We start from the raw sequence: 72,089 nt of genomic DNA, 5'->3' as shown, positions 1-72,089 counted from the left end.
TGATGTTTCGCCGTTAACAAAATGACTAAAAAAAAAAATTGTTTAAATGTCAATAATCTGTGTATTGGAGTCATGGTTTTAAAACTCAGTTCGACATCTCGTCTCGTACAAGAGCTGGGAAGACTCGACCCTATTTTTCTAAAATCTTGGCCGATTCCAATGGCTTTAATGTTTTTTTCCTTAATAATTTTCAATTGCTTAAAGAATAATATTTATTATCTGTGAATTGGAGTCATGTTTCAAAACTTAGTTCGACATCTCGTTTCATCTATCGAAGCGACCCAGTTGTCTCGGATAAGTCAACTCGTACAATTATTTTAAAAAAAAGATGGATCAGTAGAGATTTACACGAAAAGGAGAAGACAATAATGTGTAAAAAATCAATAGATCGAGAGGAGAAACTCGAACTTGACGAAGCAAAAAACAGATGAAGACGAAGATGGTGTCGATGAAAAAAATCTTCCTGAAGGAGAGATCGATCTACTGGACCACTAGATCTAGTTCTCTAAGACCCACCATTGTTGTTACAGAAGAGAGAGAAAGTATAGAAGATGAGAGAGAGAGAAGGGAAAGCAGCCGGGGTTACTTACGTGGGATGCTTGCGGTGATTCTTGCCGAAGATCGCTTGAAAAATTCATCGGTGCCCTCTTGTAATCTGTAAGGGGGGATAAGGAAGAAGAAGTCTTCTTCAAAATGCTTCGTTTAACGTGAGAAAGGATGAGATTTTAATAATAGGAAAATGCTAAAATGACAAAAAGAATTTATTGCGATTCTCACAAGTCTGACGTGGGATGTACACATAACCATAGATTATTTCCTCGCGATACGTGTAAAAACCATCTACGGCTATGTATACATGTCCACGTCAGAATTGTGAGAATCGCAGTAAATTCCGTGTCACCCAGCACGACTCAAAAATATCAATATCCGAATTCGAATCTGAAATTACTATCCGAATTCGAATTTGAGATCCGAAATTTTCGGGTAATATCCGATTTTTTCAAATCAAATCCGGATTCGGATTCGAATTTCGAATATCCATTGACAGCCCTAAGTCATTTAGGTCTGCCGAGTAAATCTCTCTTTAAAACAAATGCAATAGGCCCATAATCAAAGCCCAATAACTAAAAGTATGGCCCAAATGGATCAGGCGCATGAACTTTGATGCTCCATCAATCGGGTTGGAACAAATAAATGTGATTTCCAGTCATTTTCCATGAGCAATCAAACGCAGCTAAAAGGTTGAAGATCAGGGATTTGGGTCATCTTTCAGTAAACAAGAAAATACCAAGGTCAAGGGTCACCAATTCAAAATAAGAGGATATATCTCAAATATTTATCAAAATGCAGGGATGTATGACTAAATATATAACACGGTGACCTATGTCTAAATCACACTAATAATTACTATTCTCATTTACACTTATTTTTGTATTATTAGCCTTTGCCTGCTATTTTTCCTAAAATATTATTAAACTTTAATCAATAACTTGGAAATAACAAACTCAAAATAAGACAATTATCAAAATTTACTTGATAACGCAATTAATCATTTTTATAAAAATTCAGTCTTGTTGTTTTTAGTTTGTGAATTTATTAAATAAAATAAACATTAATGAGCTAATGGGACACAAATATTTAAAATAAAAAAAATTATAAGATCAAAAGAAAAAAAAAAGTAAACAAAACGATATTTGAAAATAGAAATTATATTTAAACTGAAATTTAAAATTTAAAATATAAAATTTTAAAAATAGGTATTAGTTACTTATCGGGATGGCTCAAGGGACAAACATTGTGACAATACAAAAAATCACTTCACTCCGATTATCTCTTCATCATGAAGATCATCCTAAAAAAAAAATCAATCCATTCTGAAACTTCTAACCCATGTAGAACAAAAATTGTTGTCGCAATTGTTTGTCCCTTGAATAGTCCCGCTATTTATATGAAAGAATCGTCATTTAGTGGTGACTTTTGTTTTAATATAAAAAAATTCTGGGCTTTGAGTTATTTGAAATGGGCTTTTTGAGGTCAGCATTTGGGCCAGCTCTAGAGTCTGATTGGTTTTGGGCCGAAAAACCTGGATGGGCTTTGGTCCTTTTTATATAAATTCTCTCTATCTTCATACATTCACTGATAGTGTAACTAGTCAGTGGGGGCATTGGGACTAAAATTTGACCATTAGATATTACAGGCCTCTGGGCCATATTATGATCAGGCAAGCTCAAAGAGTGGCGAGCACTTATCCTTATTTGATATTTCATTAAATACTTTGATTTTGGTGTGCCTTTAGCAAACGTTGGTGTGGCAATAGAAGCTCTCTAAAAAAACATGATAAATTATTAAATTAAGAGGGTAGAATAGTAGAATAACATGCAGACCTTGGTGATAGGTGAGGTACGTGCAACTATAAAATAAAAAATAATAATAATAAATAATTAAAAAAATGTTACGTGTCAACATAGAATTAAACCGAATCATAGAGGTCAAAGTATAATTTACTCTAAAATAAAGGGTGGAAAAGAAAAAGGTAATGTCACTCATAGAAGTTGTATATTAGAAGTTTGTTAAATAGTTTTAGATTTTAATTATAGTAGAATTGGGATTTTTAAAAGTTGCCCTATATAAATACGAGATCAAACATTTTCTTGTCAAGGAGAAATCATGTTAGGGGTTAATCTCTCTCTCTCTCTCATCGCAGGTATTCCTCCATTGACAGAAAAGAAAAGAATGACAAACTAGGGGCATTAAAAAAAAAAGAATCAAAAGAATCGACAAAAAAAAAAGAGAATATCATACTAGAGGCATTCTGGGAAGTTGAGCCTTATACCTTTTCTTTCTAAATCGTTTGATTTACTTGTAGTTCCCCTCAATGAATTCAGGATTATCATTGGGATGAATTTTTTACGACAGAATATGGTTGTACCGATGTCATTCGCCAACACATTGGGCATGTTAGGTGAATGTCCAAGTTTCATTCACGTCTCTACCAACAAGGAAGAGGGAAAGATGATTTCAGCCCTACAACTAAAAAAAGGGTTGAAGGATTTACTGTGATTCTCATAATTCTGATGTGGAGATGCATACATAACCGTAGATGGTTTTTACTCGTATTGCGAGGAAACACATCTATGGTTATGTGCACATCCCATGTTAAACTTGTGAGAATCGCAATAAATTCCGTGTCTTTCCAGCATTTTCCAAAGTTTAATTCTTTGCTCACAAAAAATGTAAATCCAGGATTTTACACAATCCTTATCCACTAATAACATGAACCCATGTTTGAGCATCCCTAATTTACAAAACTACCCTCATTACATTCCGTGCAATTGTTCTATATATATGTTCAACCATTACTTTTATTCTTTTTGTTCTTATTAAATTTTGGAAATTGAATCCTGAAAAGGTTTGAAGTTTGGACTTTGGAGAGTCCAATCTCTTGTGTAATATGCCATCAATGATCGTTGGTCCAACAAACTGCTAAGATGAAAGGAATTTCCTAGGGATCAATTTTTGTTGTAGGAAATTTCTCATTTTAGTTGTCTATTTGACGTTGGACATTAGAATTTTCGTTTTATTTTGTCAGGTACGAAAATATGTATTGATTGCTAATTTTTGAGAAAATCTAAAGAACTTTTCATAACAGATTTTTTGTTCTCTAAAAAGTCAATTCGAAATTTCACATAATGCTATGACCAATAGTACAAATTTTGATGAGGGTAATTTTGTAGATTCGTATGATTATTTTATCTGGAATTCCATGAAATCTTATATTGACTTTTAGGGAGCAAATTTTTTTATTTTTCATAATAAACTTGTTAGACAGAACCCTCAAATCTGAAGTATAAATCAATAAGAACACATGAATCTCACAAGATACAAGATATATGTGGTTCGGTCAAAGCATTGACCTACGTCCACGGATGAAAACATCGATTTCACTATGATAACCAAAGAAGACTAGGTTACAATTTCTCTCTACCTCTCGTATATCTCTTTAACCCCTTTAGGATTTCATCTTTTATTATTTATATACTGAGGGTTACAAATAGGTTAAGCAGGTTGAATCCAAATCCAAACCAAATGGGCTCAATATTTTGGTCGGGGGCTTGGCCCAATTAAATGGGTCATACTAACGGATCATCAAAAGATCCGGGTTAAATCCACAACTCTCCATATACAAGAATAGAAGACATAACTCAACAAATCTCCACATTGGCTTCAATTCCAAAAAAGAAACCGTTTTCGCCTCACCCCACTAGGGCCTCAAGAACTACAAACACCTATCAAGTCCAGGCTGCCCCTAAACTTGATACTTGGGATGACCTTAGTCATTAAATCTGCTGGATTCTTTGCTATATCAATCTTTTTCACTACAATAATACCCTGAGCAACCACATCTCGGATGAAGTGCAATCTAACATCAATATGCTTGGTCCTTTAATGATACATCTAATTTTTGATCAGATGTATGACACTCTGGCTGTCATAAAATACTGTAATAACACCTTGTTCCAAACCCAAATCAATAACCAATCCCTACAACCATATTGCCTCTTTCACTGTCTCTATAGCTACCATATACTCAGTCTCTTTGGTAAACAATACGACTATTGATTGCAAAGTTGCCTTCCAACTGATGTTACTACCTCAAAGAGTGAAAACGTAACTCGTCAAAGATCTCCTCCTATCTAGATCACCAGCATAATTAGAGTCGACATACCTAACAAAACTCTCAGAAGTGTCACTACTTTTATCATATAGCAAACCAACTCCTACAGTACCCTTTAAGTACCTCAGTATCTATTTGACTGCTTGCCAATAGATATTCTCAAATTTATCCATGTATCTGCTGACTACATTAACCGTATGTAAAATATCAGGCCTAGTACAAACTATAGCATACATAAGACTGCCAACAACACTAACATAAGGAACATGAGACATGTGCTCCACCTCCTCCTCTATCTATGGGGACATCTAAGCTGAGAGTGTAAAATGGGCTATTAGAAGGGTACTCACAGACTTAGACTCTTGCATCCCAAAACGATCCAATACCCTCTCAATGTATTTCTTTTGTGATACATACAATCTACCTGCTCCTTTATTCCTATGAATCTCCATACCCAAAATCTCATCTACGACCCCTAAGTTTTTCATCTCAAACTCACTACTGAGTTGAGCCTTCAGTTTACTAATCTCAGATGTATCTCTACATGCAATCAACTTGTCATCTACATATAACAGTAAGTATATAAACGAACCATCTGTGAGCCTCCGTTGATAAACACAACAGTCGTACTTATTTTTGATATAGTTGTTTCCTACTATAAAAGTATCAAACCTCTTATACCATTGTCTAGGAGATTGTTTCAAGCCATATAAAGATTGTTTCAGCAAACACACATGATCTTCCTTCCATTGAGTAATGAATCCTTTTAGCTGATGCATATAAATTTGTTCTTTTAACTCACCATGTAGAAAAATAATATATACATCAAGTTGATCAAGCTCTAATTGTATACGACAACCATGACAAGGAGTACCTTGATAGAAGTATATTTTACTACAGGCGAAAAAATCTCGGTGAAATCCATATATTCCCATTGTGTATACCCCTTTGCCACCAATCGTGCTTTGAACCTAGCATCTTCAAGGACACACAAAGAAATCTCTTGAAAGTAAAAAAAGTGTTATGTAAATAAAAAACTTGAAAATTGAATGAATTCAAATGAGGAAAGTAATATGAATTTATAATAATAAAAATGCCTCTCTAGACAGTCACTAAAACTGTTGACAAGAGTTGTGACTTTTCGAATAAACACACCTATTAGTAGAGTTTGGGTTTGGGTTGTACTATTTGAAAAGACACACATGTCTGTAAAGTTGAGTTATGACTGTTCGAACAGACACACAAGTCTGTAGTGTTGAGACACCAATTGTATCTCTTAGAATAATCAAGAGTTGACTCTACTTGAGTCTCTTAGAATAGTCACGAGTTGTAACTCATTGAGTTCAACTCGATCCAACAAAGTTTTAGTAAAAGTGAGTATTTACGCGCACCCACGTGAGGTTTAAATTCGAAGATCTGCAACCCCCCTGCGCGCGCAACTCATGCGCACACACGCATTAAGGTTTTTCGGACCAAGGGGTCCAAATCCCTTTTACCCATGGGCCCTCATGTGCGCGTGGGCTTGAAAAATATTTTTTTTACACTTGCTACACAATGTGAGAGCTTCTATGTAAGAGTTACACTTTTTAGTTGTTTTTATTCGATGTAAGACTAAAGTTTTATACCACAACTTTGAGACACAAACTACTTAACTCTTACTTTTTACTTTTGTTTCTCTTTTCTTCCACTTCTATTCAAACATTATGATAAATCTCACATTAATCTAACAACCCCCCACATGAATGGAGAGAGTCGAAACTAGATAAGAAATACGATAAAACATTATAAAATTCACAGAGAATATAATAGAAAAGGTACTGCATCAAGAGAAGTAGCTTGTGACTTTGAACTTTCCTTAGTGAAAGTCTATCGGATTTACTTGACTAAGTAGTGAATGTAAGTTTTGAACTATTCAGTCTTTCCTGTAAATCAAGACAATAGACTTCACACATTTTCTTTTCAATCACAGTAAGTTCTTACGATTGTGTTCATTTTGATCCTGAACAATCCCAGATTTATGAGTGCTCTAGAAAATCCAATCTTTTAAGATTCTTATAGAATTGATCTAATTCTACACTCACATAGGTGATATCATATTAAGAGTATCCTGTTATACCCCACTTGTATATACAAAATATATGCATCATTAAAAGTTTAACTTATCTTAAATATTCGTTGCAAGCAGCATTTAATGTATCATAAAAATGGGTAGAAGAAAAATCTTTTAAGTGCTATCGGTTGAGTTACTCATAAACAATTTTCCTATTGAACCTAGTCCATGCAATCTTCAATCGCTAGGTTAGGTTTCTATTGAGGTGACTCATAGATATAGGCTTTACTCCCATTTTCCTCGATTTATGATAAATCTGCTCTTAAGACAAATCTTTAGTAAGTATATCCGCAATGTTTTTTTTAGATTTTATGAAGTCAATGGAAATAACTCCATTTGAGAGCAATTGTCTAACAGTGTTGTGTCTACGATGTATATATCGTGACTTTTCGTTATAAATAAAATTATGTGCTCGGGCGATAGTTGTTTGATTATCACAATGTTTACAAATTGTAGGTACAGGTTTTTCCCATAATGGAATATCCTCTAAGAAATGACAAAGTCATTCCGCTTCTTCGCTTACTTTATCTAAAACAGTAAATTCAGATTCCATTGTAGAACGTGCTATACATGTTTGTTTCGAGGATTTCCATGAAATGACTGTTCCACTAAATGTAAATACATAACCACTGGTGGATTTTGACTTTTTAGAGTTTGATATCCAATTAGCATCACTGTATCCTTCAAGTACAGCTGGATATCTAGTATAATGCAACCCATAGTCTATAGTGTACCTCAAGTATTTCAATATCCTGATTAATGCTTCCCAATGAGTAACTCCAAGGTTACTTGTATATCTACTCAATTTTCCAACTGAATAAGTAATATTTGATCTTGTGCAGTTCATGATATACATTAGACTGCCTATTACTCAAGAATATTCTAGTTGGGATTTGCTAGGACCAATATTTTTCTTTAAGTTATTATTAGGATCAAAAAGTATTTTAGTAGGACTAATGTCAAACTTATTGAATTTCTTTAACATATTCTCAATATAGTGTGATTGAGACAAAATTAATCCATCTAAAGTTCTTGTAATTTTAATTCTAAGAATAACGTCAACAACACTCAAATCCTTCATATCAAAGTTACTGGTCAACATCCTTTTAGTGGATCTAATGATATCCTTATTAATCCCCATAATAAGCATATCATCCACATAAAAATAAAGAATTATACATGCATTATCAATGATTTTAAAATAGACACAGCTGTCACATTCATTGATTTTGAATCCATTCTTTATCATTACACTATCAAATTTTTCATACCACTGCTTTGGAGCTTATTTTAATCCATATAGCGATTTAACAAGTCGGCATACTTTCTTTTCTTGTCTTTTGACAATAAACCCTTCTGGTTGCTCCATATAATTTTTTTCATTTAATTAACCATTTAAAAATGTTATTTTCACATCCATTTGATGTATTTCAAGTTTATATAAAATAACAATTACTATTAACATTCTAATGGATGTTATTCTTATAACAGGTGAATATGTATCAAAATAATCCGAACCTTCTTTTTGTTTAAATCCTTTGGTAACAAGTCTTGCCTTATATTTATCTATGGAATCATCTGGTTTCATTTTTTCTTGAAAATCTATTTGCAACCTATTGGTTTGCTTTTTGGTGAAATATTTACTAACTCTCATGTATGATTTTGCATAATGGATTCAATTTCACTATGCACGGTCTCTTTCCCATATGGTGCTTCAGGTATGGATATGGCCTCCTTAAAGCTTTCAGGTTCATTTTATAACAAATAAGTTAGAAAATCTGGATCAAATGACGTAGAAATCCTCGCTCGCTTACTACGCCTTAGTTCATTATCATGATTTATATTATTATCATGATCATCATTTGATGTAGTATCATGTGTTCTTTTATTAGAACGTACATCATCTATAAGTTTGCATGGAAACTTATTTTCAAAAAATACTACTTTTTGTGATTTAATAATTGTATTTTGATGCGCATCAGTTATTTCTTATTTATGCACAAGAAAATGATATACACTATTATTATTGGCATAGCCAATAAATACACAGTCAATAGTTTTATGTCCTAACTTGGTTCTTTTGGGAACTGAGACCGCTACTTTCACTAGGCACCCCCACACTTTCAAGAATTTATATGAAGGCATTTTACCTTTCATAATTCATAAGTCATCTTATTAGTTTTTTTGTGGGTATTTTGTTAAGAATGTAATTTATAGAAAACAAAGCTCCCCCCACAAGTTCTATGGTAAACCAAAACTAATTAACATCGTATTCAATATTTTTTTTAATGTTCAATTTTTCCTTTCTGCAACTCTATTTTGTTGAGGCGTGTATGGTGTTGTTGTTTGATGAATAATTCCATATTGTGCACATAGCTCATCAAAAGGTAATGAATCATATTCACCACCTTGATCTGTTCTTAGGACCTTAATCTTTTTATTGAATTGGTTCTCAATCTCATTTTTATAAATAATGAACATGTCTAAAACTTCGTCCTTACTTCTAAGTAAGTATACATAATTGTATCTTGTGCAGTTATCAATAAAAGTAATGAAATACTTTTTACCTCCTCTAATTTGAACATATTTCAGATCACAAACATCACTGTGTATTAAATCTAAAGATTCAGAATTTCTTTTAAGGGATTTGAAAGATTATTTTGAAAACTTAGATTCTACACAAATTTCACATTTATGATTAGCATCAAAAACAAATTTAGACAATAATCATAAATTAATCATTCTTCTCAACGAACCATAATTAACATGCCATAATCTACTGTGCCAAACATCAGGAAATTCAAGTATGTAAGTAGAAGAATTCATTTTATTCATATTGGAAATGTTGGGTACAATAGTCATTACATTCATTTTAAATAGACTATCGGACAAATACATTTTCCTCACATACATCCCATTCTTAGTAAATATAAATTTGTTAGACTCAAAAACCAAGTTGAAACCCTTCTTACTAAGTAACGATCTAAATACAAAACTTTTTCGGATGTCGGGTACGTGCAACACATCTTTTATTTAAAAGAATCGAGTTAAATATTGCACAAATACTAGATTATAATGCATTAAAGGGAAATATCTAGTTTTCTGGCTTCTCAATGGTGCAATATCAGATGCCTCACATCGTTGTCGGACACTGACATGTTTCTGTTTCATTTGTTACATAGACATGTTATTATTTGAGGAATCCTATTTGTTCTGTTTGTTCCCATGTTGGCCTGGATGTTCTGTAGACCTCCATACTGGGTCAAACATATGTCACTGGACAATGAAACTAGGCTCAATCCTCCTAGCATAAAAGTTAAGGCTGTCTCTGGACTTGTGGTAGCTGATTATTTTTTACCTGACTATTTTGTCTGGGCAGTTCTGATTGCCAATTTGGCGCGCATTGGGCATGAGGAGAAAACCATGTATATGGCTACGCATGATTGGAGAATCTCATTTCAGAACACTAAGGTAACCTTTTAAAATCAACTGAATTTTTTTTTCTCTGATATCAACTAATACCTTTCTCCCAAAATCGACTTAATCAGGTGCGTGACCAAACCTTAAGCAAGATAAAAAGTAATATAGAACTCTTGGTTGCTACAAATGGTGGAAGAAAGGTGGTGGTTATACCACATTCAATGGAAGTTCTATACTTTTTGCATTTTATGAAGTGGGTTGAGGCACCAGCTCCAATGGACAGTGGGGGTGGGTTAGATTGGTTTGCTAAGCATATAAAGGTCGTAATGAACATTGGTGGACCATTTTTAGGGGTTCTAAACGCAGTCTCAAGACTTATCTTTGCTGAAGTCAAAGATGTTGTCGTGGCCAAGTATTTTTGCTTAACTATTAAGTAGTGATTGATAATGGGTTGTTATGTGTTTTGACTTTTGAATTTTCAGTTCTTGAAAATTTTTCAGTAACCATAAGCTTTATATGGTGTAAATTGTGATCTAATTATATGTGCTTTATAACAAGTTATGATGTTAGACAAAGGTACATGCATTGGTGGCGGCAACTTGAATCTAAATTTTCAATCAAGGCATGTATCTTCGTTACTTTTCTTACTGTCGTCATCCATGCTATCTTAGCCCCTCTTCTTACCCTTTTAGATCCCTTAACTTGCAACTAAGCACTTTTTCTCATTGATCTTAAATTTATGAATGCTAATAAATGAATATTATATATAATGTACAAGCATTAACAAAAAAATGTGTAATTTGAATGTTCTTTCTATAAGCCATTTTTGTGTGTGTGTGTGTGTTTTTTTAAGAGTCTGACTAACTTTTCTAAGTTAGTTAGGATTTCACCTTTACTAAGAGTCCTTGGGCCAACTTTAGGGTTTCAGAGGACAAAGAATTTTGAAAAACAAATTCCAAAAAAAGTTTTTTTTCCGCTGTAGAATTTTAATTTTAAATTTGGGAATTAGGTGGAATTTTGGTAGCCGTCCATTTTCAAAACCTTGGATCAAGCCTAAAATAAATTGTTTTCTGAAAAAAAAAAATTGGATTGGGGGTTTTCCATGAAATCTAGAGGGTTGTAGTGTTGGATTGCCAATGTAGTAATCCATTTGAGCAAAACGACCCATAGTAAGGCTTAAAATCTTACTAAGTAAGGAAAATGTTTCTTTTTTTAATGACTTTTATCAATATTTAAAAATAAATAAAAATTCCAAGAGGAACATTTTGGTTGAATTTTACTATTATCAAAATATTCCATCTAAATCTTGTATTTTAATAATTAAAATTGAATATTTCGGTCAAAATTCAGTCACCAGAATATTTCACGAAATAAATAGTGATTTCCACATAAGTATATTCAAAAAGAAAATTTAAGTTAAAATTTGTTTCGAGCCTTGTGAAAATGAATATATTTTTGTGTATTTCGTGGAAGTATATTGAAATTTAATGGTATTTGTCAATGAGTTAGCTTTACATAGGGAAGAATCTTATCTTCCACAGCCTACCAAATAAAAAAACCCACCTTGGAGGGCAACTTCCATGCAAATTGTTGTTTCCCAAAGACCCCGAGACATTTGTTTGAGGCTTGGGAAGCTTTGGGATGGATTTCTTGAATGCAAAAAAAGAATTCTCTGGTTGATTCTCTCTTTTTAGTGTGCTGAGCAATTTGGAAAGAGGGGAATTCCAGGATCTTTGAGGAGGAGAGTCATACTAATGTGATTATGGTGAATGTAATGGGTTATTTATGCTTTTGGTGTAAGGTGTTTAAGGAGTTTAGGAGTTTATTTTTTTGGAGGGCTTCATGGGTAGGTGGCAATGGGTTTGTAATTTAGGCCCTGCTTGGTATGCTGCAAATCATTTGCAAATGCAATTAATTTTTTGAAATCAATTTTACTGGTGCTTGGTTACATAATGCAAAATGATTTGCTTGGATCACCCAAATTCTTAAGAAATTTCAGTAAATGATTTGCAGTACAAAAAGTACCGCAAATCATTTGCAAAATCACAATGAAATTTTTTATTGCAAAGATCAACTAATAAAAAAAAAGACTCGCAAGAGATTTCTCAATGGTCACCAAGCAATAGCAAGTCATTCATCACAAACCATTTGCAGCTCAAATCATTTGCATATGCAAATGATTTGTAGTGTACCAAGCGGGTCCTTAGTCCCTATCCACTATTTTATGGGTGTTCCTTGTATCTTTTGAGAGGTCCTTGTATATTTCTTTGTTGATATGATTTCTTCTTTCTTTCCTTTTTGAACGTTGGTTGCCTGTTTCATTTTTTTCCTCATCAACATTGTTCCGGTGTCCTATTGTCCATTCAAAGCATCAGGATTTCTTTAATACTTTATTATGTTTCTGTTATTCCAAAGTTTCTGACAATCTTTAAAATGTCATCTTTATTTGTAGAGATGTCAATTATGTAGTTTCAATATATGTTATTTGTCTTACCAAGTAGGCGTTTACACCTCTAGATATTTTTTAGCAATTCCTTCACTCACTAAAACATTTCAAAATGTTTTTGTTGTTTTTGTTTTTCGAAGATGCAGACATGCTTTATTTTCCTCTCTTTTTTTTTCTTTGTGCATTTTTTTGTGTCATTAAATGAAATTGATTTCCCTTATGCAGGGCAATTGCACCAGGTGTTTTGGACATGGATTTATTTCATCTTCAAACTTTATTACGTGTAATGCAGATGAGTCGCACATGGGATTCAACCATGTCAATGATACCAAAAGGCGGGGACACTATTTGGGGTGGCCTTGACTGATCACCAGAAGAAGGCTATAACTGTAATAAATAAATAAATAATAGATAAACAATGACATGAAGGTTGCAGCCTACAATGGCACGGAGGGTATGGACTCTCAAACAAAAATTGTGAATTATAGAAGAATTATATCATTTGGAAAAGATGTATCAGAGGCAGATTCATCCACAATTGAAAGGATGAATTTCTGGGTAGTTCTTCTGGTTTTGAAATTTGGTTATCTATTTCCTTAGAAACTAATTCTCAATTTTTGTTAGAAATTATCTTACTTTTGTCAATGATTCACTATTTAGTCTTTTCCTTGTTTTATTCTAGCCGAGCAGTTAGTGGTAATCTAATTATTAAATTGAGCTATTTCATACTCTCCTCAGCTCCTTGACAATACGTATAGTGAAAAATCTCCGAGCAACCTTACAGCTATTTTGTTCGTCTCTCTTTTATGACCAAAAATAATACCACATTTCTTTTTTCCATCTTTGCAACTACATCTGTTGTGGTTTGACAAAATTTGAAATAAATGTAGTAACATTACAAATATTGCATGCTTCCTAAGAATTGATGACACAACACCCTAATTCATATCCCTCATTGTCTTTACCTACATGATCATTTAGGTCCCATTCTATAAATATCCTCTCTCCATTTGAAAAATTGCCTATAGTAAGTTATCCATCTATTCCCAAAATGATCTTTAAATACTGTCACTTAATCCTACTTGGTATACACAAACCACTATTAATGCTGACTGCACCCTCTACGAAGACTAGTTAACTTGACAAAAGTTTATCGCTTCATAATACTCAAGAATCAAAACACTACCTATTAAATCATTTTTTCCATCACTTACCCCATTTCCACCATTTGTATCTTCACTGTATAAAAGGTTTTAGTCCTCCATATCTGCCTGACCTCTTCCACCAATTGTAGATATGCTTTGTTAATTCTCATTTTCTATATATTGGTTTGAACCGTTAGCCAAAGCATATAATGACAAACCAAACCATTTTCCAGTCACTTAAATTGAATGAATCATTTAGGTTGACTGTGTTTCTGATTTCTAAAGCATAGGCATTAGTGAAATGGTGTGTTGAATGAAAGTGCCAGACATATGTTTTGAGAGTGAAAAACAAATTGCTAATACTTGAAGCCAAACTCTATTAAGTAGTGCTGATCAAACTCTATTATATGAACTCGTCATGGTCTCTAACTATCTAGAGATAAAGGGCTTGTTGAATTTTGGTGGTCCAGAGAGTGGTGGACATGATAAAAGGCAAGACTGTGGAGCAGATTCGCGAAACATTCAACATCAATAACGATTTCACTCCAGAGGAAGAGGAGAAAATTCGAAAGGAGAATCAATGGACCTTTAAGTAGAACTATATTACTTTGAGATTTACTATTTTTTAGTCTTTTAGATTATACTTTAAATTAGATTAGATTTGAGTAGTACTATATTACTTTGAGATTTACTACATTTTAGTCTTTTAAATTTTAAATTAAATCAGATTTTATATTAGATTAGTAGTTAGTAGAAGAAGATGAATTGGATTGTTATTCCAAGAAATCAATTGGAGGGTATGTGTTATTTCCTAATTATTATTCAATATATCACTTTTCTTTTCTATCTAGAAAAAAAAAGAAAAAAAACTTTGCTTTTATTTGTTTATACGTTGCTAAATTTGTGGGTTTCCTTTATTTTTTTCATTGCTAAATTTGTGAGTATTGATGGAATTTAGATTGGGCCTATAAGCTCTTATTGAACCGATGGAAATCACACTCCAAGTATCAATTGTGTGCAGAGAACTATCGAGCCTTGTATTTTTTATTTTTTTTGGAAAGATTAGTCAAAGCCTTGTATCTCGATAAAAAACATTTTGCACACTTCATCCTCTAGTACAAAATTCGTAAGAAAATTAAAAGAAATCTATTTTAAAGATAAAATAGAAAATTTTAAAAATGATTTGAATAAAAATATTAGTTTACCATTGGAGAGTTCCGTACCAAATTTACTCAAATTTGAGTCTTGTATGGAGATGCCCTTATAACTTATAACGAATTGTGTAATAAAAATGCAACATTTGGGTTTGCCGGGTAAATCTCTCCAAATATAAAGGGAATAGCTTAAGTAAAATTGAAATTAGCGTTGGGTGCAGTGGTCAAGGGATCCCTCCTAAAAGGAATAAGTCTTAAGTTAAAGCTATCTCGTTGGCTACCCATGAGGATTTATCCCTAATTACTTCGTATGTGTGATTTGTGGGGTATTGCATGGAACTAAGGGATTTGGACGAGATACAATGTTCTAAGAAGCTAGTTGTCTTATCCTTGCTAGTCGGGCCTACAGTCCGGAACCCCTATCATAAAAGAAATTAAAAATTTGTTCTAAAAAACATATGAGTTTAAATTATTATTTTTCAAAAACTAAAACCAGCTTCTTTACTAGTAATAAAGGTATTGGAATTTACTTAAATTTACCCATAATTTTTTTTATTATAGGGGAGATAGACATTTTAAATTAGACAACATTAATTTGTATGAAAACATTCAAAAAAGATTACTTAATATCAATTAACCTGTAAAGGTTCGAAAACCTTTCAATCATTTATAATATGAAGAAACAATAGTAAAACAAACTCTCCCGGTACCCATTGAGTAGAACCAATCAATTCTGGTTCCAATTTGGTTCGGTACCTTTGAAACTGAACTCTAATAGTGTATTCAAAATAAGGATCTGAAATCAAGGTTTTTAGTTTCAATTATGGTTCAGTTCCGATTAAATGGGTACCCATTGACACTCCTACAACCTATAGAAATATTTGGTAAAATGTTCATTAAAAATAATAATTGTATAATTTCGAATTATATAATTTATAATTTTAAAATCCACGCTTGATAAATATATTTTACTCTATTTTTTCAAGGACATTTAGCAAAAAAAAAGTCCACAGGTTTATGACAATGGAAAAAAGGGCTACTTTATTTTTAATATAAAAAACATTCCATTTGTTAGAGTAACTTGTATTTTTGGACACAAATGCCTTTCACTTCATTTTTTCTATTAAACTTTTTGTAAATTACAACTTCCTTTCTCTTAACTATTTTTAGATTTTACATAGGAGAGAACTCTCCATTCTCACTCAAAAACCCACCAAATTAGCTACTGAAATCATCAAAAAGGATCCGACTGTGAGGAACGACCAACTCTTGTTGATCTTGGTGAATCTCGTATTTCATCCATGATCTATTAGACATTTTCATCAAATATTATCCCTCTCTCATCTTTTTCTTTTATTTCTTTTAAAATTCTTTGTATAATCTTGTATAATTTTATCCTCATGGTTATATAAATGGAAAATAGAAAATAGAAAATGGTAGCAAAAATTTGAATGATTTCACGAATTTTTTAGGGCATAGATCATAAATTTTTTGCAATATCAAGACTCGACATTGGAATATAATAGAACTATTGTCAAACTTATACTTAATATATAATCATTGAGGTTCAACGTTACAAAAAATTTATTTACTTATAGTAACATTTTATTATAAATTGTCGAACCTCTACGGTACTATTATAGTCGAATGTCTAGTTAATATACAATCATTGAGGTTCGACGATGCAAACAACTTTTATTTACAGAAGAAACGTTTTATTAGTCATTTGTCGAGGTTCAATGATAGGTAATGTTGAATCTCGACGATAGTTCTACTATATTCCAATGTCGAGTCTCGACACTGTAAAAAATTTATGATCTATGCCCTAAAAAATTTGCAAAATCATTCAAATTTTTGTTACCATTTTCCATTTATATAATTATGAGGATAAATTATACAAGATTATACAAAAGGAATTTAAAAGAAATGAAAGAAAGAGACGAGATAGGGATAACATTTGATGAAAATGTCCAATAGATCATGGATGGAACATGAGATTCCCCAAGATATTGGTCGTTCCTCACAACCGGATCTTTTTTTTATATTCCCATAACTACTTGGTGGGTTTTGAAGTGAAAATGGAGAGTTCTCTCATTTGTACAATCTAAAAATAATTAGGAGGGAGAAAGTTATAATTTACAAAAGGTTTAGTAGAGAATATGAAATGAAAGGCATTTTTGTCCAAAAACACGTGTTATTGTGGCAACTAGAATATTTTTTAGTATTAAAAATAAAATAGCCCTTTCTTGCCATTGTCATAAACCTGTGAATTTTTTTTTTCTTTTATTTTTGGTAAAAGTCATTTTTTTCAATCTGATAACATGCCCCTTGACTCTGGTCTTATTTTATAGACTAATAAAAAGACTTAAAACCATGATTTTTCTTTTCAAACCAATCGACTTCAACCTCTTAATCTTAAATAAGTTGAAAACGATGAGATGTAGGTGTTAAGGTCATTTACATTAGTCTTTAAGAGAAGAACCAAGTCAAGAAGCATGCGATGTCAAAGTCGAGCACGTATCGTTGTGGAGCCGTGACGATAGTAGTTATGCTCTATAAACATTAAGTTGCACAAGACCAAAATACCCTCACCTCTCTCCCTTGTCCCTCTCTCTTAAAACGCAGGAAGCGCTTCTTACGAAACAGACATCCGTACAATTTTCGATTCATCGTTAAGGTTTACGTTACCTCCTTTTCTTACTATGTTATATGATTTATGGTTCGAGATGTTTGAATTAGGGTTTCTGCAGTTTTGGTTCTTCACGATAGCTATAATGTTAGAATTTAAATTAGGGTTTTTTAGCCTTCAATCCCTCTCTGATTCTCATGGTCTGTTTGGAAATTTGCGTGGCAAAGTTCTTTTTTGTGCAAAAAAAGAAGGATTAAAATCGTTTCTGGTGCAAAAATACTTCATTTTTTCCCCTTTTGGTTTTTGGATTTGCTTGCATTGTGTATTTTTAAGAAGCAAAGGTGATAATTAGGGTTTTAGTTTCTGGAGGGTCGCTTCAAACATCTTCTCTGGAGTAACTGAGGGGTTTTTGGTTGTGGCATCGATTTACGAGGCCAATTGGGACTGTCCATTTGGTAATTGAAGTCTGCCACCTGTAGAGTTCTGGATTGGCGCTAAACTCATCCCCCGTAATCTCTGTGTGTGTCTGTGATGAGTTGACTCATCCAAGTCATCTCGTCTCAAATGAGATAAACCTTTGAACTTGATTTATAATTATTAACTTCTATAATTTATATATATTTTTAATCTTAAATAATTATAATTTTTCATTAAAATAAGGTGGATTAGAAAATGCTTAATCATAAGATTATATTTTTATTTAGAAAGTAAAATTTTAAATTATCAAAAAATTAGTTGAGCGAGTTTTATTCACTCGTCCGATATGGTTACTTTTCAAAATATTGGACAAGTGCCCTTTGTAGGTCATCTCAATCTACTGCTTGTATTTATTGTTTCCTTTATCTACCTTAAAAAAAAAATCAAACTAGTCAATGTGAAGGATGATTCGCATTTTTTTTGTTGATAAGTATAAATTTTTATTAAAAGAGCGACAGAGTGGCCGAGCTGGCCACGAACAAAGGAAAAGGAAAAGAAGAATAGAAAGAAGCAAGGGAGACAAAAGCTACACCCCAGCCCAACAACCTAGTCTTTACAAAGCATCTCTCACCTGAAGACAAAATCTTACCCCCTTGAAAATCTTTACAAAGCTTGCACCAAAAGAAAAGAAACCCCTTGATCTCCAAAATAACCGCATGAGTTGTTTTTTCTTCGTCGTGGAAAACCCTTTTATTCCTCTTTCCAAAGCCCCCAACAAATGACAAAAAGAAGAATAGCCTAGAGATACCTTTTTCTATTGGAGAACGCATTACAAGTCTAACCACAAAGAGATCAAAAGTACAAAGAGGAAAAACCCATCCCATATGGAAAAAGGGATAAGAGGTGATCCCAAACCAAAAATATGATTTCTGGATCCACCATTCTTTTTACAAAGAAAGCAAAAAATTGGGGATCGAAAAACCGCACTTAATCAGATTATAGATGCTAGCCACACAAAAAAGAAACTTTAGAAGGGATGAAAGGAGACCATAAAGTAGAAGTCGGGAAAGACAAAGCAAATGGAGTCAAAAGAGAGTTATGGAAAGAGCGCAGAGAGAATAAATGGTCCTTACTCTCGGTCCATTCTCTACGGTCCTTGTTGTTACCCAACTGATAAGAAGAGATGAGTTCTAAGAGAGATGCCACATCATTGATCTACCAGTCATTGAAATTCCTTCTAAAGCCTAAATTCCAAGAAAATTTAAGCCCATTGCGAATCCGACAATCTCGAATCAAAGCATTCTTTTTCAAAGGAACAATGATTCACATTGAATATCCAACTTGTTCAATTGAGTCATCTCGGTCTTGGACGATATTTAAAACCGTTGTGTGACCATTATATAATGTTAGTGTAAGCTTAATCTTTGCGTGTTTGTATGTTATACTGTTAGTTAATCAAGATTAATCTTTGTAGGTGACTGATATAATGTTTGTTAATTAATATTTGATGCGGTTAATTTGTTACTTAACATTCCTTGGAGTGGATTCTAACTGCATCAATTTGTGGCATCCAAAACATGATCTGATGACACAGGGTTATAAAGGGCAAAATTCTTAGAACTTTGAAAACAAACATTTTTGAAAGAAAAGTCAATTGTCTCCGTTGAATTTTAGTTTTAAATTTGGGAGTTCAGTAGCCCTCCATTTTCAACACCTACGATCAAGCTTCAAAAGGACTTTTTTCTTAATTTTTTCTTTTGAATCTGAGTTTTCCCATGAAATCTTGAAGGTTGTGGTATGAATTGCTAATTTGATAATCTATGTGGGCCCAATGACTCAAATCTTACTAAGTTAGTCATGCTAGCCTGATTCATGAAGTAAGGTTTGTTCAATAACAAACTTGACAAAGGAAGGGAGTTTTTGTAATAAAATTGCAACAGATAGGTCTTGCCCCGGTAAATCTCTCTTAATATTAATCTATGTATGTGACTATGATTTAATGTTGGTTAATTCAGCTTAATCTCTGTGTGTTCTAAATTTTTTTAAGCTTAGATGTGTAAAAATTATCATTATGGTATGTGTGTGTGTGCGTGTGCACGCTTGCGCATGTATGGGTTCTAAAAATTTTATGCTTAGAAGTATGAAATGTTCATTATGTGCAGATTGAAAATTAAATTGAAGGCGTCGAGGAAGACAAAAAGGCCAACAGGAACACGGTCATCTCCATTAGGAGACATGAAACGCAAGCGGGGTCACAAGAAAGGGAAACAAAAACAACCCAAGATTGCAGCTAATGCTGTTAGTGTAAACACTGAGGACAATTCAGTTTTAGATGATTTCGATGATACCCAAATAGATTCTCCAATGGAGGTCAACGTGGCAGCTAACGTGGGTCCTAATCACATGGCCGAACTTGCTAAAACTGATGCTGATGGATTGAGCGATAAGCCTGTTGAGCAATTAAGACATGGGCGCGTTAAAGTGAAGCTCAAGACCTCAAAAATGTTAGACCATCAGAGTAATCCAAATGTGTTTGTAGAGAAGCAAAGAGAAGATCTGGAAAAGATGGAAGATAGTTCCAACTCATTGCCTGAAATCCAAACTGCTGTTTATGGGAAATTACCGAGGAAAGCGGGAAGCATAAAAATCAAATCTTCGAGGGGTTTGGGTTCTTTAAGTACAATACTAAACCAGACAAGTAGTCCTGTACATATGCAAGGTGAGCGGACGACCCAAATTACATCGGACAATGACAAGACTGTTGATTCATTGGCATGTAAGGAATCACAACAAAGGGAACCGAACTTACGGCGCCAGGATTCTCTATACAATGAGAAAGAACTGAGGGCTGCCCTTTTGGTACGTTTGAAAAATTATTATGAATCTATTCTACTTTTATTTGCTTCTTTAATTGTTCTCATTCTTTCTTCTTTTGATACCATAGATTATAAGAGCATATTTGTGTCCCCATTGTATATGTTTAGGTGATTAAGAAAGTTATGAAAATGAATGCTGCCGAGCCCTTCAATGCTCCTGTTAATCCTGTTGCCCTTGGAATACCTGTAAGTATCCTTTGTATACACAAACTGCATATATCTGTACTATTATAATGAGAGAAGGCGGAGTAGAAGTGGTTCGACACCAAAATTTGGATTCCAAAAATGTCGCCACCTTAACATTTAAACTTAATATGAACAGGTCATTTTGATAAAAAACCAAGAAAATTACGATCACACATCTCTAAAATCACGTTTGTTAGTTTTCAAAATTACAAAAATAACCTTTTTACTATGTAATCTTCAAAACCCCTTTAATTGATATTTTAAATTACAAATAAGCCCTTCAAATACATGTGCGTTTGAACATGCCACCTTCTAGTTAAAATTGATGAGCGTATGAATACAAGTTAGATTGATCATAACCATATTAGACTAAAGCTGAAGAAACTTTGTTGAGTTTTCATGCATTCAAATCGAGCTGGGAAATAGTTTTTTCCTTTGGCACCTTAACGTCTAGTTGTTTCCTGGGCGTCAGATAACTATCAGACTTTATCTTTGTTTACCAAAATTAAAGTACTAAATAAACTCAAAGTGTTATCATTGTTGTTGGGATTGATGACATGGACTCTTTCACCGTTTTACTCCATCTAGAGTTTTATCTTCTGTCAAGGGCATGAGCATTGTCGATCTTTTTGTACTATCTCAGTCCACATTATGTACAACCTACATCCCACATGGGAGACTTATGCTACCATGTTTAAAAATCCTTTCTCGAGGTTTACACCTAGACCAATTGAGGCTTGAGTCATTAGATGCTCGTGAGGATTAAGCCTAGACGTTATAACCACATATAGCTAGCCATATAAAAATAATAATCCTTTAATTGTTTTCCCATTGTTTCCCCAAAATACTTTTTCTATATTTCTCCTTGTACATTTATCCATTTTTCAATGAAAAATCTCTTTAACCTATAAAGAAAAACAACATTATTTAAGATAATTAAATTAAATCCCTCATTTAAACTAGTAAAATAAAATCGGTGCCTAACATGGTTTTAGTAGCTTTGTTTAGAAGTATTTTCAAGTGACTTCATTTTTTGATGGTGGAAAAACCCCAGGTGTTAAAGCACCGGACTTGAGCGTTATATGTGTGATAATTTTTTTTTTTTACCCAGTTTCAATAACAAATGATGTGGCTTTGGACAGAGTTGAATAAACATGATTCGTTTAGCCGATTCCAAATTTTTGGGATAGGACTTTGATGATAAAATAACCCAGTTTCAAATGTTTATCAACCTTCCATTATCATGAATGCCCATATACTTTGCTAAGATTATATCTTGTTAACTTATTCTTTTGAATCCACATTAATAATACATAATGAATCAAAGTGATGCAGAACAGTAAGGGGAGAAAAAAATATGGGGTTTTTAGGGTATTTGGTTTAGGATTTTGGATAAGGATTAAGGATTTGAGGTTGGGTTTATGATTTGGGTTAGGATAGGTAAACCCAAAATTAAAATATATTTTTTTCTCACAATTATGACAATTTTTGTAGGATTAGATGAATAGGGTTAAAAAATGGTTAAAGGTTAAGAAAAAAGATAAAGGATTATGGATTGAGGTTTGTAGGTTTCAAGAATCAAGAGAAACAAAATAATGGAAAATAAAAATAAAGATTAGAGGCAAAAAGAGAAGGGGTAAAAAGATTGAACCTTGGAATCACACAAAGAATGGTGGAGAACTCACTTCACTATATGAAAGAAACTCATTCTTTATTGATTAAAATCTTCATTGTTCATTAATAAATAAAAAAATCCTAATACAATCTATATTAAAAAAAAAAAAAAAAAAATCAAGAATCCTAGTCAAACTAAAATACCAAATAAATAAACCTAATTTTCATAACTTTCTCTCTCCTAATTTTCAAACCCTAATAAGCTTAAATAAAAGACAAACTAAAATTACTAAATTGCCCCTAAATATTATATTAAGACCATGGGCCAATAAAACATGAAAATAAATCCAAAAAACATAAAATTAAAGTCCTAAAACAAAAATCTTAATAAAAACTAAAATCTACTCTTCAAGATTTTATGCCCCCGTCAATTTTCCTCGGCTAGGAAGATTCACCACTGGCGAAATAAAATTGTAGTAATTATCATCATCGGTTGCGTTCCGCATTACAAAGTTATGAACATAAAATGATATGGGAACAAGTAATGATGATATTCAAATGACAGAAGGAGAATTTTGGTTCATGAATATAATAGTTGGCTAGTATCTTAAAAATCATGTCTCAAGATGTGTGATTTTCATAAGCAGTGTAAAAAAGAGTAGCTCGTAATTATTGTTCTTTATTTATTTATTCAAATGACACCAGAGAAATAAAGAATAGCCTATAAAAAAGAATAGCCACTGGAGAAATAAAATTGTAGTAATTATCATCATCGGTTGCGTTCTGCATTACAAAGTTATGAATATAAAATGATATGGGAATAAGTGATGAAGATATTCAAATGATAGAAGGAGAATTTTGTTCATGAATATAATAGTTGGCTAGTATCTTAAAAATCATGTCTCAAGATCTGTGATTTTCATAGGCAGCGTAAAAAAGAATAGCCTGTAATTATTGTTCTTTATTTATTTGTCTTTAATTTTATAGTTGATTCATTTATTTTATAGTCTAAAACAACATAATACATAAAAAGTGGCATGCTGTTTTCTAGTTTACAAGTTTTTGGAGTTTGGACTTTGGCCTACCATTTTCCATGAAACGAGCACACAGATGTCTTATTTATGGAAATTTCACATTCCAAAATGCAATACCAATTTCCATAACAAAATTGATTATATAACTAGAAGAAGGTGAACTTGGATATATCAAGAAATAAAACAAAATGAAAAGTGTAGATAATTTTTACTGTTTCAGTTATATCTTGTTTCATATTTGGTTGTCGCTATCTTGGTTTAAAGTTTCATATTGTTTGGGGATGTTTCGCCCGAGACTGGAATGAAACATGGACCCCGAAACATCAAATGTCTCAGTTTGTTTTGGAATGTTTCACTTGATGCAGTCTCAGATTTTATCCTAACTGAAACATTGCCTTGAGACAAGATTTGAAACCTTGGTTGCTATTCCAATTTTTCCTGAATTTGTGATATTAGAGCATGGTTTATTTTGGGTTTAGTCTTCAAATTAATTACGTGGAAAATATACACAGGTACATCTTATGGTGTACTATTTCTCTTCCGTATGGTCTTTAGTTAGTAGACTAACATTTTTTTTGCCTGCAACCAGGACTATTTTGATATCATAGAGACCCCTATGGATTTTGGCACTATATGCAATAATCTTGAACATGGTAGCAGATACATGAATTCAGAGGATGTATTTCAGGATGTACAATATATTTGGGAAAACTGTTACAAGTATAATAATAAGGGTGATTATATTCTGGACCTTATGAAACAAGTTAAGAAGAATTTTACCAAGTATTGGATGTCAGCTGGATTATACAGTGATCCGCGGAAGAGAACAAGTGGTGAGCTTCTAGATCTTAAGAACTATACCATTTCTTCATCAATTTCCTTCATCACAGTAGACATGGTTTTTTATGCTTCTCAGTTAGTGCATATTTATTTCCTCTATAATACCATTTCTGTATATTCATAATATTTTTGCGGATATATGGATAGACCTGGTCAACTATCTTATAAACCCATTTATCTTTAAATTTCTGATAAAACTCACAGCTCTTTCCTCTGCCACCCTGACTGCATGGGATTTTAACTAAACAACTTTTCTTCAAAAATAGAAATCTACCACTACTAGTACTCTAATTTCTGAAGAACTTATTGATCAATCAACTCAAAAATAAAAATAGAAAATTATTAAACTCTAGTTGCTTATTTTGGGAGACCAACTAATGGGATCCTCTTGTTTCTGTCAACCAACACTAGAAAACAATTTAGGGATGCACTAACAGAATCAAAGCCACTGTTGGACTTTTCTTCTACCAGCATACAAAATACCCTTTAGTTTTGTATGAATAGCCTAAAAAACCAAAAATATGGGCTGCTAATGGGCTGGGTAGATCTGGACCCTGTGGAGCTTCCGAATGTAAACCTGTTGGCCTGTGGGCCTATCTTCACCATTTCCCCTCTTCTTCAAAAAAAGAAAAAAAATTCCTCGTTGAGTTAAATAAAGGCTTGGGAGTTGGAGTGGTTCATACAAATCTGGATCCACATCTTAGAAAAATACTCTGTAGTATACAGTATACACCTTTGGATATTGGACGGTTCTTCCACTCACAAGGAACTTTTGAAATCCATGGAAGAGAACATTATTTTTCCTAGGAGCTCTCTTAATGTCTAAATTGCCAGGCATTTTGGTAGTTTATATTCATCCTTTTATCTCTCCACAATCCAGTTGGTCTTATCCTAGATGAGGACGGAGTTTTTACCCTATCATCAGCCAAAATTCCCTTATAATTGCTACACTGTTTTTTTTCTTCTTCTTAATATGCAGTATACTTGCATGTGTTATTGGTATGCATATAACTTGTGTTATTTAGACTGTTATCATTCTATATCTATCTTCAAATCAGTAATAATAAGAAGTTTAACTGACTCATAAAGAGGTTTTTTGGATGTCTTTGAAATACAATGAATTTGGGAATGCAGATACTGGTCTTGATCAAGATTCTGGAATAGAATTGCCTCTAGAAGATGACCATGGAAGGGAAAAAATTCTTGATGCAAGTGGAAGAAAGACAGATATGATGGTTACCAAGCAGAAAAATCTTGGCATTGCAAGTTTAAATGGTATGGAGAAGCTGAAAGTTATTATCATCATGTAATTTTCTGAAAGCTAAACTCTGTCACCTGGATACTCTAAAATTATATATATGTATGTGTCTGATTCATCCAATTTAAGCATAAAATGTTGTTTCCCTTGAGTGTCGAAGCTGTATCTTGGTGTCTTTTTAATCATGTTTTCTTCAGTTTTATCATGGTTTCTTTTGATTGTCAGAAGTTCAAGTGATGATACCATGTGCACCAACCAAAAAATACATGTTTCTTTTGATATTAATAAACATTTTGGGCTTATATGCTATCTATTTCCAATTATTAGAATAATGCACAGTGGATGTGCACTTCATGATGCTTCCTTCCACTGTTACAACTTTGAGGTGGAGAGGAGCCAATTTAACTTGGTATTCAATCCTAGAATTTCAACAGTTCCCACATGTTAGCCACTCCACAATTTTCATTTTTGAATTCCCATTATTCTTCTACCTTGTGGAAACCACTGAAATCCCAAGATTGAATAGCAATTTTCTTTTTTTGAGTTACCACTATTCTTCTACCGTCAAACCCCACAGCCAGCAAATTATGTTTTTAAGGTGCCACCTCAGTGATTGGTAAAACTTGTGTATGGTAATACCACAAACCTAGGATCAGAACTACTCCTTCACACAAACCCATAAAAATTTGAAAATAGTGGGTGTATTGACCTTTGCAAATAAAGAAATTATAGGATCAATTTATTGCACTAGAATTCAGTCGTCACGTAACCTCTTAGTTTGCCTCTTGTAGTAAGAATATTCACCTTGTAAATGTTGTTTGTCTAATTTATCTTATTGACAATTTACTCTAAATGTAGTAGTTCATACCTTCATGGCATATGCATGCAAATCTACTTTGGTACCCTTGCAGTCAGTACATGAAATCATGGTATTTGTCCATTTTGAGTGACCGGTATATGCCTTGTTCTGCTTGCGTTTTGGAATAGAATTGTTTGTCTTGTTGGAAGAAATAGTAGATTTCGATTTTGGGAAGATCAGTGGTGCCCCTCATAGTCTCAGAAGAGAAGGCCAGGCCGATAGTCAATTACACGGTGAGGTCAGGTTGTGTCTTGGGATCTCAGCTTTGAAATAGCTTTTAATGATTGATTGGGAGATCGATTCTATCCCTAGTCTCTCTCTCTCTCTCTCCTACATTTCCATTCACCTGTAGGAGAAGGACTGATGGAGGTGGGATGCTAGTCGCGATGGAGTCTTTTTAGTTAGTTCCTTTTATCATTCGTTAGTTCAGGTGCCTTTAGTGTTGTTTCCAGTTGTAATGCTCTGGAGCTCTAAAGTCCCTTCAGAAATCTCCTTTATTTGGTCGGCTGTGTGGAATAGAATCTTACATGGACAAGCCATTTGTCGGGTTTTCATTGCTCCAAAATTGTGTTTGCTTTGCAAGGTTGATAGGGAGTCTGTGGATCATATTTTCATCCATTGCAAGTTAGCTTGCATGTTTGGTCTAATATTTTGTCCCTCTCTTCAACATCGTTGGTGCTTTCTTAGATTGATTTATTCTATGTTTGAAGGTTGGCTCTATCTTGGTTCTTCCTTTTCGACCTCCAAAAGGAATTAATGGAGTCTAGTCCTCTTTGACATATGTTGGGGGATCTGGAATGAGAGAAGTGGCCATGTCTTTCAGGGTTGGGAGCACACGCGCTTCATGAGATTTTTCATTTCAATCTTGGGTTTTCTCTTCTTTGTGTGTAAAATCTTTAACAAATTTATGGGAGTCTTTTTTGGATATTTCTTGGTAGACGGAATTGGGGTTTGTACTATTAGAGCGAGTAGTGCAATTGGTTTTAGGTTTGTGGATGGGTTGCTGGTTTCTGCTGAAATGCTCCTATGAAACTTAGATATAAATGTCGGAACTCGGATGTTCATCATTTGTGGAAGTGATAACTTACATCGAAACTACAATAAACCCTGAATTGCTATATTTATAAGTAAGTTTCATAGGAAAATTTAGATAGTTTGGATGGTCGGCTCGACCTCTTTTTTATTTAAAAAAATAAAATAAACTAAAATTTGATAATGAAGTTTACTTGTAAAAAGGGTTTATACCTGTGCATTCTGATATTGCTGCTATTGCATGGATAGGTATTTTATGCTTAATAAGTTGAATTGTGTTGCTAGCAGTTTGTCATTTGTTCTATTTGCCACTACCATATCAGTGCATCGGTCTCAGAACTTGTTTCTTCCTTCTTGTGTGTGTTATGCTTCATCATATTTACGAAAGTAGTTCACTTAGTGGTTACCAGTTAGAGTAAGCCTATAAATTTCAAAACTTGGACTGGATTCATACCTTATCTTTTTTTGTTATCAAGGACTGACTGTTATATGCACATTGTTTCAAAGTCAATGTGCTCTTCTTTAGTTTTTTAGTTTAATTACAGAGTGTGGCGGCTTTATTCATATCAATGGGAGTATAGTTTACATGTTCATTTCTATTTTTGCAAGGAGAACATTTATATAGATCTATTTTTACCAGGAAGTGGAAGCATTCAGGTGGAGAATGTCACACCATCCAGTCAGGAAAAGTTGCATGGGAAAGGCACTTCTCTAAAACATAAAACACGTCGGCGTCATGGGTATTTTTCCTTCTGTTTTTCTCAGTCTATTTCTATGCAGAAGTTGGGTTAATGTTAATGTATAGATGCTTTGTTTCAGAATCTGATGGGTGAATAATTTGGTGTAGGAATTGAGAGTTGATAGACATTATAGCTAAAAAAATGTTCACCAAGGAAGAAACTGAGCATCCACCTCCTCCTTGCAATTTTTTTTTACACCAATTTATGTCAAGTTCTCTATGAATTCCATCATATTTCCATAATTTCTGAAGTTCTACATTATTTTCAAACTGATCCCATTTCGAGGTGGGCAGAAATATAAAAACCAAAATCACAATTTAAAATATTGGCTAAGAGTGATGTACATATATTACTTAATCTGATCTTGCTTTCCTTATTAACACAGCTATTTATTTAGGTAGGTTTTCATACAGTCATTAGCCAAGTCTTCTAAAATCTTCATGAATATAATCAACTATCTTAGAGTCGGGATTGTGGCATTGTTTGTGTGTGATGCATCCCAACCAAATTAGAGGGAAAAATTATCAGAGAAGCAAGACTGGCTATGCCCAAGAATGTAGCAGAGATGAGAATGTTGAGATAGATGTATGAGAAGACTGAGAAAGATAGCAGTACAAATCAACGTGTAAGTGAAACCCTGTGAGTAGCCCCAGTAGGGCAATGGGTAATGAACTAAAAATAAGTTGATTAAGATGGTTTTGGTGATTGTCAATGAAAACAAATAACAGCCCGGGTTAGAAGCAACATACATGGAACAGGGAATGGGATTCATTCAGCCACCCCGATCCGACCCAACACCAGACTTTTGTGATAAGGCTTTAATGATGTTGATGATGGCTTGTTGCATTTATTATCATGCATCAGTACTTCTTTGTGCTTTCTTCCAAAATGAGTGTTCAACATACAGTTGATTGTTCCTAGTGGTTAACATTTCTGATCTTTTCTTCCAATGCAGAATCAGGCAGCATAAATTCGACTGTCTGTGTGCGGTCTGTGTTGTAAGACGGCGCAGGCAGGAAAGATTGGGAAAAGCTCAAACGGTGGACAATCAGATTGAGATAAGTGATGGTAATCCATCTCAGGAGTTTGGGCAGGAGGTATACCAAATTCCATTCACCACAGTATTAATTTGTTCCTCGTTAAATTTATTTAATATGACAATTCTTAGTCTTGCAAACCAAATATATATATATACACACGGAGACAAAGGAATCTGTGAGAACTAACATGTAAAGTGCATACATAGAAGAAAGAATGTCCAAGGTACCTCCCGACTTTGAAAATGTGGTGTTATTACTGTTTTGTTGGTAGAGCACACAAGTTTACTGATGACACCAAAAAACCAGAAGTTGTTTATATGTGGATGCTTCTGATGGTTATATATGGTAATTGGTAAAGAACAAGTAGTTGCTTGTGTTACTACCAACAAGTTTCCTGTATACAATATAAGTGCATATTTGGTTGGTGAACTATTAATAGGAAAAACTGCTTCATCTTCACAGACTGGTCATATATCTTCTACATAAATATTTTTGTTTGTGTCTACAAGGAAAAATAAATTTGAACAGTTAGAATTATTATTATTATTTCTTTCGCTTGCACACATACACGGATTCGTAGAAATTAGTTGTTATCAAAATGTTTCTGATGACTATGATTATCTGTTGCACTCTCCTGATCCTTGGCCTACACTCTACATAAAGCTTACAAACTACAAGGGGATCATTTAAAGATAGAAAAAAAAAATGTAAAAACTGTGTTTTCTTGAAACTAAACCATTATTCCACTAATTTTAGATTTCCGTTTCATTAAAAGGCTGACCTACTGACTACGTAAATCTTACCGATGTGGATTTTACAGCATAGTTTGGACCTTGGAGCAATTATCTATAATCAATTTTGAGAGTTTGGTTTCACCTTATTATTAATTTTTCCGTTTTCTATCTTTTTTTCTCTCTCGTTTTTTGCAGGAAGGCTCGTTAGGAAATCCTTGCAGTGAGGATGCATCATCAAATTTGGAACACTCCCCCGATGATCCTGATGCAGATGCTGATTTGGAAGAACAGGAAGAGGACGTAAAATTGGGCAGACCCGAGCAACCGGATAGCCCCCAACAGGAGACGAAGGAGATCAGCGAGAATGAGATGGAGATCCAAAAGACAAGTGAAGATGAACCTTCAGAGCAGTTACAACTTGGTGAGGGATCTAGAGAGGAACCTAATCCTCAGTTTCGATCCCAAGAAACGGAGGATTCAGGCTTTACGATCCAACCCGATACTCAGAAAGATGGCACACCACCGCAGCAGAAACAAGAGGTAAGTTTATTACTATCGGTTCCGTGCTCATGCAGTCTTACTAGCCGGCTTAGAAATTTACTCATCTTCTCCCCTGTATGTGTTTTGATTACAGGTGTCACAACAAACTAAAATATACAGTAATCTTGATCACGATGAGAATCCTTTGATTTTGGAATTAAGTCGGAATCTTTTCCCCAACAATCCTAAATCTGTATGGAGTGGACCTCATTCATTGTCCCACCACCACAGGCCAGTACGCAGCAGTGCCATTCATGCTGCCATAGCAACGTTCATGAAGTAGCTCGCGTCAGTCTCCACAACAGATTTGGTAAATTAATTATGCCATGGGGATCCTTTTTCAAGAAATTGAAATACTGGTGATTGTCTGTATTAGATGGAAAGGGTGTGTTTCTGAACTTGGAACATTTTGGAGATCTAAATGTAGTGAGTTGTACCAGTAAAGAAAAATCATTTTGCGATCACTGGCATTGTTTCGTGATAATAGTCCAACTCGATTTCTCTCTGGTTTAAAAGTAGGGGAAAAAAAAAATCCTTAATAACAAATACAATGATCGATTTGGCCTGTGCATTGCTTGAACCTGATTATGGACTAAGTGGTGTGGATGGTGGTGCAATCAAAAGCCATGGGATTTGGTTCATGTGTACTATTTTCGAACCATGTGCCCAAATCGATCAACCGAACTGAATATGGTTTGATCCATCTAGGATCGAACTGAGGTTCCAACACCTACTATTAATTTTCTTTGGCCTGAAGCGACCCATTGATTTATATGTAAAATGTCAATAAATGAAATAATAATAAAAAAATACAGTCCTTTATTGTGAACTGGGATCGAGGCTGATTTTGACACAGTCGTCCACGTTTTAGTGAATATTTGCAATACTCCTTTATGTTTTCAAACTGATGGCATCCCCCTTTGACCTAGGTTTTCTCTTATATACTATTGAAAAATAACTTAAATGCCCTCATCTTCCAACTTTTAGTCAAAACACTCCTGATTTTTCTCCTAAAGACCTGCCTTCAACCTCATCTTAACCCCAATGGAAAACTCTTGATTTTTCTATCCAAAATCTTATTATCTTCTACTCCAAAAATATTATATTATTTTTGAGGATCCAAAATCTTATTATCTTCTACTCCAAAAATCTTATATTGTTTTTGAGGATGAAGGTTGAAGTAAGTAAGAATCTTAATGTTAGAAGAAGGCAAAAAAAAAAAAAAAATTATCCAAGAGATTCAAGATTCTAGTGTTGGGAAGAAAAATCAGGGGTTTTAAGCTAAAACAATGAAGATGATGGCAATTAAGCCATTTTTCAATAGTCAATTAGAATAGACTGAGGTCTAAAAGGCATGTAATCAGTTTGAAAACACGGAAGGGCACATGAAAATCACCATGGTATTTGCAGAAAAGATATAATTATAGACTGAACTCAATTAAGGAAAAAGATTAATCCTCCCTTCAATTGAAATTCCAATGATGATGTACATTCTTTGATTAATATGCTAGGATCCAACAAGTGGATCTTTTGGAGTAAAAGACAAGAATCTCTAATGTCGTGAATATTAATTCTAACATAAGATTCTTCTATTTATTCTTTGATGTTACAAAGTGCTAAAATCCTTAAGGTTACTTTAATTTGAAGGAATTACAGAATCTTTATCATAGGTATAAAAAGGAAAAGGGAGCTTCAAATTAAAGTGAGTGTTACTTTCATCATAAATAACAAAATTTAGTGAAAGATCTTTGTGGGACCATTTTAGTCACGCCACACGATGGGAAAACATGTCATAGGAGAATAAGTCCCTAATTAAAACCAGTAACAAAGAATGATCGAGATTTCTACTTTGAACTGAACATAACATAATAAGATGATGGTAATGTTATATCTTTCTGACGATAAGGGCACAATATTAATTGAGCTCAAAAAACATGGTCGCAACTATCAAAATGATAAAAGACTAACGAATTAGTACTAGTGGACCGAGAAAAGTTGACGTCGCCACCTGGGATGATATGGATTGAGATGAAAGTTGGAAATTAAAGACGTACGACACGGCACCATAGAGAAAGAAAGGAAAACGAGCAAGGTCCAAGCTCAATCCGCTAAGAAATATGCGAGCTAGGTGAAAGTTGTTTTCTCAGTTTAAAATCCTATCAGGTTGGTGAGATCGTTAGTTAGACCAAAAATTCGTGCCCTAATAAGACAAAAAAAAAAAATCAAATACGATAAGAGTTCTTCTGCACAGAAATCCTCACATTTAATGCGAGATCTCAAAGCACTTATCAAATCCTCTAACTCACCCAACCCCAAATAACGGATTTGCACCAACTCAACATTGATGAGGCTAAGACATTGTCAATCGAACTGAAGGGGAACGTTAATGAATATATCGACATGATTCCCTCAAAAAAGCCAGTCATTCCCCATCCACCTCAAGCAAGATGTGTGGTGACACTTATCTTGGGATTTTTGGCTATAAAGTGTCAAAACTAAAGCTGAGAGGGGTTGAACAAAAAAGGAGGAAGAAAGGTAGTAAAGTCCCTTTGCAATTTTACCATTCATCTTCTTCTCCATTTTTCGAATTTCTCTCTTTTATTTAAGTTCTAACTAGTCGTCGGAGAATCATTGGCAAGCGCCACATGGGGCCTCAATCTTCCATCTTTCAACCTTCTGCCATTCAAAGTCAAAGTAGATTCGAACACAGACCTCTTAGTCAAGATCATCAATGACATCCGCAACAAGGTGTATCTTGAGGAGTGGAAAGCCCACAAACCTCCCCCAAAAACATGTGTTGTGCAAGCGCTGATAGGGTTAAGACTCCTTTGAGGGCTCTAAACACCGCATATTTTGTTATTACACACACACAAAAAAAAAAACACTATTTTATTTTAATTATTACCAATGTAAATTTGGAATGCATTAATGAAATAAAGATTTATAATTTTAAAAATATTAACAAATGTGGCACTATATCAATAGAAAACTACTTTTCTTACTAAGTTAGTAAGGAAGATTCTCTAAACACGTCACCTTTTGACTTCCAAAAACATAATCCGATGCCACAAGGTTGTAGATAATGAAATTCTAAGAACTTTGGAAAAAAAATTATTCTTCACTATTGATTTTAAATTTTAAATTTGGGGGTTGAGTAGTCATCCATTTTCAACACCTTGCATCAAGCATAAAATTATTATTATTATTATTATTATTATTTCTTTTGTTAGAACATAAGTTTTAAGTTTTTCCATGAAATCTAGAAGGTTGTGGTGTTGGATTGCCAATGTGGTGATTCATGTGGTTCAACGACTCTTAATAAGATTTAAAATCTTACTAAATTAGTCAGGCTAGTCTAACTCATATCAATAATGCGGAGAACATTTTTGTCCCTACATGTGATTAAAACACATGTATTTCGATTAAGGTGTCTTGCATAAAAGCATTGAGCTCGATCTATGGGAACTTTATTGAATCATCACTGATCAAAACGAATCTCTAAACCTTACCAAGCACATAGGGAAGAGGAGGCACCATATCTCACCCTTTGCAATTTTATCATTCATTTTCTTCTCCATTTTTTGAATTTATCTCTTTTATCTAAGTTCTAACTAGTTGTCAGAGAATCGTTGGCAGGCGCCACACGGGGCCTCAATCTTCCATCTTTCAACCTTCTGCCATTCAAAGTCAAAGTAGATTCGAACGCAAACCTTTTGGTCAAGATCATCTATGAAATCCGCAACAAGGTGTTTATTGAGGAGTGGAAAGCCCAAAAACCTCCCCCCACAAACATGCGTTGTGCAAGTGCTGATAGGGTTAAGACTCCTTCGAGGGCTCTAGACACTACATATTTTGTTATTACTCAAAAAAAATACCATTTTATTTTTATTATTACCAATGTAAATTTGGAATGCATTAATGAAATAAAGATGGTAAAGGGTAAAATCGATATTGGACACGTGGTATAAATTAGATGAATATTGATGATTGATCACTCGATAATTAATGCATATCTCGAGGCATTGATATATCATTGAGTAGATTTTTTATTAAGAATATAATCTTACCCAAAAATAGAAAGTTTTCTCATTGACTAGAGAATATCTATTTCTAGATAATGAGAGATTTTGGAGAAGACCCTAATTTGATTTGACTTTTCTTTTAGGGTTTGTTTCTTTATCTATATAAAGAGAGGAAATAGGTAAAGGAAAGGGGGGCTCTTAGGAGAAAGAAAGTGGAAAGGAGGCTAGGGCTTATAAATCTTGTAATGGCTTGAAGAATAGTGGAATGGCTCTTCGGAGTTCGGGGAAGTAGTCCGATTTTAGGACAAATCCCGTAAACAAATCTTGCTTCTTATACTCTCTTTCTTTTTTCCTTTCTCTTTGATTCTTTGTATGTGTGATTTTTTATCATTTTTTAATGCATCAAGAACCATGAAAATCGACTGTTAAGGGTAAATCTCAAGGAACCGTCGGACCTCTATAAATTGGCGTCGTTCATGGGAACGAATGAAGAAAACTCACAAAAGTCACAAGGTAGGGTGGATCAATGAATGATGGGAAAGTTTTGGGCACTCTATTGGGTTCTGATTTGGTTGTTAAACCCTTTGATCAGCATGGGTTTAATCAAATAAAAAACAGTGTCACATCAGGAAATTGCAGGTAGCGATTTAATTGTGTTGCTACAGTGATGATGATCGATTGTACAAGGTGATAAGTTAGTATTGTTCTAGGGTAACAGTCATTGCAAGATGCACAAGAGAAATAAACATGCAGATTACAAAACTCTATATGGTGTTACGTCAACATCAAAAGAAAAAAGTAAATACATAAGGTAAAAAAGTAAAAGTAGTGCTATTGATACTACCAAGGTATTTTAGCATAACTATGTGAAAGGTATGATGATCGGTTTGTGCATAACATGAAGGTATAAAATAAGCAGCAAGTTGCAAGGTCTTCGCAACTCTACTCTGATATGATGGGCAAAGTACAAAATTGTGCACGATCGCTTGGCTCCTTTGGGATTGCAAAGTCGTAGTTGGGCGTAATCGCTTGGTTCCTTTGAGATTGTAAAGTCTTCGTGACTCTACTCTGACATAATGGGCAGATCATAGAATTGGGTCGCTTGGTTCCATTGGGGTTATAAAGTTTTTGTGATTCTACTCTAACTTGATGGGCACAGTGTAGGGTTGGGTGTGACCTTGCTCTATCCTGTACAGTAGAGCAGAATATGACTGTGCAAGTAGAGCAGAGTAGGACTGTGTAGGTGGAGTAGGGCAGGGTAGACATAGTTATCTTGCGTGAAAGAGCAGCCTTGAATGGTTAAAAGGTTTTGAATGACTAATGTCTTGAGTGACAGCTCTATAGTGAGAGGATGAGGATTGAATAACCAAGACATCCTAATTAACTACAAGGTTCCAAGGAACCCTCGTTTCCTTAAAGAAAGAGTAGGGAATAATATTTTCATAAAGAAAAGTGAAGACACGAGAATAGTATAATATTCTCGTAAGTGGATCTCAGCTTCATCGATCTCCATTGACGAGAATGAGGCTAACTATAAAGGGTAAAATCAGTATTGGACACGTGGCGTAAATAAGATGAATATCGATGATCGATCACACAATAATTAATTTATATCTTGAGGCATTGATATATCCTTGAGTAGATTTTGGTTAAGATTATAATCTTACCTAGAAACAGAAAGTCTCCTCATTGACTAGAGAATATCTATTTCTAAATAAGGAAAGATTTTGGAGAAGATCCTGATTTGATTTGACTTTTCTTTTAGGGTTTATTTCTCTATCTATATAAGGAGAACGAATAGGTAGAGGAAATGGGGGCTCTTAGGAGAAAGAAAGTGGAGAGGAGGTTAGGGCTTGTAAATCTTTTAATGGCTTGAAGAATAGTGGAATGGCTCTTCGGAGCTCGGGGATATATTCCTATTTTGGGATGAACCCCGTAAACAAATCTTGCTCTTGTCTTCTCTTTCTCTTTCTATTCTCTTTGGTTATTTGTCTGTGTGATTTTTTTTAAATCATTTTTAGTACATCAAGAACCACGAAGATCGATTGTTAAGGGTAAATCTCGAGGAACCGTCGACCATCAGAGATTTCGCCTTTACAAAGATATTTTTATAATTTAAAAAATAATAACAAATGTGGCACTATATCAATAGAAAAATACTTTCCTTACTAAGTTAGTAAGGAAGATTCCTTGAACACGTCACCTTTTGACTTACAAAAACATGATCCAAACTCACAAGGTTGTAGAGGATGAAATTTTAAGAACTTTAGAAAAAAAACTTATTCTTCACCATTGATTTTTTATTTTAAATTTGGAAGTCGAGTAGTCACCCATTTTCAACACCTTAGATCTAGCATAAATTTATTATTATTATTATTATTATTATTATTATTATTATTATTATTTATTATTATTTTATTTTGTCAGAACATGAGTTTTTCCATGAAATCTAGAAGGTTGTAGTGTTGGATTGCCAATGTGGTGATTCGTGTGGTTCAACGATTCTTAGTAAGATTTAAGATCTTATTAAATTAGTCAGGCTAGTCTGACTCATATCAATAATGCGGAGAACATTTTTGTCCATATATGTGATAAAAACACGTGTATTTCAAATAAGGTGTCTTGCATAAAAGCATTGAGCCCAATTTGTAGGAACTTTACTAAATCATCACTAATCAGAATGAATCTCCAAATCTTACCAAGCACATAGGGAAGAGGAGGCACCATATCTCACCCTTGTCAATTTGAAACTCTGTAAGAGAAAGAAGTTCATCCCAATTAGCATGGTATGAGCTGTGTGCCTGAGCAAACACATTTAGAATCACTCTCGTTGAAGGGTGAACTATTAAATGAGCTCGGTCAGTAACAATATTAACATTCACAAATGAAGACAGATCAACTCTCAGTGCGGAACAACGCATAGCTCGGTCTCAATTCCCCAAGCATAATAAAACAAAATAATTAAATCGATTTAAGCTCTTCCCCACACCGAATCTCAGCATTAAATGTGATATCTCAATGTTTATTTGGGAAATTAATGATGTTCTCTGACTCACCCTCTTCCAAACAGTGAAATCATACAAACTCAACATTTTTTGCACTGAGACTCTACTAATCTAATTTATGTATCAATATTAATTAAGCATAAACACAAAATCTAACAGTAAAGTCTGTTCCCCATCCTATCAACATACAGTTGGAAATACACCTAAATAAGAAATATGGTGACACATGTTCTTGACACCCAACTATAAAACCCCATTTCAAAAATTGAGGGAGGTTTCAAAACCTGAGTTCTCTTAAGCATTCGATTCTTTGATAGCTTTGTACTCCCTGCAACCTATTGTTCATCATCTTCTCCAACTCTTTCAACCTAAATTTTCATCGTTTATTGACCTAATCTTTGGAGAACTTTTGACAGGCACAACACCGAGGTCACATCCTTCTCACAATCTTGTCTTCTACTGAGCCTGAAGCCATGAAGGAGTAGAGGACAATTAGGCCATCATCAGAGAAAGAGAAGGGGATGGTTAGATCAAGCTTTCCATCAAAAGATTGTCCTCATATCGAGGAGTGGTAGCTCAAAAAAATTCTCTACAAATAATATTCACCCTTCTTTCATTATGATTAGTAAAGGTGTCTAAATCCCCCTTAATTTTGAGCGGTATCTTTATGGTCAAGTTAATAACCATTTTCTTTCTAAATAAGTCCCAAATATCTTTTTCTCACCTCTTTAACTTATAACCTTTTCAATGGGGTTTGACATCCATTCTGGGGATTTGGACGATATTTGACAAATGAAAATGATATTCTGATAATTTTGAGCACAGAGAAATAAATCTGATCCATTTTGATAATTTGTAATGATGAATAACGAATGAAGTTCTCAAATTTTGAAGAGTCGTAACATTTTCATTGCACTATCATGTATGCACTGTGGATATTTCGGGAAGTTCTATTCAGTGTCGAATTTGAGAAGAAAAAAGGGAATTAGGATTATCTCTATTGTTTGGATACTTGACGAAAATAAATCAAGAATATGGTATCCAGAAAATTTCCCATTACTCGCTTATTTGGCTACTCTTCCAAATAAAGTATTTATCTGATTTGATCATCTCCGCCTATACAGGTCCGGGAGACACATATTCACGAAAAAGAAGGGATGATGGCATTTTCGTCATTAAAAATGAAATATATGGTGAAACTTTTGTGGACCCTTATCGCATATAATTAGGGTAGAGAGAGAGGGACCTAACTCATTAGGTTATAGAGAGAGACAGAGAGAGAGAGAGACAGAGAGAGCAGAGTGAGAGGGCGATCGACAACGAAGGTAAGTCATTGCTCCTCGTTCAAAGTTTTAGGGTTTCGTTTTCGTTATTTTTTTCCTCTCTGTTCTTTTTCAAAACCTTAGTTCTCTCCAGTGTCTTACAATTTTAACAGTAAAAGAGAATACGGTTCTCAAGTTCACATGTTTCTTGATTTCGTTTATTTGTAATTCTTGGGTAGATTTGAAATGAAACCTAGTATTGTAATCTTTGCGAATTTTTGTACCTCTGGTTTGTTAATATGCTATTAATGTTGATTTCGGAGTTTGTTCTGTAATTCTTAATGTTATTTGTTGATAATTGTGCTAATCCCGAAGTTTAGTCTGATGGAGATTGTGAAATTTAGTATTTTTTCCTTCTAAGGTGCAATTTTTTTTTTTTTTTTTTCCATTAGGAAATTCTCTGATCGAGCGGTAGATTAATTTTTCAGCATTGCAATTGTGATGAGAAGACACACCTTTTGTGATTCTTTATTAGTGTAAGGACTTTAATTTGCAGGTGACACTCTGGCAAATTATTACATCTTTGAAGGATCTGAGAAACTGTTGTTATGTTTTTGTTTTTCTAAATGATTTAAGTTTTTGCCATCTTAATTCGTTTGTTCTGATGGAGATGATGAAATTTAGAAATGTTTTAGCACTTTTTGTGTCTAAAGTAGTAACTTTTTTATGTCAATAAGACATTCACTGATCAAATGGTATATTAAATTTTCAGAATTGCAATCGTTATTCATAATGAAGAACACGACTTATTTTTGTGATTCTTTATTAGTGTGCGGGCATTGCTTTGAAGGTGTCACTTAGTAAATGTTTCCATCTTTGAAGGACACAAGAAAATGTTGTGTTGTTTTTGTTTTTCTTGAGGAAACTGGTTAAGTCGCAGGTGACTCTCTGCAAATTTTTACATCTTTAAAGGATCCGAGAAACTGTTGTTGTGTTTTTGTTTTTCTTAATGATTTAAGTTTTAGCCATCTTAATTCATTTGTTCTGATGGAGATGATGAAATTTAGAAATGTTTTAGCATTTTTTTTGGGTCTAAAGTAATTTTTTATGTCAATAAGACATTCACTGATCGAATGGTATATTAAAATTTCAGAATTGTAATCGTTATTTGTAATGAAGGAACACGACTTATCTTTGTGATTCTTTAATAGTGTGTGGGCTTTGCTTTGCAGGTGTCACTTAGCAAATGTTTCCATCTTTGAAGGACACAAGCAACTGTGGTGCTGTTTTTGTTTTTCTTGAGGAATCTGGTTAAGTTGTAATATCTTGAACAGTATGAGTGGTGCTCCTAAAAGATTGCATGAGGAGGTCAGTTATCCCACAACTTCAAAACATGCACTTGAAGACACAGGGGCATTTCATAATAATCTTTCTGGGAAATTGACTCAGTCAACTGCCAATGAATATCGCCCACCACCTTTTGAACCGGGACCGGATGGAAGGTTGGCGAAGGTTCCCCGTACCGAACCCCGTGATGCCGACAAACGATCACCAATTCTTCCAAGTTATCGAATGCCATCATCTAATGATTCATTCCTGGCTCATATGGTCACTTTGGAAAATAGGTTGGAATCAAGAGACTCCAAGGACAACAAGGATCCCAAGGCTGAGAACAGAGATGCAAAGGCAGAAAGTAGGGAAGTGCACACTGAGACAAGGGCTGATCCTCAATTTTCTAAAAGTGAGAAATTTGTGAGGTTAGAAAGTAGGGGAGATGATAATAAAGAAGTGAAATATGATAGGGAGCCTCATATGGGTTTTAAGGGTGATATTAAGACAGAAAAGGATGGTTATACTGCTGGTAATAGTCATGTGAATTGGAAGGAACCCAAAGAACAGCATAGAGGAAAAAGATTTCCCGAAACACCAGGAAATGGCATGGATCCATGGCGTCATTCACAAAGTAATTTGCACATCGCAAGTGAGATTGGGAAGGAAGGTTCAACCACAGAAGAGCGAGATTACTTAGAAGCACATGAGGCTGTTGGGGAGAACAAAGTTGATACTAAAGTTGATGATAAATTCAAAGAGAAAGAAAGAAAAAGGAAGGAAGAGAAATACAGGGATTGGGGAGAGAGGGACAAGGACAGAAATGACCGTCGAAACAACCTGCAAATAGGTAATAGCATTAGTGAACGCAGAGAATCAACACGGGAAGAAAGAGAATCAGAGAGGTGGGAGAGGGAGAGAAAAGATATTCAGAAAGAGGAGCGACCAAAAGAGAGGGAAAAGGATCACGTTAAGAAGGAAACATTGAATGGGGTTGAAAAAGAGGGTTCACACAATGAGAAAGAATTGATGGATGGATCTGCAAGATTGCCTGAACAGGAAAATCCGGCACTGGAGCATAATAGGAGGAATAAGGAATTTGATAGCTGGAAAGCTGTTGATAGGGATGCTAAGGACAGGAAGAAAGACAGGGATATAGATGTGAAGGAGATAGACATGAAAAGCGCAGTAGGTATTATGAAAAGGAATCAGATGATGGATATACAGAGGGAGATGGAGGTACAGAAAGGGAGAGAGAAGGTTTTGGCTATGGTGTTCAGCAGCGTAAGAGGATGCTTCGACCTAGGGGCTCCCTCAAGTGGCTAATCGGGAGCCTCGTTTTCGGTCCCGTGTCCGGGATAATGAAGAGTAAGTTTTACTTTATTTCTTTATTTTTTCATTGTTCATGCAAGGTATGGATTATGTCAAATAGCTTTTGTGCACTATTCTATTTACTCTATGTAGCCGTATGTTTTATGTCATCCATATGACATACTTTTTTATCCATGGAAATATCTTCTGTTAGTCTGGTGGTTAGGTTATGACCATGGAATGAGAGTTCCTGTCTACCTCATGGAGGTGTTCAGTAATGAAATTTAAGGTGCATGTTGGTGCTTATACAGAAAAAACAAATTGTGTTCGGATTGGACACAATATATATATATATATTCAGCAGCTAACGTTAGGGAGCCAACACGTTTGTCCTATGTGTTTTAAAAGTTTTGGATTGGGCTGATTTTTTGTGAGGATGATCTTCTCACCTTAGAGATCATCCTCACAAAAAATCAGCTTAATCCGGAACTTTTAAGCCACATAGGACAAACATGTTGGCTCCCTAGCGTTGGCTGCTGAACGCCACCCTATATATATTTTGATAGGTAAACCACTTTATTAATTGAAAAATGAAGGCAGTTGAGGCGACCAACCAAATATACAAAAGAGAAAAAAGAATCTCAATCCCCAAAGGGCTCATGAAGAACATAGAGCCTCCCATCTAAAAACAAAATCCTCAAAAAAAACCCCTTTAGAAACTTCCTCCCCTTTACACCAATAAAATAAAAAGCCAAGGATAAACACAATCATGTCATGATCATCCCTTTCCAACCCCGAAACAATCTCCTATTCCTTTCTAACCAAGTACCCTAAATATGGCAAAAGGAAGCAAGGCCCAAAGCTTTTTCTTCTAGCCGCATAATGGATTTGATGATCAATTGTTGAAAAGAAACAAACAGTTGAAAGGAAAAAAACCCAACTTGTATTGAAAAGATTCAAGAAATGGTACATGCGAGACACAAAAGGACAATGGATGAGAATGCGATCAATGGATTTACCACTTTTGTAACACAAGGGAAAGAAATTTGGGGTTACAAAATCTCGTTTAATAAGAAGATCCAGAGTAAGCACTTTACCAGAAACCACAAGCCAAGCAAAAAAAATAAATTTTTGAAGGAACCTTTTCACCCCAAATTGAACTCATTGGGAAAGAACCATGCCTATGAGGTAGGAGGTTCTCCCTGAAAGAACTAACTGAGAAGCGTCCTTTCTTCAAGCAAGTCCATTCCCGACTGTTGTTCTGAGAAGGCTCTATCCGAATATTGTCAAACTTTGAAAGAAGGTTTGTTAATCCCAAATTTCCCTTGCCGTTAAAGGCCCGTTTAAAACCCAAATCCCAGGAAATGTCATCCCATTGCGAATCCAGAACGTTGAGATAGGCATATCCTTTTTGGAGGATAACTCGTAAAGTGAAGGAAACTGCACTGATAAAGAAGTCTCACTGTCCGACTTATATTCCTAGAAACGAATCCTTTCTCCATTTCCAACTTTGAAACCTGTCCACTTCCTAAACTCTTGGCTAACCTTAAGAATTCCTTTCCAAACCTCACACCCAAAAGAACCCCTAACTTCACCGCTTTCCCATTCAAAAGAGTGTTCTCCAAATTTTCCTTTTATGCTTTTCCTCCATAGAATCTCCTTTTCCTCCCCAAATCGCCATAACCACTTTCTTTCCAAGTAAGGCAACCTTAGTCATCCTAAAACCTTTATCCTTAAACCACCGTTTCTTTTTGGGGAGCATATGACCTTCCATTTCACCAAATGGTATTTACAACTTCGCTCCTTATCGTTCCACAAAAAATCTCTAATCATTCTTTCCAAATTAGCCTCAATTTTCCTTGGCAAAGTAAATAAAGACAAGTGATAGACTGGGATACTCTCCAAAGTGCTTTTGGATCTCATGTTCATCTCCCACAGGCACATAAGATGCTTTTCTAAGCGAATTCCGTTACTAGTTAGCTACTCAAAACTTCGAGATACATTTCAGACTTGGTTATACTGTTGGTTGGCAACTTAAATTTCATTGTGAAACACATTCTAAGACTAACACAATAAACAATGGCAATTTTTTTTTAATGAACAAATGATGAAATTCTTGATTACAAATTTGCTGTAACTTTTCAAAATTACACTCATCATTATCATCAAAGCCTTATGGTCCTTATCCCAAGTATTTGGGTTTGGCTGCCAAATTACACTGCAAGTGATTAAAATACAAATCAAGGAGGTAGGGCTGGGTCTATTCTCCAACTACCATATGTCTTTGGAAATTCTAATGCTATGCAACATTAGTGCAGAGATAGATTGATAATTATTATTATTTTACCTGTAAAGTCAATTAATTGAGTACCACATATTTTCTGAGAATAATTCTCTTATAGTGGTGTTTTATCCTCTTGTGCTTCCTTTCCATCTTTGAAAATATGCTAATTATCTCATTCTCTCTTTTCATTTGCAGATCTCAAGGTTAGCCAATATCTTCTTCTTAACAGATTTGATTGAGCTGCTACTTTAGTCAAATTGGAACCAACAGGAACATGTGTCATGTTGAAAAGCAGATATTTTTATCTGTTGGAAATTTAGGCTCAATGTTTTCTAGTTTGCAAAAATTTAATATTGGCCTATATTTTGTGGTGTGTATGTTAATATTTTTTATGCATGTTGATGTAGTATGCTTCAAGATGGTTTTCTTTTTGGGTACTATGTGATTGCTAGATGCTGAAGCACAATTCATACTTCTGTCTTCTTATCTTGGGTATGGATATGAGTATGGTTAAGGTTTTAGACTCCTAATTCTTAGGGCATGGGAACACAGATAGCATTGTGTTCTTTTATTTCTAAATGTCATGGTAATATATATATATATATATATATATATATATATATATATATATATATATATATATATATATTATTTTATTTATTTATTTTTGTCCATTTTAACATGCTGTCGTGACTTTTAAATATTTATTTTAACTTTACAATATTCGTGTACAGCTGATCCTTATCCAAAACAGATCTAACACCCATACTCATGTACTGTCATGTTGACATCATGTACTCAGAGTGATTTTGAAGGGACCGAGTATGTTAACCTGTGCCTGTGGCACTTGTAGGTCGTTTTATTGGATTCAGTCAAGTGGTCCTACCTCACATCCCTCCTTGGCGTAAAATTGATGCCCTTGAACGAGCTTAACCATCCTGCAAATGTACCTCTTTTTTCAAAACTGTTGATTTGTTTGTCCAGGAAAAGGTCCATCCATTAGATGGTTTTAGTCATTCCATTGGGTTGTCAGCAACCTAAGATGTTGTTCATCGGAGGGCTGACTTGCTGCATGGTCTCAAATTGTCTGATTGTGCTCCAAGTGATGAAAGTTGGATGAGGAAGAATGAATGTTCTTATGTACGTGCTATGCCACTGTACGAGATTCTCTCTCTTTTGAGATCATGGAAAAGTAAGGTTGCCTTCTACACAATTCTCTTTCTTTTGCGATCATGGAAGAGTATGTGGCATAGTACATCAGTTTCATTGGCCTATAGAAGCTGCGTTGTTGTGCATATGCCCAGGGATCTTCCTTCTGATGGTGGTTTGAATTTAGATTTCAACTGCTTGAGCTTACAACATTGGTCTGATCACCGGCCAGAAACTGTTGACGTTTCTGTAAAGGAGCATTCAGTGTTGAGAGTCCTTTGAGCTTTTCTTTTCCAATTGAGTGTCCAGTCTCAATTATTTGTACATGCCGATAGACATATAATGCTTTTTTGACTAAAGAATTTTTCTTTCAAAAAAATTATTTTCTTGAGTATAAATTTCCAAATTCCAAACTTCCTCATGTCATTGTTATTTCTACTATTTTATTTCTAAGCAGTTACATTATTTTTTTGATCAGTATTTATTTGTCATTATTGATAAACATCTCCAAGAAGTGTCGAGATCAATTGATATCTTATCTCTGATTAATATAGACATTCTGGGGCACTCAGATCTGGGAAGCTAGCAAATATAATGTCTTTTCTGTTAGATCATTTTTTAGGTCGTTGACAACTCCCAACTGAGTTTCTTTTTCTGATATTTTCATATGGCCCCCAAAAAGTTCTTTCTTTATTTGGGATGCGTCCCTTGATTTTTTTTTTTTTTTTTTTATAAATTTTAGACAAACTCATGGTTAGGGGTATCTCTTTAGCTAGCTTCTGTTTCCTTTGTGTATTGGGCCGAGAATTGCTTGCCCACATCCTTATCCATTTGCGTATTTTCAAAAGATGTATGCTCCCATTTTCTTTATTTATTTCGTGTTTGTTGGTGCTTCCCATCCTTAACTTTGTCCTTATTCCAAGGTTTACACCTTAACGGAATGTTGCTCAACAGATGGATCCTATGGTCCCTAACTTCATTTGCTGTTTATTGGGAATCTGGTTGGAATGGAATAGCATGATCTTTATAGGGATAGAACATCCTTTGCATGAAGTTGGCGTGTCCATTATGAGTTTTATATTCTAGTGGAACAAGATCTACAAGGAGTTCAGATGACTCTTTTTTGAGGATATTTTTGTTTAATTGAGCCTCTCTATGATTCGTGAGGTTTTTTGTATGTACTTTTGTAGTTTTCTTGTGGTTCTTGTGTTTCTTTTGGTGATTGCTCTCTGTTTTCCCGGTGGTTGGCCGCCCTGACCACCTCCCCCCCTCCCTCTCTCTCTTAATAATTCCATTACATTTTCAGAAAGCTCAATTCATGGAGGGTTTGTTGGTCTCAAGAGTCAGCACTATGATTGCGTGGATGTTGTGATTTCTTTAATGCTAAATGTCTGTTGTGCTACTTTTTTGTTGCATAAATAATTGTGATTCTATTTGGTGCAAAATAACATAGAACATTATGGACCTTTTGGATTTTCACAATATAAGAAACAATTAGATTATGGGTTGACTTGGTATGTTTATGAGCTTACACATCAGCGAAACTGAGAATTTTTCAAAACAAGTTACTTTCCCCCGTATTGACAACATATGAACACATGGTAGTTTTAAAATCTATTCTAGCTCAAATTTTGTATGACCCCCTTGCCATAATAAAATCTTATGGTTTGTATCCCAGTCATACAAATAATATAGAGTTAGTATCTCATAGTTAATAAAAGTCTTACAGTTAGTATCTCACTCAAACAAATAATATAGTCATCGAAGTTGATTGTTTGATGAACTCAAACCCAATCATTAAACTTCTAACAACTGTCTAATAATTTAACATACAAAATGCATGACCCACATTAGAAAATAAAAGTTAGCCCCCTCTCAATATTGATGTTCCAGTTAGTGAACCCTTCTACAATATATGGTGTCTCACACCCTCTAGGAACTATCCATGTTTTCTAACTGTGTTTTGTTTCTTTTGTACACACTTAAGAGCTTCAAGAAGGCTTGACATTGCTGTCAGGGCGAAAGCATGAGTTTTCCATCTGTGTTGTGGGTTTTTGAAAAAATGAGTAGTATTGGACAAATACAAACGATAAATTTAGAAAATTGAATATCTCAGGCATTGAGGTTTGGCTCTTGTTCTGTTTCATGTGCATATTTGTTACATTTAATAGTTATAATCTCTGTGGCAGATAAACCTGAAGTATCAAGTGTTGTTTATAAAGTGGGTGAATGCATGCAAGAATTGATGAAATCCTGGAAGGAATTTGTAGCTTCTCTGGATAATAAAAATGGTGAAAGCTCTGACAGTGGTCCAACTTTGGAAATTCGAATACCAGCTGAATACGTTACAGCCACAAATCGTCAAGTAAGCATGGAATACAAAATGTGATTGTTCAATAATTGTTTGTAATAATCAATTTTGTGATTCATCAGTTTATTTGTGTTACTTTTTTTTCTTCTTTTTTCTCTTTGTTGTTTTAGTTCCCTAACCAAGCCCGAATCTTTGGGGATAAGGCTTCAACAATGGTAACAAGTTGTTTTAGTTTTTTTGATAAGTATACAATTATATTAATGAAAAAAGGAACATAAAAATATAAAAAGAGAAGGCCGAGATAGCCCTTCAGAAAAGAGAAGCAAGAAGGGCCAAAAGAAGGGCAAAACACTAAGATTTACAAAAAGAATCCCATCTAAAAACAAAATCATTGAAAGTAATTCCCAAGAACTCCTTGTTAACTTTGGACCAAAGGTACAAGTAGCCCAAAAGCTCTATAAAGACACCATGAGAGCTTCTCGCCTTACTTTGGAACACCCTGTTATTTCTCTCATTCCACAACCCCCAAGCAATAACCGAGGGAAGAATTGCCCAAATGTGCCTTTTTCTGAAGGAGAAATGTTTTTAGCCCATCCTCCTAACAAAGAGAAGAAATTGTGAGGAAAGACCCAACTTATCTAGAATTCCCCAAGGAAAAGAGACCAAATATCATAAGAAAAATAGCAATAGATTAAGGCGTGGTAAGCAGATTCCCCATCCCTTGAGCATAGGGGGTAGAAATTAGGAGTGATCCAACCTCAGACGATCAAATTGTCCATCGTTAGAATCCTCCTAAGAAAGCCAATCAAACAAAAAAGGAGACCTTGGAAGGAACTAACTTAGATCAAATGATAGACTCCGAAAAGGAACACTCAAAGAAAGGAAGAAGCGACTTATGAAAAAGAATAGATAGAGAATCTTAGATCTTTAGCCTTCGTCCATTCCCACCTATCTTGTTTATTCTCTTTGAGTTGGCAATAATTCAAGAGATCAAGGAAAGATACTACCTCCGTTAGCTCCCAATCATTAAAGTTTCTCCTAAACTCTAGGTCCCAAGTAGTAGTTGGACCATTGCTAATCAGACATTAATGTATCGAGCAATTCTTCTTCAAGGAACAAACGTACAAGACGGAAATTGAGTTGACAAAGATGAGATTCCATACTAACTATCTTCCCAGAACCTAATTTTGTCTCCCCGAACCCACTTTGAATCTAATACCTCTATCACCTTAAGAATCCCTTTCCACAAGCTATACCCATACGTGTTTTTAGCCTCACCACTATACCAGCCTAACATATTCTCCTCGTATTTAGCCTAAATAACCCTCCTTCTTCCACAAGCTACCCATCTCCTCGCCAAACCTCCAAAGCTACTTACTTAAAAATGCTCTATTAGCCAATTTTAGACCTCTAATCCCCAGCCTCCCATTTATCTTAGGCATGTATATCTACTTCCATTTGATCAAATGGTATTTTCTCTTTCCATTCTTATCATTCCACAGAAAATTTCTCATAAGCCTTTTCATTCAATTTTCCACAGACTTAGGTAACGAAAACAAGGAAAGGAAGTAGATCGGGATACTCGTCAAGGTGTTTTTGATCAAAGTTACTTTCCCCCCTCTGGATAAGTATTTGGCCTTCCATGTTCTCAACTTACCTTCCAATCTCTCAATCACACCTTCCCAAATTCTCTTGTTATTGTAAGGAGCTCCCAAAGGGTAAACCCAAATAAGATGTAGGTAAAGTATCATAATCACAACCCAATGTTGTAGCCATCATCTAAAGATTATTCAAATCGCTTATCCCAAAAAGTTTACTTTTTTGCAAATTAATATGTAATCTTGAAATTGCCTTAAAACGACACAATTAAGACTCGAAGCACTCTCACTTGGTCCTTAGAGTGGTCCAAAAACACCAAAGTATCGTCCGCAAATTATAAATGAGAAATCAAAGGTTCGTCATTGTTCACCCTAAACCTTGATAGCTTCCTTAAATCTACCGCTTTTCTAAACAATTTACCCAAAGCCTTTGCTACTATAACAAACAAGAACAGAGATAAATGATCACATTGTCTTAACCCCCTCGATCCTCTAAAAAAGCTGGCTGGACTACCATTGACTAAAATAGAATAAGACACCGTAGTAATGCATTTCATGATCCAACTAGTCCAATTTGTTCCAAAGCCCATCCTCCCCATCATATGCTCCAGGAAATCCCAACTCACGTGATCACAAGCCTTTTGCAAATCTATTTTCCCAATAATCCCTTCTTTCTTGTCTTTAATCCTCGAATCAAGACACTCGTTAGCCATCAACACTCCATTTAAAATTTGCCTCCCCCTAACGAATTCCCCTTGCTCATCATTGATAAGTTTATTTTTCCATAAAGTGGAATTTCCACAGAAGAAGCAATCCGATTAATAAACTCTATCAAGGGTATCATGGTGGAAGGAGAAGAGGAAATTAAGGATGGAGTGGTGGGTTATTACAATAATCTTTACAGGGAAAGGGAATCCATAAGACACCACCCGGATAACCTAGAGTTCAATACATTCAATCAGAATGAAAGAACATGGTTGGAAAGACCAATTAGGGAGGAGGGGTTAGATCAGTTCTTTCTTCGTTGAGTGGGGATAAGACTTCGGGGTTGGATGAATTTACTATGGAGTTTTTTAAGCATTGTTGGGACATCATCTCGAATGACTTCATGAAAGTTATCAAGGAGTTGTAAGAGAAGAATTGTCTTGACTATGGTTTGAATAGCACATTTGTGGCTTTGATCCCCAAGAGAGTTAGGGCGGATAATTTAGGAGATTTCAGACCAATTAGTTTGGTGAGCTCAGTGTACAAAATTTTAGGGTTTTTTTTTTTTTTGTTAGTATTTTAGTTCTCTATGTGCCTATTGAAATTAACTTAGGGAGAAAATTGCTGATATGAATCGTAAGTCATGGATATCTTGTGTTCTCACACCTGGGAAAATCTCTTTTAGTTACCAACTCACCTAATAGCGCTTGAAAATATTCAAATCAAGGGAGAAACTGAAATATATTCATAGGACAATAGACAAACCAGTTGATGAGTTGGCAGGAAAAATGTATCTGAGGAGGTTTTTTCTCCAAAGGGTGGGGTGGAGAATAGATCGTGGAAACAATAAAAAAAGGAAAAAAAAAAAAAAAAAAACAAGTAGGTCAAGGAGACCTACGAAAGCATTACAAGCAAGTATCAAAGCCACTTTGGCCTCCCTCATTTACTACAAAATCCATTCTAATCTCTAGATATCTTCAACCACTTGTACATGATAGCTTTTACCATTTAAAACAATAACTTGGGGCCTCCTCCTTGGCATCGGAGATCCTACAATCCCTTCCCTTCTGCTGATCCCAACAAACTGCAAGTGGAAGGAATCTCCAAAGAATTTGACCTCTAGAGGAGACAGCCAAGGTGGAACGACCCCTAAAAAGGACCATCACCGTCTTGGGCAAACTCCAACTTATCCGGCTGATAGAAGAAAGAACGCCAAACTTTCATTGTTGAAGGAGGAGATGGTTCATAGTTTTTCTATTAGACTTGCACATGGAGCAGAAACCAACAATGCCTATAATATTTTTTTCTTGATAAGAACAATGTCTATAAATGTGACTTGTTGTAGGCCGAGTCTTCATTTCCAACGTAAGTGCGACAGAGAGAAAAAAGAAAAACGCCATGAAGGCAAACTTAAACAAATATAGGAAAAGCTCTTTTGAAACAATTATTTAGAGGTTCACAATAATCTCATGCAAAGCATTGTACCTTACCTAAGAATAACATCTTGCTAGTCACAAGTGAATACTACAACCAATTTTCAATGGATCACTTTTTAGGCCGAAGAAGAATGGTTATTTTTAAGCAAGCCCATGTTCTATTCCAAAAATCTCTAAACATACAAGCTTGTGTGGAATATAAAACTGCGTCGTTTGGAATTTCACGTTAAAAAAATCCTGGGATGGTGGCTCAATGCCATGTAAGAGCCTTAATTCCAAAGAAATGAGGAGCAGGTGATCAAAGAATATTTGGCTGACTAGGTTGTTGGGTGGTGTTTACAAGATCGTCGCTAAAGTTGTAGCTTTTAGGATTGAAAATTTTCTGGCTCTGTCATTACATCTGTAAAAAATTCTTGGTGAAGACAAATCCTTGATTATGTAATAATTGCAATAAACATACATGGTGGATTCTAGAAATTTTGTGCAAATCTGACATGGAAAAGGCATGTGATCACCTTTTGGTGTTTTTAAGAATACAAGCTATTTATCATGGGGTTTTTCTGGGAGGAATTGGATGATTTTCTTTCTCTACACTGTAGAGCTTAACTGGTGTGGTATTAAATATTGTGGCTTTTAGTGCATAAATAAAGTGAACTGGAAAAGTAATTGTTTTTACCTGAAAGCTATGTATAGCTACACATATTAATACAATTATATCATAATGTGTGTTTAATTACAAAAAAATAAAATAAAAAATATCGTCCTATGTATTGCATTGCACCCTTCAGAAAATGGCGCACTGCATACAATAATTTGCATGTGTCAATGAGAGATACAATGCTAGCCGTTTCCTTGCTTTCATTGCTCCAAGCAATCTCTTCTGATAATCTTGTTGCTCATTAGATTTTTTAGCTTTATGTGCAGGTCAGAGGTGGTCAGCTATGGGGTACAGATATATACACAGATGATTCAGATCTCGTTGCTGGTATGAAATTTTATACGGAAGCATAAAAAATATTTAATTTGGTCTGCAGATCATAGAACATGGTAATTGATGAGACTAATAATGATGTTTTGTTTATTAGTTCTCATGCACACTGGTTACTGCCGCCCAACAGCATCCCCTCCACCACCTGCTATCCATGAGTTACGTGCAACCATTCGAGTGCTACCACCACAAGAATGTAAGTTCACAGATGAATGTCTAGATTTTGAAGATGAGCATGAATTATGTGTGGAATCTAGTAATTGGAAGAAGTATCCACTTTATAGAACTGATGGTTTTACTGGCTGTCCTAGACCTTTGTAGCATTTGGCCTTTAGATTTTGCATTAATCGTCAATATCTTCTTATGCTTATTTGTGTTTTCTTCTCCGCTCAAGTCTAGTTAGTTTTCATCGCTATAATCCGACATCCAGGTGATAATTTATTTCTCTTTTTTAATTCATGACGAGTCTTCTTTGTATGACTATCAAACTTTACACCCCATTTTATTAATTTTAAGTTTTGAATATTGCCGAGGCATGGAAAAAACCAGGATTTATTAAGTTGCATAGACCTCACATTTGTTTTATTTGAAGAGACTGAGAACCTCACAATAGGTTTGTGTTGCAGTTTGTCTTTATAGAAATTACTTCTTGTGGAAACAATGGAGGTTTTTCTGAGACATCAGACTTTGTTTCAAGCACAACAATTGTGGGATTATTGACAATTCAATGATTGTAAATTTTTTTTTTTTTTTTTGATAAGTAAAGAGAATTAAAGAGATCAACCCAAAACAAAATAAAACCTAAATTACTCGCTTGAGATCCCACACACAGGATCCCACGTATGTAAGAAATCCTCTAAGAAAACACCTTTTGACTTCTACAAAGGTCTTACACCAAAAGAAAACAAGCCTAAGGATCGAAAGGAAAAGGTCGCAGCTAGATTGCTCGTGTCCTTCAAAAACTCTTTCCTTCCTCTCCTTCCAAACACCCCACGTGATAGCGAAATGGGTTATGCTCCATATCAATCACTTTGAATCTTGAAAAGTCACCTCCAGTTGACTTCACTCCATAAAGACCTCTCTTATTGTGGCCAGCATTCAAAGTACCACACCAAACAACAACAAAAATTGATCCCACACTTCCTTTGCTACCACACAATGCACAAGAAGGTGATGCACTGACTCCTCAGACATGCACAAAATACAACAATTCGGGCCACAAAAGCCTCTATGTTTGAGCTGATCTAATGTAAGAATCCTCTCTCGAACCGCAGTCCACACAAAGAAACTCACCTTAGAGGGCACCCTTGGACCCCACATTGCTAAGTAGGGGAAGGAAGGGTGTCCCCTGCCCTATCCAAATTTTTGTAGAACTCACTACTGGAGAATAAACCCTTACTATTAGTGTCCCACCACCTCAAATCATCTCTATCTGAAACCAAGGGAACGACGTCCAAACACTCCAATAAGTAGGCAATCTCTAGCAATTCCCAATCATCAAGAGCTCTCCTAAAACCAAAGTCCCAACTCATATCATCCTAGTTCTGCACCCAAAAGCAAGAAATTGGAAGGTTCCTTTTTCTTGAGATGGCGAACATCACGAGAAACCTTTCCTTCAAGGGACCCATCGCACACCACGCGTCTTCCCAAAATTTGACTTTATTCCTCCTTTCCACCTTGAAAGCGACTCTCTTCCTAAACTGAGGAAGAACCTTAAGGATGCCTCTCCAAACTCCACACCCAAAGATGGCCTTCACCTCTCCGCTATCCCTCCCGAAAGAATCCTCCTCACACTTTGCCGCGACCACCTTATGCCACAAACTATCCTGCTTAGGGATTAAAATGGGTTGGATTTTATCTGATATTAGAGTGATCAGAAAACTGATCTTAGCGGGTTTGGGTTATTGGAGTAGATCCTAATAAAAAGAACCATGATAAAATGACTCCCCCACGTGGCATACTCAAAATACTCAACTGATGTGGGGTGGTGCCATAACCATACATTTTCTTTCATCAGGATACTCAACCCCATAGATTTATGGGGATGTGCGGTTGTGTATCTTGAGGCATAATGTCTATAGTTCTGACAAACCACACGTCAAATGAGCATTTTGAGTATGCCACTTGGGGGAGTCACTTTATCACGACTCTAATAAAAGAGGGATCGGATATGGTTTAATGTTTGTTAACTCGACCCGAATCTGACTGCTATATTGTTTTTTTAGTGTTTTTACTTAAACCCTAGGGTGCATCTAGGTCCTTCACATTCTCTTTGCTATTTTGAAGTTGCTTCTTGTGGTCTTGCCTCACAATTAGGGCTTAGAGAGTTGATCTCGCCTCTCTAGATTGGAGTAAGTCCCTCTCCCCCCTTCACTCTCTCTTGCTTGATTAGATAAAGTCGATTTTGCCTCTCTCTATCTCTCTGCGTAGGTGAGATCAAGTCTCTTCCTAGCTACAATCTCTTGCTAGTTGCACTGTCTATATTGTTAAACTTCTTCACATACTGTTTCTAAAGCTGTTGGATTTTATTTTTGATTCAATTTTTTTTTCAAATTTTGTTAAGCCTTTTTGAGATACTATGATATGATATATTACATAGTCCTTACTTTTCTCCCTTAACCGGTTCTCTTTCAAAGTATCATAGATCTCAAGATAATTAGACTATTTGTAAACAGAGATCTTCTATAAAATAGAGGTTTTTTGCTACAGTTCTTTGAAATTTGCAAGCACAAAGATTCGTTAGACTGAAGACGGTGCTCATAAAAAATCTATCAAAACTTAACAAAAAAAGAGAAATTATCCCCCAAAAAAAATCAATCCGTGTTGGGATCGGTTTAACAAATAATATAAATTCGGATATGATTTTCAGTATTAGATCAGAGTCGGATTTAGATACGAGTCCATATTGAAAAAATAGATCCGAATATGGATATAATCATATTAGAGTCGGATCCGACCCATTTTAAGCCCTAATCCCGTTCCATTCCAAACCTCCAAAGCCACTTTCCCAACAAAGTCCCATTAAACCCACGTTTTTGAAACCAAGGTCCCTCAAGCTCCTAGCTGAGCCCTTAGTTAGAATGGAAGACTTATTTGGGTGGCCTGCTTTTGCAAAATTTTGACTTAGACAATGTTATGAATAGAGGAATCATCTTAGTAAATTTTTGTGGTCTTTGCAAAGAGGATGGGGAGTCTGTGGATCATTTATTACTTCATTGTAAGTTGGCTTCAGAGATTTGGTCACATTTCTTGAGCTTCTTTGGTTTTTCATGGTGTGCTTTGAAGACCTTCCGTGAATTAGTTGTTGGGTGGGGTTAGCCATTGGAGCAGGTTTCGTGGCCTTCAAGAAAAAACTTTGGAGCTTGACGCCCTTTGCAATTTGTTGGGAGATTTGGAAAGTGAGAAACCTTAGGAACTTTGAGGGAAATGGGATTTTTTTGCGTGAAATTTTGTTTTCAATCTTGGGGTCTACTTTTGTGTGGAGCAAGGTGTTCCAGGAATCGAATTGGGTCTTCTTTGAAGATTTTCTGACAAAGTAGGTTGGGTGGCATTGAGGTGAAATTTTGGGTTTTTTCTTCTTCTTGTTGTACTTTTTCATGGTCATCTCGACTGTGTTTTGTTTCAATAAAGATCTTTGACTTTTCAAAAAAAAAAAAAAAAAAAAGTGATCATGGAGGACTGCACTGACAGCTGGGTCATTGACTATACTGTCATAAATTGTTTTGTTGCTGATTTCTTGAATTATGTCTTAAGGAAATCTTTTCTGTTCATTGCCCGCACTTTTCTCCATCTAATAAAATTTATCTTATGCATAAGAAGTTCATTGATTTAACACTTTTATGTACTTCTATGAAGGATTCAATGTTCTCTTTTAAAGAAATTCAAAACTATGTTCATAAGATTTTTTATATTATTTGCATTTCGCGTTTTTTTTATAGGGTAAGTCATTTCTTTGGGACTCTGGCCGTGCCAATTTGAGCCAACGTAATTTCCTGTCCTGTCCCCACTTCTCCCCCCCCCCCCCCGCCAAACCAATGTTCCAGAAAGAGAAAGGGTTACAAATCCATAAGTGAGAGCATTCTAATTACGAGTAAAATCCTTGGACACTGGCAGTGAGGCAGTGATCTACTTTATCCTAAAAAAAAAAACCATTGGCTTTGCTCTATCCATAATCGTGAACATGTGTCCAACAACACTATTCTCCAAAGCTTCTTGTCCTTGAACCTTAACGGGACCTTTATGTTAGACGTAAATACTCAAAGTACCTTTTGGAGGACTAAAGAATATCAAATAATGAAAGGGAGAAACTATGCATCTTCAAGCAAGCTTTCAATTTATGAATAAATGGTTTCCCCTTTCTCCTGGACTTTTTTTTAATGTGCAGGTTAGTAAATATCATTTTATGATGATTTAAATGAACCACCATTTTAATTTTGTCCAATAGCATTTTCCTTATGAATGCATCTACTCTAAGGGGAATCAGCTTCCCTGAAATCCGTCAATCCTTCATCAAAAGGTCTCATAGAGGAATTCTCGTTGGGTTCCCCTTCTCCAAAGTTCTGAATCCTCACCATCTGCTCAAATGAGAGTTGCTTCAAGCCAATGGAAAAGAGTCTCATCGCACACTCAATCTCCCTATGTAGAAGATTTCTTTTGAAAGAACGTGGGCACTCTGTAGTTCTGTTCCTTTTATGACCAATGGTTTGCTGAACCCCTTGTCCATTTATCTTTTGCATGACTCGTGTAAATGCATATAGATCCATATTTTGATATGTTTTCATATTAAATTTAGCCTAAATCTACTGGAAAAAAGAGTGTGGTGTTAGAATTGGAACTTTCCTACTTAGTTTAACACCCAATTTTTGAGCTATGATTTCTGATTCTGTACTGTGTGATGTTTTTGACATTCAGATTACTTATTCAATTCCTTTTTTTAATATCATTTTTCATTATTAAAATATGCTCAAATTGAATTGTGTTTATTTTTTTGGGTGTGAAGTTTGAAGGTTGGGTTGACATGTTTCCATATGCCGAGCAGAAATTTGTAGTATGGCTTTGGTAGTGTTTGATCACTTGACTACATGTCACATCCTTTCTCCAACATATTAGGAAATGTTACATGATACGTTGATTTTGTATCTATTTCTTGCCTTTCCAGTCAGAAATTGAGATTTCGAAAATAGGCTGCAGGAACTGTTGCAACACATTGAATTTTAAAACCTTATTCATCTTGTGAAAGAATGTTAAATGTCCAGTCATTTATATCATTCTGAACTTAGCATTCTATAAAATTCATTTTCAGAAATAACATTGAGCAGGTGTAGTTCAGTTTTAATTCTTGTATTTTGAAAAAAATTATTGATTGAACACCAATGAAAAAAGTAGTCAGTCAGTTGTCATATTCTCCTGTGCTTACCTCCAGAGATGCAAAACTGAGGTTGTAGAAGTTACAAGTTACTTCTGTTTTGCAGCTAGGTTTGTGTATGATTATTAATGTTGTAAAGTGGATCCTATTTTATTAATTTTTTACTGTTAACTTTGTTATAGGTTATACTTCTACATTGAGAAACAATGTCCGTTCCCGTGCCTGGGGAGCTGCAATTGGTTGTAGTTATCGTGTTGAGAGGTGTTGCATTGTGAAGGTGATGGACATTTTCATTATGCCCCCCAATGTATCATTTTTTAGAATATCTTATACTCAAATTCCTTGATAATACTGGTTCCTTTACTTTTCAGTCTGAGATAGTTCCTTCTATTATTTTACTACTGAATCTCGAACCGATTTGCTCAATGGTTCATGTTTCTGGGTTCTCTGTCTCTATTTTCAATAAATGGATTTAGTTACTTTATTTCAAGGCTAATTTCAGAAGATTGTCTTTATAGAATCATCTGGATTTGGTTGGCTATCTCTGTTATGCACCAACTTCAAAAATTCTTTCTTATGTTCTGCTTACCTCGCAATCATTCACAATTTGATTCTTTTCTACAGAAAGGAGGTGGGACTATTGATCTCGAGCCTTGTCTAATGCACACGGCATCTGTGGAGCCTACTTTGGCTCCAGTGACCGTTGAACGCACAATAACTACAAGAGCTGCAGCATCAGTATGTTCCTTTCTTTTCATTTCTTTTTCCTTTTTTTTTTTTTGGGATAAATTTTAACCTTTCTTTTCTGAATCATACTAACGTTTTCAGAATTTATCTATGCAAAAAGATTCAGGTGTTTGAGAAATCATTTTTTTTTAAATGAAATAATTTTTTTAATAGTGAAGAACTTAGATGATGGATTTGATATTGTAGAATGCATTACGTCAACAAAGATTTGTGCGAGAAGTCACTATACAGTACAACTTATGTAATGAGCCCTGGTATACTTCAAAACTTCCCTCGATAGTTTTGATATTTTTCTTCGTTAGTTTTGATACTCAATTGTGTTTTTATCCGTAAAGATAATTTTGATAAGCAGCACTACTATTTTTTATGTAATGTTGAATCCGTGATGATGGGTATTTAATGTGAAGAATCTAAGTGGATATAATGGGCATGAAGAAATTCTTAGTTTATCTTGTCTTGGTTTGCATTATCTTCACTATTACATGAAACAAGAACTAGAAGCATAAAACTAATATCTAGTTTCAATGGCATATAATTTTATTTGTCCTTCTCAACCTATAGCCGTACCATGGTTGACATATTTTAAAGGAGTTGTAGAAGAGGCTCTTAACTATTTGACCTATATTATTCTTATTAAATCATCCTGACTGTAACTTTTTATCCATCTGAACCTATTGGTGTGTTTTTATCTTCTGTCTAATTTTTCTCTCTGGTGGTTGTGTACCTATGCACAGGTGGTATTATTATTATTATTTTAATAAGTAGTTAGGTGTTAATTTCCTCTTTATTAATTGGTCAGCAACCTGATTAGGGAAAATCAAATTTGTCATTAAATAAGAGACTAGAATAAGAAATGATGTTATGAAAGGGAAAATTCAAAGCAATTAGAAATCTGGGGTTATAAGATGAAAGCCAGTAATACTAACAACTGCACATCTATTAGTACGACAACATATTCAAAGATGAAAATCTGGGGTTCCTATAGAAGGTGAAAATTTGAAGTTTTAATATTATATACAAATATATATATATATATATCCATATTTTGCTACAACGGAGGTTGTCCCCACTGATTTTGACCTTCCAATTCATGGGTCATCCCACCTATTGGACTATCTTGACTGTCTGCTCGGTCACTTGTGTTTGGACGGGAAATATTTGGCAATGGGTGCACCAAAAACCTATTGATGGATGGTTACAATTTTTCAATTGGTATGTTTGATTGGGAATGAAAAATGGGTGTGAAATCCAATTTTCTTTGAAATCATATTTTCCATATGTTTGATTGGTTTTTCCATGGAAAATGGATTTTGACCCTCATCCAAAAATCTGGCAAACCCGGATTTCATTTCCCACCTATTCTCATGGGAAAATGAAATCCACCCCAAATTCCACTCCCAAATCAAAATCTTAATCTCTTCGCCCCCACCTTTGGCAGCCACCATCACCCGCTCACCACTGCCCTCCTCCGCTCTCCCTTGTAGTTTTCCGATGCAATCCAACAATGGAATTTGGTTTTTCCACCTACCCATTTTCTGCTACCATTTTCACATGGATTTCAAATTTCATCGAAAATGATTATCCATGCAATCAAACAGACCATTGGTGTTTTTCTTGAGCAGTGCCCAAAAGGTGGTCTTACCCATTGAACAGCCCAGATTGAGTGGACCAGTAACTTGTGGATATTTACATACAGACCTTTTCTTTATAAGATGCACAGAATACCTTCCATTTATTGATATATGTTTTCTTATTTCTACATCATCTACTTGGGGGGGGGGGGGGGGGGGGTTGTATTTTAACTCTATCTTCAAAATGGATCGTGGATGGACTTACTGGGTGCTACACTTAATAATTGCTTCAGGATTAAATACAGCATAAGCATAGTTGCTGACAAGGGACTGAAGAAGCCTCTTTTTACGTCTGCACGCTTGAAAAAGGGAGAAGTTCTGTATTTAGAAACACATTCGAACAGGTATTCACTTCATTGACAGAAATTTATATCTGACATGATTAGTGGCAGTATTTATGACAATTGGCATTCAACCACATGCTTTATGACAATTGGCTACCGTGGCGTGCTCTGAAGTTTAAGTATGAAATTTCTTATCATTTATACCTACATTACCCTTCCAGATTGATTGGTGGAAAGAAGGCCAGAAAACGGGTTTCATCTTTCTTTCCTGTTAATTGTGTTTGTTTTTCAATTCACTTTCCTCCCTTGTTTGAAACCAAGTCATGTTTGCTGGTGTTTTGGGCATTCTCAAAAAAGACATTTCTTTTCCCAGACCAAAGTTTAAAGAAAATATTTAAGTTCTATGAATAACTAATCCTAAAAGTTATGACCTTTAATATCTTTTAATCATGGATGTCAGATGGAACTTTAAAGGAAAGACTGTTCTACTGCCAATTAAAATCATATGCTACCAAAAAAAACGCAGCACCTAGAAAATAAACAGACCAAAACTAGTGATCTTGTCAGAATTCATATTTTGGTTTTTAACTTGTTCAATACTTCCAAATTTGGGTAATTGGTTTGTTGGAAAGATAACTTAATAAAATTATAACAACAGGAAAAAATGACAGTCAAATACTTGTCGATAAGAGGGAAAATATGCAAAAGATCACTTGGGTTCTGATGTGTGTGTGTGTGTGTGCTTTGACCACCCCACTCTATTCACGTCCTTATCACTTCATCATTTGCAAATAACACGCAACATTTCTTCAATATTGTGCAGTTACTTAAGTTATAACTAAAGCAAGCATATAGAGACTGAAAGCTGCCTATCTATCGTATAAATCAATTGTAACTAGGAAATCATTTGTCTCCTCACTATTTTTTTCTTGTGCTAGTCATAGCTATCTCGTACATGTCCTTAAATATTGTTTTAAGTAGTCGTTACTCATTGGCGAAGAAAATGAGAGAAAAACTTCTATTTCAGATTGAGTTGCATCTTGTTCTCACCCTTACAAAGAGAAACTACAACTTTGTTTAAAGAAAGTTCATTTTTGCTGCGATGTTCAATGACACAGCCATCCAATGATTTTCTTATTTATTTAGTTGTGTATTCTAAATCTTTTGTAATGTTATCTGAAGGTATGAGCTTTGTTTCAATGGAGAGAAGATGGTCAGTCCAATGACAACCTCTCTGGCACCTGAAACAGAAACAGAGAAGCTTCAAACTCACAATTCACATGAACAAAATGGTGAAAGAAGTACAATGGACCGTGGAAACATTTTAGTCGATGTATTTCGGTGGTCTCGTTGCAAGAATCCCCTTCCCCAGAAAGCAATGCGTTCAATTGGGATTCCCTTGCCCCTCGAGTATCTGGAGGTACTTACTAGATCTTTTTATATCTAAGAGCTCCTATGAATATTTGAAAATATAAAGAGATACTTGGATATTCAGTTTAAAAAAAAAGAAGTGAAATAAAACTACTTTTCTAGAAATTTGGATATTCGGAACCAAACCAAGATGATGACACCATTGTCCAGTTTGATGAAATGGGCCTAGATAGATTATGTGATTAAACGATTGAATTATACAAATGGTATCATTATTTTGACAATTGTTCATTTGCTTCTTTGGTATTATCTCTTGAGCAGGTATTGGAGGATAATCTTGACTGGGAAGATGTGCAATGGTCACAAACTGGTGTCTGGATAGCTGGAAAAGAATTTGTGCTCGCACGGGTGCATTTTCTCTCTCCAAATTAAGTTAAATTTCTGTTATAAATTTCTCAGACATCATAATTTCTTATTTTATGCGTGTACCAGTAATAATTGTGTAAAAATTCAGATCTTGATGTCTCTGGTTTCATAATTTAAAAGAGTGTAATTTTGTTTTAAAAAAAATAAAAAATTGTTTATTCAACTTTATGGTGTTCATCTGTGTAGGTTTTTTATCTAGACATTGCTGATGCTAAGCATCACATTGGATTGACAATATAGTCCAGAATTAGTGGTAAGGTTTGAAGGGGTCAATCATGGTTGTATAATGTGGCTGGTGTGTTACCCTTGTGACCTGTCACAAGTATGTGTTTGCTTATAATGATGGAATTAAATTTGAAATGTCTTCAATGATTTAAAATGTGAAATATAAGTTCCCGTTTGGTGTCATCCTTTCAAAAAATCATTGTGAGAATCAAAATTTGAAGAAATGGCATCACCTAAGTTGTTTTCTATCATTTTTCGTCTTCCATCATACTTTCTTGCTATTGCTAATGGTAGTTAGGTGGGGGTTTTAACTGAGGAGAAATGAGAAGCGAAAGAGAAGATGATTTTCTGACATGGTGGAATTGTATTGTAATATGATGAAAAAGGATTCAATGTTGGTGGAAGGAATTGAACTCATCAGATCCGGTAATTAATGAACCAGATTTGGATTTGGTCTAGAACTTAGATCAGGTCTTTTTGATTCTAGTGTCACGAACCCGACCCTTTCACTAAAACATGTTGGTTGGTTTTAAGTCCTCATCAGATCTCAATTTTGATCCTAATGCAACCTGTGATTTTTTATTTATTTATATTTTTTTTTAAGACAGGAGGATGAAATCTATATACATGTGCAAACGTATAATAATATGTCCCAGTGGATCTTAAACAATTGTGCCAAGTTTGTGTATCATTAGATCCTTACTGAATCTTGGATCCAAATTCGATCTGATAACCAATTAGATATTATTACATTGAATCCTTCTAAAAAGCCATTCATCTCGAACCTACAATATCTGATTTGAGTGGGGATTTGAATGACGGTTCTAAGTATTATGATGAAAATTGGGTGCCCTTTCAAAGTAGTGAGCAGCAAATGTCTAAAAGGTTCTAAAATCTAATGGATGGTCTCTTATAATTGGTTTTTATTGTAAACCGCCACTAAATAATGTGGGAAAATGCTGAAATGGCAAAAAGTATTTACTGCGATTCTCACGTTTGACGTGGGATGTGCACATAACCATGGATGTGTTTCCTCGTGATATGAGTTAAAATCATCTACTGTTATGTGTACATGTCCACGTCAGACTTGTGAGAATTACAGTAAATCCTGTCACCCCACAGCACGACTCAATAATGTATTAGAGGTGATTAATTTAACTGCCATTAATAGTATTAATAATATATTTTAAAATGTGTAAATAATATATATAGAGTAGCGTTCAATGGCCAACAGTTTGGCAAACATTTTGGCAAACACATTTTTCAAAACATGGGTTAGAGGTCTTGGAATGGGCTGATTTTTGGTGAGGATGATCTCTATGGTGAGGAGATCATCATCACCAAAAATCAGCCCATTCCAAAACTTCTAACCTCATCAAAAATGGTTTACAAAAAATGGACGGTTCACGATTTTTCAACTTGTAAAATGGGGCTAGAAGTTTTGGAATGAGCTGATTTTTGGTGAGGATGATCTCCTCACCGTAGAGATCATCCTCACCAAAAATCAGCCCATTCCAAGACCTCTAACCCATGTTTTGAAAAAGTGTTTGCCAAAATGTTTGCCAAACTGTTGGCCACGGATAGGGACCCATATATATATATATATATATATATATATATATATATATATATATATATATATATATATATATATATATATATTTAGGTCTCAATTTTTCAGTAAAAAAAAAATGTTGGTATCTACAACAATACAAAAATTAAAATTTGCAATTGTATCCAAAGCCGATGTTTCTACCATCAACTATGCCACGGAAATCATAGCTTAGGTTCCTGACTTTGTATGCTTGGAATACGTAGAGATGTTTTAAAAGGAACAATTTCCCCAGAGAGGGCAGGTGCTTGACCATTTTGCAACCATACAGAAGCAATTCCCTCAAAGCTCTCATAGACGTCAGACCATCTCTTATCGTGTTCAGATTAAAAAACTACAAATTAACGAAAACCTTGTTCGTGTCGAAATCCCAAAAGGGGCGCCATCTATGTACAATGCACACTCAGCGTAAAGCTCTGCCTTCTTCTCTACGATGGTAGAATCAATTTCTGCAAATGAATAAAAAAAACGTGCAATTATCAACCAGGTATAATTTGATAAGCAATCCCAACTAAAGCCCAAACTTATACAAAATTTATGGTTATGTAAAAATCTGAATTTTGCATCCCCGTAAGAGGATTGGAATTGATAGTGCTGTAAAAATCTAATTTTTCCTTATTATATTGGCACTAGAGTTTGGGATTTCTATTTCTATTCTTACGCCTTAAATGGGATTTCTGAACCTTTTTAGATACACACGTGTGGTAGAATTCACGGATTTTGTCCATGGATGCAGCTCTTTGTAGCGAATGACATTGGTCTTGTGTGTGCAATTGTTTATAGTTTTGAACTCAAGACTTTATAAAAGCAAGTCTGTGAGCAATTCAGACCCTTCTTGAACAGGGATGGAGTTGAGTCAGAAAGTGAGTCTTTTCAAGTTTCCATCAGACCCAAATCCTTCTCCTCCCTAAAACAGTGAGCCACAATTGCACCCATATCCTCTAATCCCACTCCAATAGTTAGATTTGAGGACTCTATCCAAGAGAACAAGGTTGTGGATTCTCTAAGTACAAATCCACAAGTTTGAAGAAGAAGAAAACATCTTTCTCAAATCATAAGTTTAGATTTAGCCTATGGAAAAATCTGTTTTATAAGCTTTTGAAGTGAATCAGAAACCTCTTTTGTTAATGAAGCCCAAGACCCTAAGAAGGATACTTGGTAGTAGATGTAGGCAAATTTCCGAACCACTATATATTGTGCGTCACCATTTCAGATTTATGTTTATGTTTTTTCTTGCTATGAAAATACTTAAATGCTGTTAAAGGCCATAAGTTTAATTTATGTCTATTTAAGTGTTCTATTCTCTTTAACATAATCTAAGGACCTTGATTTGCTTAACTTATTGGTGAATAGATCTAGGTGCCTTGATCTTGTCATTGGACTTACCTAAAGAACCTAGGAGATTTAAAATGAAAATTTTATTATCCTATTCACCTCCCCCCTTCACACCTCTGGGATTAGACACAGTACAAAGCCCGTAAATTCAATTGGTATCAGAGTGGGTTACTCTAGAAAAGTCTAACAACCTAAGTTGATCCAAATCTCTTTGATCAATGCCTTAGCCCGACAAATGGGCCTCGGCTCATCCACCAATATTTGATGGCTTCAAATATGCTGTTTGGAAAAAAATAGTAACATACATCAATTCCCTAAGCTGGGATGTGTGGATTGTAATCGAGAAAGGTTGGGAACCTCCCATTGACATCATAGAGGTTGATGGTGTCACTACTTCAATCCCAAGACCGAGGTGGACTGATTAAGATAAAATTGACAGTTGTAATAACTTTAAAGCATTTCATGTCATAACTAATGTCATCTTAGAAGACAAATATTAAAGGATATGTATGTGTGTGTCAGCCAATCAAGTTTAAAAAACTTCTAGAAGCTACATATGAGGGCATTAACATAGTGAAAATGTACAAACCCCTACTCTTTAGAACTCAATTTCAAAACATTAGGATGAAGGAGAGTAAAATTGTTTAAAAATTTCATGCACGATTGAGCGACTTATGAAATTCCATATTTTATCTAGGGGAGCTAGTTTCTCAGAGTAGGATTGAAAATGCCTCAGACACTTTTCACGGTGAGAAATAACAAGTATTGGATAAATTCGGGGATTTTCTAAGATAAGAGAATCACCACCTAGTTTAGGTTTAGGATCCGAAAATAACTCCAAATAGACCCGAATCAATCCACGGGTAAAAAATATGGGCAAGGGGTCGAGTTATGGGTTTCGGATGGTGTTAAGCAATGAACTCACCCGATCGAGAAGATTAAAATCAATACGTGGAGATTAAAATCACTACAATCCAAAACTATCCTACGGTCGATGGGTAGAAACTAAAATCAATCAAAGGTCAAGGTAATCTTAAAGTCAACTAAAAGAGACTAAGATCAAAGTCAAGGTAGGGTCAATCATCCTTACCATTTTATGCCGAATGAGTCAAATTAATAAAAATAATTTCAAAGCCTAGGGACACAAAAAATCTCAAGTGGACTCGATGCTACCTTTTAAAAAACAGACCGATTTTTTTTTTTAGAGTACGCAATTAATGAGTTAACACAATGATTTTATATAGACAAGAAAATTGAACTAAACCCTAGAAGATTAATGAGTTGACTTAATTTTATTAGGAATTAAGTTGACTCTTTTTTTGACCCCAATCATTCATAAGAATTAGAAGAGACTTGGAATAAAACTTTTATAAAATTTTCCTATCCAATCAAAGAAAAACTTAATATCATGACACCGACTTGAAGATAATTACTTAAAATGTCACAAACCATGAATCGACTCAATTTTTCTTTCGAAGAAAAGAAAAGAAGAAAAATCTATTGGAAATTCCGATTTTGATTTGTTGAAACAATAAATTATAAGCAATAGTATAATGTAGAGAACTCGAAGAAATTTGAAGAACCTATCGGTGACTGAGACACGAAGAAGCCGTTGTCCTTAGAAGTTAAAACCAATTTTGCCCCTTTAGGAATGAATCCTCAATGCAGTTGGAGAGAATATGAGAGAAGAAGAGAGATAAAAAAGTTTTGTGGATGTCAAACAATAGGAGACGATACATTTTTATAAGTAGTAGGTCCAACGGTTCACAACAGACCCAAATGGTCAACACATTAACTCACAAAAGTGGGCCTTTCATACTCACCCACGTGAGGCTTAAATTTTGAGATTTGCACCCCCTGCATGTGTACTAAGATTTTTCGACGGGTTGTCCCCAAACATAATGGGCTGCAGTCCCACGATGCCTTACGCCCCTATGTGCGTGCGAGGCCCGGTTTCTTACTCTCTCACACTCAAGCAATAGTGAGAGAGGAATCATTAATAAGTTGAAAAATATTATTGTATTTATCCGATGTGGGATTAAATAATTGAAGAGTTGTCTTTACAACTCTCATAACTAATAAAGCAAAGAGAATCTTTGACCTTCAACTTATACAAAAAAGGAAAAAGAAAAAAGTTCTTTTAGTTTATGTTTCACCAAAAGAAGAAAATTCTACTTTTTACAAGTAACACTCAAGAGATCTTGAGTTCAAATCTTATCTTCAAAATTATATGAAATAAAAAACTATGACATGAAATAAAACTATGAATTTTACAATAATCCCCATAAACTCATAGTAAGAAGAGAAGGAATTGCTGCTTGTATAAGGTGAAATATCGAATACCTAATATCGATGTCTTTTGGACTTAATCAATACTTAGTATAGATAAGCAGAACTCACAGGGACTTGGTGTAAGTAGGTTACTTAACCCTTTCCCTTTTAGTGTAAGTTAACTATCATATCATACATATCTTGTTTTCTAGAACTGTTCGAGTTCTTACGATTTGACACTTTTTGGGCATGTGTCAAATCTTGGTCTTTCATGAATGCTTTAGAATAATTGCCTATAGTATTCATATGAAGCATTCACACTTCCACATTCATATTAGTATGTCCATCAAGTGTGTTCTATGACTATTACACACCTCCCAATAAGGTTATGGACTATATTAAGAACTTTTGTTCACCCTTAACTCGTTATAGATAAGTACTACTTAACACCATAGGAAAGGGATAAAGAGTTTGTTAACTCTTTTTCACTAGTGCTTCATCAATTAGTTCAGTGACTTGCTACTACCCATTGAATCTATTCTTGGGATCTCCAGTCATATAGATTGGGTTTCCATCACAGCCTAATTATTTTCAAAGGCATTAGTCTTATTCCCCTCGATGATTTACTCACTAACCCTTTAGTTAATGATTTTGTTAATGGATCTGCTAAATTACTTCTAACCTCACAAAGTCAATAACAATCATTACATCCGTTAATAATTGCTTGACTATATTATGTCTAAGACAAATGTGTCTACTCTTACAATTATATATATGATTTTAGTTTTGGCTATAGCAGCTTGACTATCACAGTGAATAAATACCGATGGCATTGATTTTTCCCATAAAGGAATACATATCAATAGGTTTCTCAGCCATTCAATCTCAATTATTGCTAACTCTAATGCAATGAACTCTAATTCCATAGTAGATTTAGCCATACATGTCTGCTTGGATGATTTTCAAGAGACAACTCCTCTACCTAGCGTAAAAATATAACCACTAGTGGACTTAGATTCATCAGATTTTGAGATCCAGTTCGCATCACTGTACCCTTTTAACACATTTGTGTTTCCACTAAAATGTAAGCCCATGTCTATGGTTCCTCTCAAATATTTGAGCACTCTCAGGAATGTTGTCCAATGGTCTCTACTAGAATTACTAGTGAACCTGCTTAATACCTCCACAACAAAAGTTATATCTAAACGAGTACAGTTCATTAAATACATCAAACTTCCTATGATCCTTGCATATTCTTTTTGTAACACACCATCACCTTTATTTTTTTTAACTTCATGTTCAGATGTAAGGGAGTCAAAACAGGTACACTTTCAAAGTGTCCAAACTTTTTAAAAACTTTTTCTACATAATGGCTTTGAGACAATACAAATCCTTCATATTTTTTAGCTATTTTAATCCCTAACATGACATCAACTCCTCCTAAATCCTTCATATCAAATTTGGATTTTAGGAAAGATTTAGTTTCCTAAATTTTTTTAAGATTTGTTTATAAAATCAACATATCATCTACGTACAAGTAAATGATTACACCAGTCTTGCCACTAAATTTGCTACACACACACACACACACACACACACACACACTTGTCACAATCATTAAAAATATATATTTTAGATTTTAGCACAAAATCAGACTTCTCATGTCATTGTTTAGGTGCTTGTTTTAGCCCATATAAGAACTTTACTAACCTACAAACTATGTGTGCTGCCAAGAAAAAAATATTTTATAAAGTTTTTTTTTAATGAATCATGCATGGGTCCCACTCCAAATTTTGGAAATCACATTCCATACTAAATTTTTTTCGCCACAATGGTATAACCTAACTCACTTGGTGAGACTTTACTTTTGCTATGGGTCATTAAGCTCACACGTGGCATGATCCAATGCCACCAATTCAATGAATTTTGAAAGAATTTTTTCCTCAATATATATATATATATATATATATATATATATATATATATATATATATATATATGTATATATATTCTTTCTCTTTTAATATAAAATATTATGACTTTAGTCAAAGTCAATAACTATATATTTTCTAGAACTTGGATCTAAGCCTGTTATTTTTTAAATATTATTTTTAAATCCAAACTTTTCCTTGAAATCTAGAAGGCCATGACATTGGATTATCGATCATGTGGGCCTAATGACTCTTCGTAAAATTTGAAATCTTAATGTGTTAATCAAGGTAACGGAAGTGCTCATTGAGAATTTTGTTGAGTAATCAATTTAATTTTTCAAAAAAGAATTTTTTTGCCTATCTCAATGTTTGATCAATGATCGATATTGTTTTCGTGTTATCCTAATGGATTGATCATCGTTGCTCTCCTTTTTACTACCTTGATTAATTGCCTATCTGATATGCTATGATCATAATTGATATATATTTTGATGTGCATGCCTTATTCTTGATCTTGATGCTTTGGATATTCATGCTGTATGATCATATTTTTCTAATATCCATATTGTGATGATTTGATTTGGCCTATAGGCCCACTTATCTAAAAAATGCCCCAGGCACCCCCACCCTATTTTGCACAAATGACTAGCACGTTTATATTACTTTGCATATCCCTTATAACCAACGTGGCACTAGTGCGTGGCCTGGTCTTTTTGGAGATGCGACGTCATTCATGAAAACCACAACTCCAGTCATGTACCTTAGGGTATATAAAACTGGAGTATCAGTACCATTTGATCAGGTGATTCTGAAAGGTATATCGATGCACTCATGCTGGAGCGACCTGAGCCTTTGTCCTATTGTAAGCCGCATAATCACATGTCCTGATTGCCAACGTAGTACTAATACGTGGTCGGTCCCCTCGTGGGATGCTAAACCATTTATAAAAGCTACAACCCTAGACTCGTACATGTATGGTATATCAAGGATAATCCAAGTTTACCAATTGCACTTATTGGTCAAAATCAGTACCTAAGCAAGATCCTGCCCCGCTGTACCCTACTGTACGAGGGGGATAGACAACGTCTATTATAGACGAGAAGTATTTAAGAGGGCTCTTGCTCAGAATTGTGCGCCACCTCTCAACTAGGGATTAAACTGGTTGCTTTTGACTTTAGAGAAGTGGGTTGGAGTTTTAGATTATCACCTATACGGTATATCAAACCAAGTCACTACGTACCGTCTGATTTAGTACATTTGAGAGGTATATAGGTGCATTTAGGAAGGGTGGACAGATAAATTGCATTACACGTAGTAAAACCTAGAGTTTAGGAACCTTCCTATAGGTCATGACTCGAACCGACTATGGGTGTTCCCGGGTTATTCTAATCAATCCAACCAACAGGTAAGTGGGGGACCGATCCAGACCGTTTCAAACTCGACCTGCAATATCGATTCGACCTAATGTGTGAAATGTAAGTCAATTGGCCCTATCGACAAATGGATCAATATTGATCAACATCAAACCGGTTGGACTAATTGGTTTTACTTTCAAAGATTCAGACCATTTTATACCAAAAGATGTGATCTTAGGGTCAAAATTATTTTGTCTGATCAAATGTTCTATCCCAATTAGGGGCAAACCCGTGACTAACATTTTTCACCTTCTTGGGCACTATAAACTTATAGTGCAATTGGATTCAATGTTTCCCACCGAACTTAAGCTAATCTCAAAATTTTAGTCATATGGTTAAGAATAAAATTTTCAGAATCAATGGTTAATCTTGGTATACTTCTACTCAGGTGATAATTGGTCCCAAATGTTCTAAACCTCCATCTGTACCACTTTAGGTCTGTGAAAAAAGTCATCTTTTTAGAGTACCATTGCCAAGTAGTTAGTCTTTACCACAAGAAGATAGGAGTACCATGGATGAAGCTGCGCTTCGTCAGATTTTAGAATCTTTTTAATTCACAGATTATTATTTATGTCCAAGCACAAATTGAATCCCTGAAAATTGAAAAGAAAAAAGATAAAATATAGAACCTCACGCTGTGTTTGACCTCGTCAAAGACCAAGAAGATAATGAATTACCTATCGACCCTATTTTAGCTCATCGAATAACTCAGGTTGAAATTACTTTGAAGAATATCAAAGACCCCGACGATCTTACTCTTGGATTAGAGGCAATGACCTTGTTTCCCATGGTCCGTCTGCCAGAGAAGTTCACAATGCTAGATATGAAGAAGTTTGACAGAATTAGATGTCCTAGGACTCATTTGAAAGTATATGTCGGCATAATGCAATTTAAGGGTCTGAGTGAATAACAGATGACTTAACTTTTTCAAAGAACCCTTATAGGTCCTGTCCTATGCTAGTTAATGTTATTGGACTCATCTCGGGTAAGAACATGACATGAATTGATGAAAGAGTTTATTGGTCGGTATTCATTCAACACGGATATTGAACTCATAAAAAGAAATTTAGAAACTACTAAACAGAAGCCTGGGGAAACCTTCACTGAATTCATTGCTCGATGGAGAGCTAAAGCTGCTCAATTGTAGGACCGACCTTAAGAGAAGGAACATGTTAAGATCATCCTCAGGAATCTCACTCCAAATTATGCCAAGTACTTGATGCCTCAATACCTTTCCACTTTTCAATCTCTCATTGAGGCTGAAAATCAAGTTGAGGATGCCTACTCTTCTGAACTTTTTGATAACTCGTCTGAGTCAAAATCCAAC

General features: G+C 34.8%; 2 protein-coding genes across 3 annotated transcripts; both read left to right on the top strand.

Annotated features, from left to right (window-relative positions):
* The first annotated feature begins 17,475 nt into the window (after nucleotides 1-17,475).
* On the top strand, nucleotides 17,476-31,268 carry LOC147404554 (DNA-binding bromodomain-containing protein). 2 transcript variants are annotated; one of them, XM_086440569.1, is made up of 9 exons: nucleotides 17,476-17,627; nucleotides 20,159-20,855; nucleotides 20,981-21,058; nucleotides 24,296-24,539; nucleotides 25,681-25,821; nucleotides 28,336-28,435; nucleotides 29,391-29,532; nucleotides 30,405-30,749; nucleotides 30,844-31,268. In XM_086440569.1, exons 2-9 carry the CDS (start codon nucleotides 20,232-20,234, stop codon nucleotides 31,030-31,032), a joined length of 1,863 nt encoding a protein of 620 aa, XP_086296695.1. In that variant the 5' UTR covers nucleotides 17,476-17,627; nucleotides 20,159-20,231; the 3' UTR covers nucleotides 31,033-31,268. The 2 variants fall into 2 exon arrangements, with proteins under 2 accessions (XP_086296695.1, XP_086296696.1); XM_086440570.1 differs by lacking the exon at nucleotides 20,981-21,058.
* Nucleotides 31,269-40,293: 9,025 nt separating this feature from the next.
* Nucleotides 40,294-62,136, top strand: LOC147404553 (uncharacterized). Its single transcript, XM_086440567.1, is given in 13 exon segments — nucleotides 40,294-41,529; nucleotides 41,532-41,675; nucleotides 41,678-41,735; nucleotides 44,158-44,165; nucleotides 47,301-47,476; nucleotides 52,086-52,146; nucleotides 52,247-52,345; nucleotides 57,697-57,791; nucleotides 58,139-58,252; nucleotides 58,448-58,515; nucleotides 60,126-60,236; nucleotides 61,359-61,596; nucleotides 61,869-62,136. Coding segments are annotated over 13 exon segments (2,439 nt in total). The 5' UTR covers nucleotides 40,294-40,373; the 3' UTR covers nucleotides 61,980-62,136.
* The last annotated feature ends 9,953 nt before the right edge of the window (nucleotides 62,137-72,089 follow it).

This window comes from Akebia trifoliata, chromosome 4, assembly GCF_017979445.1.
Source record: "Akebia trifoliata isolate Shusen 1 chromosome 4, ASM1797944v1, whole genome shotgun sequence".
Lineage (NCBI taxonomy): Eukaryota > Viridiplantae > Streptophyta > Magnoliopsida > Ranunculales > Lardizabalaceae > Akebia > Akebia trifoliata.
Note: the sequence above shows the minus strand (reverse complement) of the source record. Positions and strands in the feature narration are given on the sequence as shown.

Coding starts and splice junctions, on each gene's coding strand:
- LOC147404554 (XM_086440569.1), top strand. CDS start 20,232: ATGAAACGCAAGCGGGGTCACAAGAAAGGGAAACAAAAACAACCCAAG. Junction 20,856..20,980: donor AACTGAGGGCTGCCCTTTTG/GTACGTTTGAAA, acceptor GTATATGTTTAG/GTGATTAAGAAAGTTATGAA. Junction 29,533..30,404: donor CTCAGGAGTTTGGGCAGGAG/GTATACCAAATT, acceptor CGTTTTTTGCAG/GAAGGCTCGTTAGGAAATCC.